This window comes from Pelophylax lessonae (genome assembly GCF_965119305.1).
Source record: "Pelophylax lessonae genome assembly, chromosome: 6".
Lineage (NCBI taxonomy): Eukaryota > Metazoa > Chordata > Amphibia > Anura > Ranidae > Pelophylax > Pelophylax lessonae.
Window position 1 is genome coordinate 128950504 of NC_138773.1, and position 72089 is coordinate 129022592.

The window sequence follows — 72089 nt, forward strand, 5'->3', positions numbered from 1 at the left end:
ATAAAGAAGTAAGTGTCGGCCATAAAAGGCCCCAAAAATTAGCCCAAATGGGTTTACCTGACAGCTAAGAACCTAGTATTCTGTGGCTGAAGGTACATTAGGCATTAACAGGATAAAGAAGTAAGTGTCGGCCATAAAAGGCCCCAAGAATTAGCCCACATCAGTTTACCTGACAACTAAGAACGTAGTATTTGGTGGCTGGAGGTACATTAGGCATTCACACAGTATACAGAAGTAAGTTAAGGTGCTCCTAAGGAAACTCCAAACACCGATATCCCCGTGCAGGAAGTACCACCACCAAAGGTAAAGGTTGGCCTCTTACCACAATGATTTGACCCCCATGACAGAGATCAAAAACAGCATATTTCAACCTCCACTGGCAAATCCCGCACTCTCTGATCACGTCCACTTCCTCACAGATAGTTATAACATGTAAAGAGGGAAACAAGTGCCATAGTGTAGTACCATTAAACAACTTTATTGGACGCAATTCTCAAACTCACATTTGGCTGTAGTTTGTATGGCGTGTGTAAATTAGGGTGTCCTCGAGGCTCGATTCCTGCCGAAAAAAAGGCCGCCGCGTCCCCTCCGTGGTCTCAGGCTCCTCCTACGCGTTTCGTCAGAGACTGACGTTGTCAGGGGGTGTGGCCTGCGGTGAACATCCACAATTTATGCGCTGACGGAGACGGATAGGCGGGGCAATAGACAGGTCCGGATCCCGGAAGAAAGACACTTGCGTGTCAGCGACCGCAACCGGCATTTCACAAGAAGAGACATCCGGACTTAGAATGCGGTTCACGTGCGTACCAACATCCAGAACCAAACATTAACCGGTAGGGTTGAGCGGACACCTAGATGTCCGTGTTCGACGGGTTCGGCCGAACTTTAAAAAAAAGTCCGGGTCCGTGTCCCGGACTTTTACCGAACTTTTCCCGGACACCGAACCCCATTGAAGTCAATGGGGACCCGAACTTTAAGGCACTAAAATGGCTCTAAAACACCAATGGAAAGGGCTAGAGTGCTGCAAATGGCAGCAAAACGTAGTTAAGAGCATGGCAAGTGCTCTGCAAACAAATGTGGATAGGGAAATAACTTAAAACAACAAAAAAAAAACATAAAAATAAAACAATGTTCTTCATCTCTGAAGGACGAGGCCCATAAGGAGTAGGAGGGAGGTTGAGGTGGTGGTGGATGTGGCGGTGTCATAGGCGTGCGCACAGGGTGTGCCTGGTGTACCTGGGCACACCCTAATCACCTAGGGCACATAGCATTATCGCTCTGTTTGCCAGTGAGGAGATGGGAAAGATCTCCCTCGCACCTGCTCTGCTCTATTTCTCTTTGCCAGCAGGGAGAGTAATGTATCGGGGCCATGTACATGTAGGCAAACACATGCATGTGTATTTCAACTTTGGGGTGCACACCCTAATGCAATAGGCTGCGCACACCTATGGGCGGTGTAGGTGGAAGCGGCGGTGGAGGAGGACCAGGGCCGGATTAAGAGCATCATGGTCTTGGTGCTGAGGATTTTGAAGGGCCTTAAGGGCCGTGCCTTGGCATGCACCCAGAGGAGGAAGGGTGCAGCCATGCATGCCTAATTCAACATGGGATGCTGTCTCTGAAGCCCATAAACACATCCATGCATCGGCAACTGTCCCTCCTTGTCCGGCCTTCGCGCTGTGTGGGGAGGTTCTGAGGGTGCTGCCTGGGGAAGCGAGCATAGAAGCCAGACTTCTGTGTTTACAAGTGACAGAAGAGCGGTCACAGTGAATATGGCCAACCCGGGGCCTATATAAAAGGTAGGGGCCTGCATGGAGCTGCAGCTCCAATAGCCCCTACGTTAATCTGGCCCTGAGGAGGAGGACGAGGTAGCCAACACTGCTTCTTTTCACAAATTTTAAATGAGGGTACACCCCAAAAGAGTGAGAAAGAGCAAAAATGGAACAATGGCTGGGTAAGGTCGGTATCCATTGCTATTCTGCACAAGGTACGGAAAAGTCCCGTGGGATCCATGCCTGGTTCATTTTAATGAACGTGAGCTTGTCCACATTGTCTCTGGACAGGCGGCTGCGCTTGTCTGTTATAACACCCCCAGCCGTGCTAAATACCCGTTCAGATAATACACTGGCTGCAGGGCACGCCAGCACCTCCAAGGCGTAAAGGGCAAGCTCAGGCCATGTGCCCAATTTGGAGACCCAGAAGTTGAAGGGGGCAGACCCCTCATTCACTACATGTAGGCGTGTGCACACATACTGCTCCACCATGTTGGTAAAATGCTGCCTCCTGCTAAGACGTTCCATCTGAGCTGCTGGTGCTGCTGTTTGTTGTGGCGTGCTGACAAAGCTTTTCCACATTTCGGCCATGCTAACCCTGCCTTCTGAGGTGCTGGCGGTGCCCTGGTTGAGTTGGCGACCTCCTCCTCCTCTGCCTTGTGCTTCCACTGTGGCCCCGCTGTCAGATGGGAATGCCAGCAGCATCGCGTCTACCAGCGTGCGCTTGTACTCGCGCATCTTGCGATCGCGCTCCAGTGAGTGAATTAAGGACGGTACGTTGTCCTTGTAACGGGGATCCAGCAGCGTGGCCACCCAGTAATCAGCACAAGTTAGAATGTGGGCAACTCGGCGGTCGTTGTGGAGACACTGCAGCATGTAATCGCTCATGTGTGCCAGGCTGCCCAGAGGCGACGAAAGGCTGTCCTCTGTGGGAGGTGTATCGTCCGTGTCCTCTGTATCCCCCCAGCCACGCACCAGTGATGGCCATGAGCTGGCCTGGGTGCCACCCTGCTGTGAACATGGTTCCATCTCCTCCTCCAGCTCCTCCTCCTCCTCATCCTCCTCATCCTCCAGAACTGTGCCCCTGCTGGACAATTGTGTCCCTGGCGTTTGTGTGTGCAGGAACCCACCCTCGGAGCCCCTTGCGAATGACTGCCCTGAAAGCCTTTGAAATGTTACCTCTTCATCCTCCTCCTCATCCTGTGCCACATCCTCTTCCATCATCGCCCGAATTGTTTTTTCAAGGAGGCATAGAAGTGGGATAGTTAAGCTGAGAACGGCGTCATTGCCACTGGCCATGTTGGTGGAGTACTCAAAACAGCGCAACAAGGCACACAGGTCTCGCATGGAGGCCCAGTTATTGGTGGTGAAGTGGTGCTGTTCCGCAGAGCGACTCACGCGTGCGTGCTGCAGCTGAAACTCCACTATGGCCTGCTGCTGCTCGCACAGTCTTTCCAGCATGTGCAAGGTGGAGTTCCACCTTGTGGGCACGTCACATATGAGGCGGTGAGCGGGAAGGCCGAAGTTACGCTGCAGCGCTGCCAGGCGAGCAGCAGCAGGGTGAGAACGCCGAAAGTGCGCACAAACGGCCCGCACTTTCTGCAGCAGCTCTGACATATCGGGGTAGTTTTTAAGGAACCTCTGCACCACCAAATTCAGCACATGCGCCAGGCAAGGGATGTGCGTCAAACCGGCTAGGCCCAGAGCTGCTATGAGATTTCTCCCGTTATCGCACACCACCAGGCCGGGCTTGAGGCTCGCTGGCAGCAACCACTCATTTGTTTGCTGTTCCATGCTCCTCCACAACTCCTGCGCGGTGTGTGGTTTGTCCCCCAAACAGGCAAGTTGTAAAACTGCCTGCTGTCGTTTACCCCTGGCCGTGCTGAAGTTGGTGGTGAAGGTGTTACGCTGTCCGGATGAGGAGGCGGTAGAGGATGAGGAAGCGGAGTAGGAGGAGTTAGGAACAGGAGGCAAACTGAAGCGCCCTGCAATCCTCGGTGGTGGAAGGACATGCGCCAAATTGCTATCCGCCTCAGGCCCATCCGCCACTGCATTTACCCAGTGTGCCGTTAGGGAGATATAACGCCCCTGACCGTGCTTACTGGTCCACGTATCGGTAGTTAGGTGGACCTTGGCACAGATGGCGTTGCGCAGTGCACACCTGATTTTTTCCCCCACTTGGTTGTGTAGGGAAGGGATGGCTTGCCTGGAAAAGTAGTGGCGGCTGGGCACGACGTACTGTGGGACAGCCACCAACATAAGGTTTTTAAAACTGTGCGTCTCCACCAGACGGAATGACAGCATTTCAAAGGCCAATAATTTTGAAATGCTGGCATTCAGGGCCAGGGATCGCGGGTGGGTAGGGGGGTACTTCCTCTTCCTCTCAAGTGTTTGGGAGATGGAAATCTGAACGCTTCCACGGGACATTGTGGAGATGGTTGTTGGTGACCCAGGTGGTGGTGTTGCTGACAGATCGTCTGTTTGCGGGGTGGCAGGTGCCGTTATCACTACAGATGTGGCTGGAGCGGCCGAGACTGCAGCAGAAGAGGAAGCAGGATGAGCCACAGACGTTTCTTGGTTTTGAAGGTGTGTACTCCACTGCAGCTCGTGCTTTGCACTTAGATGCCTGATCATGCAGGTTGTGCTCAGGTTGAGAAGGTTTATGCCTCGCTTCAAGCTCTGATTGCACAGGGTGCAAACCACTCGTATCCTGTCATCAGCACATTTTCTAAAGAACTTCCACGCTAGAGAACTCCTTTGAGCTGACTTTGGTGCGCTCGTTCCCTTGCTGCGTTGGGCAGTAGCGGGCGTAGTGTCTAGGGCACGGCCGCTCCGCTTCTGCACCCTGCTCCCTCTTCTGCTGTGCTGGTGGCTCTGTGCGACCACCGCCTCTTCCTCCAAACTACTCAGGTCACCTGCATGACGTTCATTCCATGTGGGGTCGAGGACCTCATCGTCCTCCACATCATCTTCCACCCAGTCTTCACCCCTGCCCTCCTTGTCGGTCTCCACAATGCTGAACGCCGCAGCAGTTGGCACCTGCGTTTCGTCATCATCGGAGACGTGCTGCGATGATCCTTGCATGTACTCATCTTGAGAAATAAGTGGTTGGGCATCGCTGCACTCAATCTCTTCCACTTCTGGGGCAGGGCTAGGTGGATGGCCCTGGGAAACCCTGCTGACAGAGTCATCAAAAAGAAGAAGAGACTGCTGTATGGCTTGGGGCTCAGACTGCTTGCCTGATTTACAAGGGGGTGAGGTGAAAGACGGTTGGACATCGGCTGCAGGTGCCAACTGTGACCTTTCTGCAGTAGACTGGGTGGGAGACAATGTGAAGGAACTGGAGGCACTGTCAGCAGCAAACCAATCTACTATCGCCTCCACTTGTTCTGGCCTCATCACTTCTAGGGGCGTATGATGCCCTACCAAATACTGATGCAGGTTCTGTCGCCTACTCACACTTGAGGAAGGTGTTTCACTTGTGCGTGTAGCTGGCACAGATCGACCACGTCCTCTCCTTGCAACAGGAGCTCTAGCAGCAGCACCACCACGACCCAGGCCACGGCCCCTATTTGACGCTCTCCTCATATTTCTGAAATTTAAGATCTTGCCCTAGAAAGGTCTTTATTGAATAGCGGAACAAAAGAACAACAGTATCGCACGGGTGTATCTCACAGTCAAATATGCAAACTATGCCGCAATTTAATGTTTTTTACACCAAAAGGGTGTGTATTGAATAGCGGAATAGGATAAAAAACTGTGTATCTCACACGTACAAACACAGACTAGGCCCGATTAAATTTTTTCCTACCCTAAAGGGAGGATGAGGAAGAGGAGTATGGAACAGGCAGCACCCTCAAATCTTCAGAAGTATGAGATGAACCCCAAAAACTTGGAAAGGTGTATCTCACACGTACCGACACAGACTATTCCGCAATTTAATTGAGCCCCAAAGGTTTTTATTGAATAGCGGAATAGGAAATATGATCAAAAAAAAGTGTATGTTTTTCACACGTACAGAAGCACACTAGGCCCCAATTACTATTGTTTGTACACCTAAAAGGATGGATGAGGAAGAGGAGGAGGAGGAGTATAGAACAGGCAGCACCCTCAAAGCTTCAGAAGTATGAGATGAACCCCAAAAACTTGGAAAGGTGGATCTCACACGTACCGACACAGACGCTTCCGCAATTTAATTGAGCCCCAAAGGTTTTTATTGAATAGCGGAATAGGAAATATGATCAAAAAAAAGTGTATGTTTTTCACACGTACAGAAGCACACTAGGCCCCAATTACTATTGTTTGTACACCTAAAAGGATGGATGAGGAAGAGGAGGAGGAGGAGTATAGAACAGGCAGCACCCTCAAAGCTTCAGAAGTATGAGATGAACCCCAAAAACTTGCAAAGGTGGATCTCACACGTACCGACACAGACTATTCCGCAATTTAATTGAGCCCCAAAGGTTTTTATTGAATAGCGGAATAGGAAATATGATCAAAAAAAGTGTATGTTTTTCACACGTACAGAAGCACACTAGGCCCCAATTACTATTGTTTGTACACCTAAAAGGATGGATGAGGAGGAGGAGGAGGAGGAGTATAGAACAGGCAGCACCCTCAAAGCTTCAGAAGTATGAGATGAACCCCAAAAACTTGGAAAGGTGGATCTCACACGTACAGACACAGACTATTCCGCAATTTAATTGAGCCCCAAAGGTTTTTATTGAATAGCGGAATAGGAAATATGATCAAAAAAAAGTGTATGTTTTTCACACGTACAGAAGCACACTAGGCCCCAATTACTATTGTTTGTACACCTAAAAGGATGGATGAGGAAGAGGAGGAGGAGGAGTATAGAACAGGCAGCACCCTCAAAGCTTCAGAAGTATGAGATGAACCCCAAAAACTTGGAAAGGTGGATCTCACACGTACCGACACAGACTATTCCGCAATTTAATTGAGCCCCAAAGGTTTTTATTGAATAGCGGAATAGGAAATATGATCAAAAAAAAGTGTATGTTTTTCACACGTACAGAAGCACACTAGGCCCCAATTACTATTGTTTGTACACCTAAAAGGATGGATGAGGAGGAGGAGGAGGAGTATAGAACAGGCAGCACCCTCAAAGCTTCAGAAGTATGAGATGAACCCCAAAAACTTGGAAAGGTGGATCTCACACGTACAGACACAGACTATTCCGCAATTTAATTGAGCCCCAAAGGTTTTTATTGAATAGCGGAATAGGAAATATGATAAAAAAAAGTGTATGTTTTTCACACGTACAGAAGCACACTAGGCCCCAATTACTATTGTTTGTACAACTAAAAGGATGGATGAGGAGGAGGAGGAGGAGTATAGAACTGGCAGCACCCTCAAAGCTTCAGAAGTATGAGATGAACCCCAAAAACTTGCAAAGGTGGATCTCACACGTACCGACACAGACTATTCCGCAATTTAATTGAGCCCCAAAGGTTTTTATTGAATAGCGGAATAGGAAATATGATCAAAAAAAAGTGTATGTTTTTCACACGTACAGAAGCACACTAGGCCCCAATTACTATTGTTTGTACACCTAAAAGGATGGATGAGGAGGAGGAGGAGGAGGAGTATAGAACAAGCAGCACCCTCAAAGCTTCAGAAGTATGAGATGAACCCCAAAAACTTGGAAAGGTGGATCTCACACGTACCGACACAGACTATTCCGCAATTTAATTGAGCCCCAAAGGTTTTTATTGAATAGCGGAATAGGAAATATGATAAAAAAAAAGTGTATGTTTTTCACACGTACAGAAGCACACTAGGCCCCAATTACTATTGTTTGTACACCTAAAAGGATGGATGAGGAAGAGGAGGAGGAGGAGTATAGAACAGGCAGCACCCTCAAAGCTTCAGAAGTATGAGATGAACCCCAAAAACTTGGAAAGGTGGATCTCACACGTACCGACACAGACTATTCCGCAATTTAATTGAGCCCCAAAGGTTTTTATTGAATAGCGGAATAGGAAATATGATAAAAAAAAGTGTATGTTTTTCACACGTACAGAAGCACACTAGGCCCCAATTACTATTGTTTGTACACCTAAAAGGATGGATGAGGAAGAGGAGGAGGAGGAGTATAGAACAGGCAGCACCCTCAAAGCTTCAGAAGTATGAGATGAACCCCAAAAACTTGGAAAGGTGGATCTCACACGTACCGACACAGACTATTCCGCAATTTAATTGAGCCCCAAAGGTTTTTATTGAATAGCGGAATAGGAAATATGATCAAAAAAAAGTGTATGTTTTTCACACGTACAGAAGCACACTAGGCCCCAATTACTATTGTTTGTACAACTAAAAGGATGGATGAGGAGGAGGAGGAGGAGGAGGAGGAGGAGTATAGAACAGGCAGCACCCTCAAAGCTTCAGAAGTATGAGATGAACCCCAAAAACTTGCAAAGGTGGATCTCACACGTACCGACACAGACTATTCCGCAATTTAATTGAGCCCCAAAGGTTTTTATTGAATAGCGGAATAGGAAATATGATCAAAAAAAGTGTATGTTTTTCACACGTACAGAAGCACACTAGGCCCCAATTACTATTGTTTGTACACCTAAAAGGATGGATGAGGAGGAGGAGGAGGAGTATAGAACAGGCAGCACCCTCAAAGCTTCAGAAGTATGAGATGAACCCCAAAAACTTGGAAAGGTGGATCTCACACGTACCGACACAGACTATTCCGCAATTTAATTGAGCCCCAAAGGTTTTTATTGAATAGCGGAATAGGAAATATGATCAAAAAAAAGTGTATGTTTTTCACACGTACAGAAGCACACTAGGCCCCAATTACTATTGTTTGTACACCTAAAAGGATGGATGAGGAAGAGGAGGAGGAGGAGTATAGAACAGGCAGCACCCTCAAAGCTTCAGAAGTATGAGATGAACCCCAAAAACTTGGAAAGGTGGATCTCACACGTACCGACACAGACTATTCCGCAATTTAATTGAGCCCCAAAGGTTTTTATTGAATAGCGGAATAGGAAATATGATCAAAAAAAAGTGTATGTTTTTCACACGTACAGAAGCACACTAGGCCCCAATTACTATTGTTTGTACACCTAAAAGGATGGATGAGTAGGAGGAGGAGGAGTATAGAACAGGCAGCACCCTCAAAGCTTCAGAAGTATGAGATGAACCCCAAAAACTTGGAAAGGTGGATCTCACACGTACAGACACAGACTATTCCGCAGTTTAATTGAGCCCCAAAGGTTTTTATTGAAAAGCGGAATAGGAAATATGATCAAAAAAAAGTGTATGTTTTTCACACGTACAGAAGCACACTAGGCCCCAATTACTATTGTTTGTAGGGTGTAGGTGCTTGTATCGAGTATGAGACTGGAGGACTCTGGTTAAATAGTGGGAAGGAAGGGGGAAGAGGGAGGGAAGGGAAGGGTAAAGAAATGTATGATGTCTATAGGATGATTTGCCTTAAAAAAGGTTTCTCCCCTTTTTTCGTTTCTCTCTTCTCCTTCTTTTTCCTCCTCTCCCTGTGTTCTTCTCCACCTCTTCCCCTTTAGTGAACTGGTTTAATAATGGGAAGGAATAAAATTCATGGAATTCGCACTGAGCTGGGAAGGCCAGAGCATCCCTTGGTAGGAAAAACCCTCACCAATAAACATGTCTCTTAGGGAGGAGGGAAGGGGGGGGGGAGGGGGGAGAAAAAAGGGGAAATTTTTTTTTTGTTTGTTTGGAAAAATTGGGTGGTATTTCACTCATAGCACAAATAAGAGGGGGGGGGGGTCGATGGTTGACTTAGAATTAATTGGATTTATTTTTTTTTAGAAAACTGGGTGATATTTTACTCACAGCACAAACATGGGGGGGGGGGGGGGTTGATATAGAATTTTTTTTCTCTTTTTTTCTCTCTTTTCCCCCTCTTTCTTCGTTTCTCCCCAGACTTATGTCAAAGTTGTGTAAACCCTCATGTTGGGATTAAAATAAGAGACTTAAGATGAGCGGTTGACTTATAATTAGAGATTAAGCTAAGAAAGCAAGGCTCTGGAATACTGGGGGTTTAAAACTCTATTGAAATTAGATGCTTGGAAGGGAGACAGAGGGGAGGTTTTGGAATAGGAGAATGAAAGAAGGGGCCCCCGGGGAGGGGGAGGAGGGTATGGGGCATTGAGGGGGGGAGAGGGGAGGGGGGAGAGGGGAGAAATAATGGCAAGATGGATGTAGGTGGAAAGGGAGAGGGGAGGGAGGAGCAGGAGCTTGGGAGACCGCTTTGGGTATTTTACCCCCAAAAAATTAAGAACATACTAGTGGCAGTAAGATGCCGTGTGTTGGAAGGATTTAAATCCGACCTGGGAACCCTATTGGGACAGAGTTTTACTCGTCCCAACTGGGATTGGGACACAGGCGAGTGAAAGAGGGGTTTGGTAAGTGTGAGTGTGTAATAAAGAGTGAGTTTGCTCTTGTTTGTTTTCTTTGGGGTTTTTTGTGTGTGTTTTTTTTTTCTCCCTCTCGTCCTTTTCCTCCTCTGTTCGCTTCCCCCCTGCCTCTTAGGTCCCTGAGAGTAGTTAATGGAGGATATCAAGATTGTCTCCCTTAATGTGAAGGGCTTGAATGTACCGGAAAAAAGGCGGATACTTCTGTCAGAGCTCAAACGGGTAAAGGCAAATATAGCATTTATCCAGGAGACTCATTTTAAGTCAGATAAACTCCCGTACTTGAAAAATAATGCATTCCCATATATATACACCACGCGACTAATATGCAAACATAATCTCGAGGGGTATCGATACTAATAGATAGGAAAACTCCATGGCTGTTGGAGGAGAAGCTAAGCGATGATAATGGCAGATTCTTGTTCTTAAAGGGAAAGATAGGGGAAACCCAGTTAACCTTGGCCACTTTATACGCTCCTAATAAACATCAGGATAGGTTTGTAGCTAAAACACTAAACACGCTTAGAAAATTTACACAAGGGCAATTATTGCTAGGAGGCTATTTTAATATGCCTCTGTCTCCAACGGTCGATACCTCTAGGTCTAAATCGACCATTTCTGCAATGGCTTGCAGACGGATGCTGAGGACTCTATACAAGGAACAAATGATAGATGTATGGCGTATTCAACACCCGACGGAAAGGGAATTTACATTTTATTCAAGTCCACATGGGAGTTATTCGAGAATAGATTTCTTTCTGGTCCCCCACACTCATCTCCAAGCGGTTAAATGCACTGATATAGACAACATAACATGGTCAGATCACGCAATGATCTCAAAGATTTATAGTGTCACAACAATTAATTCAATAAAACAGAGATCTTGGAAATTAAACGAGAGTCTTTTGCAGATAGAAGAGGTGAGGGTGGAGGTACAGAAGAAGCTTAGGGACTATTTCGATGTTAACGATCAGCCAGGATGCTCTATAGGAATATTGTGGGAAGCCCATGAATCAGTGATAAGAGGAGTTCTGATTAAGCATGGAGCAAGAATAAAGAAAGAAAGAAATAAACAATTAACAACATTATTAGAGAAACTTAAAATATTAGAAATAGAGCATAAACAGAAAAAGGTAAATAAGACACTAGAGGAACTAGTTATCGTAAGAAAACAAATATCAGATCTACTCCAATATAGAGCTAAGGCTGCAATACAAATATCGAGAAAGGTATCCTATGAATCAGGAAACAAATGTGGAAAGACCTTAGCAAGATCTATTCAGAACCAAAAATTAAGATCTTATATCCCACAGATTGTAACATCAGAGGTTAGTAAGAAGCTGATACCGAAACAAATTTCTGATGAGTTTAGGAATTTTTATTCTCTGTTGTATAATTTACCGGAGACAGGGAAAACACAGAAAGAGATGGATGAGTATTTGATACAAACAGGTCTCCCTAAACTATCGGAAGAAGAACGAGAGGATCTGGAAAAACAAATCTCGTTAGAGGAAATACAATAGACTATAAAAAACATGAAGATAGGCAAAGCACCAGGACCGGATGGATTAACACCACAGTACTTCCATGTATTGTCCCCAATTTTGGGACCATACATGGAAAGACTATTTAATGAGAGAGGTCCAGAGGGGATGTTTGCCAGAGATACTTTGGCAGACTACTTGACGCTGATTCTTAAGGAGGGTAAGGACCCAGCAAATTGCGGAAGTTATAGGCCTATCTCCCTGTTAAATACAGATTTAAAAATCTTCACGAAAATATTAGCTACTAGAATGTCGAGGATCCTTTCGAGGGTAATTCATTTAGATCAAGTAGGATTCATGATGGCAAGAGAAGCGAAAGACAATACTACGAGAGTCCTCAATTTAATCCACATAGTTAATAAAGCAAGGACCCCCTGTGTTATACTGAGCACCGACGCAGAAAAGGCTTTCGATAGAGTTGAGTGGGCCTTTATGCAGTCAGTGCTCAGATATATAGGAGTAGGAGAAGTAATGAGGGAAAGAATCACCAAAGTCTATTCAAATCCGACAGCGAGGGTGAAGGCTAATGGGGTACTCTCAGAACCTTTTTATATAAAGAACGGCACAAGACAAGGATGTCCACTTTCCCCATTGCTCTTCGCTCTAGTACTGGAACCTTTCTTATGTAAAATCCGCATGAATCCGGATATAAGAGGAGTTTCCCAGGGCAAAGAGCAATATAAAATCGCAGCCTATGCGGATGATCTGTTATTTTCCTTGACAGAGCCAGACATCTCACTACCTGTGCTCCTAAAGGAATTTAAACAGTATGGGGACATGTCGAATCTCAAAATAAATTATGGGAAATCGGAAGCGCTGGGAATAGGGGTCTCGGAAGTAAAAATGAAGAGACTAAAAAGTAACTTTGGCTTTATCTGGGTGAAAGAGGCAGTGAAATATTTAGGGACATATATATCAGCAGACCTGTCAAGGTTAGTCGACCTGAATTTGCTCCCTCTGGTCAAGGAGACAAGGAGACTTCTTGACCAATGGGAGGGGGGACTCCAGTCTTGGTTTGGGAGGGGGAACCTAATAAAAACGAACATCTTACCAAAATATTTATATTTGATGCGAGCTCTGCATATCAAAATATCGAATAGCTTCTTTAAAACCATACATGGAATGTTTACTAGATATATCTGGGCCAAGAAGAAGCCACGCATAGCTCGTAATAGCTTAACTTTGCCTAAGCATATGGGAGGACTTGCGATCCCAGATCTACGTAGATACTATCATGCCATACAGCTAAATAGAATAATAGATTGGTGGCACCATTCGGAAATGAAAATTTGGGTTCAAATAGAACAGGCACAGACTGTTATGGTGCTATCAGAGTCTCCCTAAGACATTAAAAACACACCCGTTGATAGGAAATACTATAAAGATAGGTAATCAGCAATCCCTGAGGCAAAAGTTAACAACAATAGATTTCCCTCTATATCCTATATTGGGGAACCCAAACTTTACCCCAGGACTGGATAGACAGTATTTCAAAAAACTACGAGAATCCGGACAAGTAAGTGTAAAAACTTTTGCGAATCAGAGGAGCTGGCCCTCGATCCCTAATTTAACAGATAGGAACGGACCATTTGGCCTCCCCCTTTGGGAGGCGCTCCAGATATGACATTTCTTGGAGTCGCTCCCAAGGCCGGAGAAATTTGTAAAACTGTTGACAAACTTTGAGAGGCTATGTGAGAAGGGGGAGAGTAGTGGACGTGTCCTCTCTATGCTATATAAAAATGATGAATACCCCAATAGAACAACCAAAATTAAATTGGGTGGTAAAGTGGAAATCAGATTTAAATAGGGATATAACAATAGCACAGGTACAGAGAATATCTACAAGAAAGGGGGCACCCAAAATAGAAACTGCTGTGTCCTGTGTACCTGGGCACAGACCCGTCGAGGGACCCTATGGTAGTCCAAAAGGGTCTCAAGTGGTAAGTAGGGAGCCACCGCAGCCTGAATGAACTAGAGAGAAAAGACTGGTAGGGGCTAGAAGGAGCCTCTGGAGAACGGCTGCATTAAGGGATGCTCAGACCAACTTTATGTAAATAATCAAAAAAATCTTTATTGAAGATCAAAATGACACATGGTTTGAAAAATACCCCCAATATAGGGGAACAATGTACAAATATCAACAGATATGAAATGTAAATGACAACACACAAGACATATAAAACCAAAAAACTTCACACATACAAGGCCGGCCACACACACACACTGGAAGATCAGACCAGCAACGACCAGAGTAAGCTGCAAGTATTCCCTCCGGGAATGTCAAGATGCTGCTATCTCATTGGTCTGCTGGTCGGCATGCCACAATGATGTATTATTCCTGGTATAAAATAACCAATAGCTGCTGTACCAATAATTCAGAGGGTCATGACCTGCATGATTGAATCAATAACATATCAACCCTATACTTCAAAATTGCTGATTGAATGGTGATACTGGAGTCTATTCACAGACTGTCAGAAGAGCACCAATAATCTACTGGAATGCAGGTTTGAACCTATACACTTCTACTGTGATTAATAAGTCTGTGAGCTCCACATTTTCATCATGATTTCACCATAGAGGAAGAAGCATCTAAAGGAATGTCTGCACACCAAGTATAATGGGTTGTTTGGAAAGCCAATCCTGGAAATGGATAATAGCTGATAGTCTTGAAGGAATGAGGTTCAGATCCTCCAGAATTATGGTTTGCACACTCAGGCCAACATAAAACCCCATGTGGTGGAAAGTCTCATACTGTAGTAATGGATATGGATGCGGGAGCAAGGGAGAGACGCAGTATAATGGAAGGACTGCGCAGGCTCACACCATATAAAGGCTGCACACCATATTGGTCAATTTTCCCATTGGCCTTGGCAATGGCCGTGAGGTGTATACACACTATGTGACTGGGTCAGCCTGGTGGTCACAGCCTGTTTCTCTATCCCCTTATCAACGATTGCTTATGCTCACCGTTCCTTGGAATTCTTTGAAAAAATAGACCTCTATTCATCTCCTTGGGGTATTCAAAGGATGAAGGCCCGATGCTGAAGGTTCCGCTCCGGTGAGCCACGAGGAGATGGCGTGTTCCGGTATTGGCAAGTGAACAGCGCTGTGGGCGGGAGCTGGAACGCAGCGGTGGCTCTTCCGGGTGGTGTGATGCCGGCGTGTGACGTCAACGCGTTTCGCGTGCGTGACGCACGCTTCGTCAGGACCTGACGAAGCGTGCGTCACGCACGCGAAACGCGTTGACGTCACACGCCGGCATCACACCACCCGGAAGAGCCACCGCTGCGTTCCAGCTCCCGCCCACAGCGCTGTTCACTTGCCACATCTCCTCGTGGCTCACCGGAGCGGAACCTTCAGCATCGGGCCTTCATCCTTTGAATACCCCAAGGAGATGAATAGAGGTCTATTTTTTCAAAGAATTCCAAGGAACGGTGAGCATAAGCAATCGTTGATAAGGGGATAGAGAAACAGGCTGTGACCACCAGGCTGACCCAGTCACATAGTGTGTATACACCTCACGGCCATTGCCAAGGCCAATGGGAAAATTGACCAATATGGTGTGCAGCCTTTATATGGTGTGAGCCTGCGCAGTCCTTCCATTATACTGCGTCTCTCCCTTGCTCCCGCATCCATATCCATTACTACAGTATGAGACTTTCCACCACATGGGGTTTTATGTTGGCCTGAGTGTGCAAACCATAATTCTGGAGGATCTGAACCTCATTCCTTCAAGACTATCAGCTATTATCCATTTCCAGGATTGGCTTTCCAAACAACCCATTATACTTGGTGTGCAGACATTCCTTTAGATGCTTCTTCCTCTATGGTGAAATCATGATGAAAATGTGGAGCTCACAGACTTATTAATCACAGTAGAAGTGTATAGGTTCAAACCTGCATTCCAGTAGATTATTGGTGCTCTTCTGACAGTCTGTGAATAGACTCCAGTATCACCATTCAATCAGCAATTTTGAAGTATAGGGTTGATATGTTATTGATTCAATCATGCAGGTCATGACCCTCTGAATTATTGGTACAGCAGCTATTGGTTATTTTATACCAGGAATAATACATCATTGTGGCATGCCGACCAGCAGACCAATGAGATAGCAGCATCTTGACATTCCCGGAGGGAATACTTGCAGCTTACTCTGGTCGTTGCTGGTCTGATCTTCCAGTGTGTGTGTGTGGCCGGCCTTGTATGTGTGAAGTTTTTTGGTTTTATATGTCTTGTGTGTTGTCATTTACATTTCATATCTGTTGATATTTGTACATTGTTCCCCTATATTGGGGGTATTTTTCAAACCATGTGTCATTTTGATCTTCAATAAAGATTTTTTTGATTATTTACATAAAGTTGGTCTGAGCATCCCTTAATGCAGCCGTTCTCCAGAGGCTCCTTCTAGCCCCTACCAGTCTTTTCTCCACAGAGAATATCTAGGTTAACATTCGGGCCAACAAAGTGCACTAAAATTCAGGAAACAAATTATAAGATCTTAACCAGATGGTATAATACACCAGATAAATTACATAAGTGGTATCCCCAGGAATCTGATAGGTGCTGGAGATGTGGGGAGGGAGAGGGTACGTTGTACCATATTTTCTGGAATTGCCCAGATATAAAGAAATACTGGTCGTAGTAGGGGGTATAATTCAGAAAATAACGGATTATAGAATTGAGGGAGATGCAGCCTTTTGCCTCTTGCAGATATCGGGGCTATCAAGGAAGAAATATGAAAGATCGATATTACCTCATATGATGAATGCTGCAAGAGCATGCATACCGCAATACTGGAGGAGGACAAATCCCCCCTCAGTATCTGAATGGGCACGGAAATTAGAGCATATAAATAAAATGGAGGATTTAGTACTTTCCTCACAAAACAAATACGAACAATATAAGGCGATATGGGGTATCTGGAACTTATTTACGACCTCGGATGAGGGGAAACAACTCCTCCACTTAGCACCCTAAAATATGAGCTTGGGGGACTAGACTACAAAGGTTCAGCGTTTTGAAGGCCCTGGTTGAGGGAGGAGAGGGGGAGGGGGGGGAGGAGAAAAAATTTATAAAAAATGTTTTTTTTTTTGTGAGTGGATGTTTGTCTGATAGTATGAGTGAGGGAAGGGGGGAGGGTAGGGATGGAGGGGAAAAGAGTGGAAAGGAGAAAAGAATAGTGTAGGAGACGGAAAGATGAACTCCATAGCTGTCTTCTCGGAAGACACAATACAGAGGTAGATTAAAGGGGGCAGCAGTGATGTTTGGAGAGGAAGGGAGAGGGAAGAGTGAAAAGGAAGATTGGGTAAGAGCCTTGCGTACGTAACGTAAATGTATATTGATCCATAGAGGGGTCGGATTTGGGGAAGGAGTACTTGACGTAATTGTCCCATTTCTGTAGAAATGATTTCCCTGAGGATGGGGCTGAAAAAAACCTGTTGAGGCGGTCAATGGAAAGAAGTGTGGAAAGCTCTGATCTGACCCGGGAAACTAAGGGGGGAGTCGTGGAGATCCAATTAGTTAGGATTGTCCTTCTGGCCACCAGTAAACAGGTCAGGATCCACAGACGATGTGGCGAGGCAGGGGTGCTAGACCACTTTTGGAGGCGTTTGTCCCAGTAACCGAACAGGAGCAATATAGGGTCTTTGGGTATGTGCCACTTCGTCACTTGAAGGTCAGTACCTGGTCCCAGAATGTCGTGATATAGGGACAGGACCAGAACTTGTGGCAAAGAGAAGGTCTTTCCGCGGAACATAACGGACAATTATGAGCATCCCGAATCGTTTTGTTTAGAGGTACATTAGGCATTCACACAGTATACAGAAGTAAGTGTCGGCATGTATAGGCCCCAAAAATTAGCTCACATGAGTTTACCTGACAGCTAAGTATGTAGTATTTGGAGGCTGAAGGTACATTAGGCATTCACAGGATTCAGAAATAAGTGTCGGCCTGTATAGTCCCCAAACCAAAAATTAGCCCACATGGGTTTAACTGACACCTACTAACGTAGTATTCTGTGGCTGAAGGTACATTAGGCATTCACAGGATACAGAAGTAAGTGTCAGCCTGTATAGGCCCCAAAAATTAGCTCACATGGGTTTAACTGACAGCAAAGAACGTACTGTATTTGATGGCTGGAGGTACATTAGGCATTCACAGTATACAGAAGTGTCGGCCTGTATAGGCCCAAAAATTAGCTCACATGGGTTTAACTGACAGCAAAGAACGTAGTGTATTTGATGGCTGGAGGTACATTAGGCATTTCCAGTATACAGAAGTAAGTGTCGGCCTTTATTGACCCCAAAAATTAGCTCACATAGGTTTAACTGACAGCAAGGAACGTAGTATTTAAAGGATGGAAGTACATTAGGCATTCACAGGATACAGAAGTAAGTGTCGGCCTGTATAGGCCCCAAAAATTACCTCACATGGGTTTAACTGACACCAAAGAACGTAGTGTATTTGATGGCTGGAGGTACATCAGGCATTGACAGTATACAGAAGTAAGTGTTGGCCTGTTTAGGCCCCAAAACGTAGCTCACATGGGTTTAACTGACAGCACAGAATGTATTATTGGATGGCTAGAGGTACATCAGGCATTCACACAGTATACAGAAGTAAGTGTCGGCATGTATAGGCCCCAAAAATTAGCTCCCATGGGTTTACCTGACTGCTAAGAACGTAGTATTCTGTGGCTAAAGGTACATTAGGCATTCACAGGATGCAGAAGTAAGTAGAAAATGTTATGTGCCGACCCTAAATGCCAGTAAGCCAAGAAAGGTCCTGCCACATCCCTAAGGACATATGAGAAAAAAGTGTATCAAGTGGTATTGGTGTTCCAATACACCAGACCCTAAATGAGCCCCGCAGGGAACTGTGTATTCTGAGGAAACACCCAACCTGGGACATTGTAGGCAGGAGTTACTTGGCATGAATAGATAAATAGAAGACCAATTTAAAATATAATGATTTTATTAATACATGTGTACAAAATTGTTAAAAAAGACACTGATGCAAAGGCATCAAAAGACAGTCAATATAGAAAATATGTGATACATAAAATTATGAACCATATCCTAGAGTAGTGGGGTCACCCAGATCCAACATGTTTCGCCGACTCTGCAGACTCTGATTTAAAAAGGCTTTTTAGACACTTGGAGACCAAAATAGAGTAATTTTGACCAAAAAATTTTCAGGTCATTGGAGCCCAAATGGCCGGTTTTAGACAAATAAAGTCTAAAACCGGCTTTTTAAGGCTCTAAAAGACAAAAATATAGTCATTTTGACTAAAAAAAATTTCAGACCTTTGGTGACCAAATGCCGTTATTTTGACTAACAAAAGGTTTTTAGACACTTGGAGACCAAAATAGAGTCATTTTGACCAAAACATTTTTTTCAGGCCATTGGAGCCAAATGTCTAAAATCTTGTCTAAAACCGGCTTTTTAAGGCTCTAAAAGACAAAAATATAGTAATTTTGACTAAATTTTTTTTCTGACATTTGGTGACCAAATGCAGTTATTTTGACTAAAAAGGGATTTTAAGACACTTGGAGACCAAAAATAGAGTAATTTTGACCAAAAATTTCTTTTCAGGCCATTGGAGCCCAAATGGCCAGTTTTAGACAAATCTTGTCTAAAACCGGCTTTTTAAGGCTCTAAAAGACAAAAATACAGTCATTTTGACTAAAAAAAATTTCAGACCTTTGGTGACCAAATGCCGTTATTTTGACTAAAAAAAGGCTTTTTAGACACTTGAAGACCAACATAGAGTTATTTTAACCAAAAATTTTTCTCAGGCCATTGGAGCCAAATGTCTAAAATCTTGTCTAAAACCAGCTTTTTAAGGCTCTAAAAGACAAAAATTGACAGCTAAGAAAGTAGTATTCTGTGGCTGAAGGTACATTAGGCATTTACAGGATAAAGAAGTAAGTGTCGGCCATAAAAGGCCCCAAAAATTAGCCAACATGGGTTTACCTGACAGCTAAGAACGTAGTATTCTGTGGCTGAAGGTACATTAGGCATTTACAGGATAAAGAAGTAAGTGTCGGCCATAAAAGGCCCCAAAAATTAGCCCAAATGGGTTTACCTGACAGCTAAGAACCTAGTATTCTGTGTCTGAAGGTACATTAGGCATTAACAGGATAAAGAAGTAAGTGTCGGCCATAAAAGGCCCCAAGAATTAGCCCACATCAGTTTACCTGACAACTAAGAACGTAGTATTTGGTGGCTGGAGGTACATTAGGCATTCACACAGTATACAGAAGTAAGTTAAGGTGCTCCTAAGGAAACTCCAAACACCGATATCCCCGTGCAGGAAGTACCACCACCAAAGGTAAAGGTTGGCCTCTTACCACAATGATTTGACCCCCATGACAGAGATCAAAAACAGCATATTTCAACCTCCACTGGCAAATCCCGCACTCTCTGATCACGTCCACTTCCTCACAGATAGTTATAACATGTAAAGAGGGAAACAAGTGCCATAGTGTAGTACCATTAAACAACTTTATTGGACGCAATTCTCAAACTCACATTTGGCTGTAGTTTGTATGGCGTGTGTAAATTAGGGTGTCCTCGAGGCTCGATTCCTGCCGAAAAAAAGGCCGCCGCATCCCCTCCGTGGTCTCAGGCTCCTCCTACGCGTTTCGTCAGAGACTGACGTTGTCAGGGGGTGTGGCCTGCGGTGAACATCCACAATTTATGCGCTGACGGAGACGGATAGGCGGGGCAATAGACAGGTCCGGATCCCGGAAGAAAGACACTTGCGTGTCAGCGACCGCAACCGGCATTTCACAAGAAGAGACATCCGGACTTAGAATGCGGTTCACGTGCGTACCAACATCCAGAACCAAACATTAACCGGTAGGGTTGAGCGGACACCTAGATGTCCGTGTTCGACGGGTTCGGCCGAACTTTAAAAAAAAGTCCGGGTCCGTGTCCCGGACTTTTACCGAACTTTTCCCGGACACCGAACCCCATTGAAGTCAATGGGGACCCGAACTTTAAGGCACTAAAATGGCTCTAAAACACCAATGGAAAGGGCTAGAGTGCTGCAAATGGCAGCAAAACGTAGTTAAGAGCATGGCAAGTGCTCTGCAAACAAATGTGGATAGGGAAATAACTTAAAACAACAAAAAAAAAACATAAAAATAAAACAATGTTCTTCATCTCTGAAGGATGAGGCCCATAAGGAGTAGGAGGGAGGTTGAGGTGGTGGTGGATATGGCGGTGTCATAGGCGTGCGCACAGGGTGTGCCTGGTGTACCTGGGCACACCCTAATCACCTAGGGCACATAGCATTATCGCTCTGTTTGCCAGTGAGGAGATGGGAAAGATCTCCCTCGCACCTGCTCTGCTCTATTTCTCTTTGCCAGCAGGGAGAGTAATGTATCGGGGCCATGTACATGTAGGCAAACACATGCATGTGTATTTCAACTTTGGGGTGCACACCCTAATGCAATAGGCTGCGCACACCTATGGGCGGTGTAGGTGGAAGCGGCGGTGGAGGAGGACCAGGGCCGGATTAAGAGCATCATGGTCTTGGTGCTGAGGATTTTGAAGGGCCTTAAGGGCCGTGCCTTGGCATGCACCCAGAGGAGGAAGGGTGCAGCCATGCATGCCTAATTCAACATGGGATGCTGTCTCTGAAGCCCATAAACACATCCATGCATCGGCAACTGTCCCTCCTTGTCCGGCCTTCGCGCTGTGTGGGGAGGTTCTGAGGGTGCTGCCTGGGGAAGCGAGCATAGAAGCCAGACTTCTGTGTTTACAAGTGACAGAAGAGCGGTCACAGTGAATATGGCCAACCCGGGGCCTATATAAAAGGTAGGGGCCTGCATGGAGCTGCAGCTCCAATAGCCCCTACGTTAATCTGGCCCTGAGGAGGAGGACGAGGTAGCCAACACTGCTTCTTTTCACAAATTTTAAATGAGGGTACACCCCAAAAGAGTGAGAAAGAGCAAAAATGGAACAATGGCTGGGTAAGGTCGGTATCCATTGCTATTCTGCACAAGGTACGGAAAAGTCCCGTGGGATCCATGCCTGGTTCATTTTAATGAACGTGAGCTTGTCCACATTGTCTCTGGACAGGCGGCTGCGCTTGTCTGTTATAACACCCCCAGCCGTGCTAAATACCCGTTCAGATAATACACTGGCTGCAGGGCACGCCAGCACCTCCAAGGCGTAAAGGGCAAGCTCAGGCCATGTGCCCAATTTGGAGACCCAGAAGTTGAAGGGGGCAGACCCCTCATTCACTACATGTAGGCGTGTGCACACATACTGCTCCACCATGTTGGTAAAATGCTGCCTCCTGCTAAGACGTTCCATCTGAGCTGCTGGTGCTGCTGTTTGTTGTGGCGTGCTGACAAAGCTTTTCCACATTTCGGCCATGCTAACCCTGCCTTCTGAGGTGCTGGCGGTGCCCTGGTTGAGTTGGCGACCTCCTCCTCCTCTGCCTTGTGCTTCCACTGTGGCCCCGCTGTCAGATGGGAATGCCAGCAGCATCGCGTCTACCAGCGTGCGCTTGTACTCGCGCATCTTGCGATCGCGCTCCAGTGAGTGAATTAAGGACGGTACGTTGTCCTTGTAACGGGGATCCAGCAGCGTGGCCACCCAGTAATCAGCACAAGTTAGAATGTGGGCAACTCGGCGGTCGTTGTGGAGACACTGCAGCATGTAATCGCTCATGTGTGCCAGGCTGCCCAGAGGCGACGAAAGGCTGTCCTCTGTGGGAGGTGTATCGTCCGTGTCCTCTGTATCCCCCCAGCCACGCACCAGTGATGGCCATGAGCTGGCCTGGGTGCCACCCTGCTGTGAACATGGTTCCATCTCCTCCTCCAGCTCCTCCTCCTCCTCATCCTCCTCATCCTCCAGAACTGTGCCCCTGCTGGACAATTGTGTCCCTGGCGTTTGTGTGTGCAGGAACCCACCCTCGGAGCCCCTTGCGAATGACTGCCCTGAAAGCCTTTGAAATGTTACCTCTTCATCCTCCTCCTCATCCTGTGCCACATCCTCTTCCATCATCGCCCGAATTGTTTTTTCAAGGAGGCATAGAAGTGGGATAGTTAAGCTGAGAACGGCGTCATTGCCACTGGCCATGTTGGTGGAGTACTCAAAACAGCGCAACAAGGCACACAGGTCTCGCATGGAGGCCCAGTTATTGGTGGTGAAGTGGTGCTGTTCCGCAGAGCGACTCACGCGTGCGTGCTGCAGCTGAAACTCCACTATGGCCTGCTGCTGCTCGCACAGTCTTTCCAGCATGTGCAAGGTGGAGTTCCACCTTGTGGGCACGTCACATATGAGGCGGTGAGCGGGAAGGCCGAAGTTACGCTGCAGCGCTGCCAGGCGAGCAGCAGCAGGGTGAGAACGCCGAAAGTGCGCACAAACGGCCCGCACTTTCTGCAGCAGCTCTGACATATCGGGGTAGTTTTTAAGGAACCTCTGCACCACCAAATTCAGCACATGCGCCAGGCAAGGGATGTGCGTCAAACCGGCTAGGCCCAGAGCTGCTATGAGATTTCTCCCGTTATCGCACACCACCAGGCCGGGCTTGAGGCTCGCTGGCAGCAACCACTCATTTGTTTGCTGTTCCATGCTCCTCCACAACTCCTGCGCGGTGTGTGGTTTGTCCCCCAAACAGGCAAGTTGTAAAACTGCCTGCTGTCGTTTACCCCTGGCCGTGCTGAAGTTGGTGGTGAAGGTGTTACGCTGTCCGGATGAGGAGGCGGTAGAGGATGAGGAAGCGGAGTAGGAGGAGTTAGGAACAGGAGGCAAACTGAAGCGCCCTGCAATCCTCGGTGGTGGAAGGACATGCGCCAAATTGCTATCCGCCTCAGGCCCATCCGCCACTGCATTTACCCAGTGTGCCGTTAGGGAGATATAACGCCCCTGACCGTGCTTACTGGTCCACGTATCGGTAGTTAGGTGGACCTTGGCACAGATGGCGTTGCGCAGTGCACACCTGATTTTTTCCCCCACTTGGTTGTGTAGGGAAGGGATGGCTTGCCTGGAAAAGTAGTGGCGGCTGGGCACGACGTACTGTGGGACAGCCACCAACATAAGGTTTTTAAAACTGTGCGTCTCCACCAGACGGAATGACAGCATTTCAAAGGCCAATAATTTTGAAATGCTGGCATTCAGGGCCAGGGATCGCGGGTGGGTAGGGGGGTACTTCCTCTTCCTCTCAAGTGTTTGGGAGATGGAAATCTGAACGCTTCCACGGGACATTGTGGAGATGGTTGTTGGTGACCCAGGTGGTGGTGTTGCTGACAGATCGTCTGTTTGCGGGGTGGCAGGTGCCGTTATCACTACAGATGTGGCTGGAGCGGCCGAGACTGCAGCAGAAGAGGAAGCAGGATGAGCCAGAGACGTTTCTTGGTTTTGAAGGTGTGTACTCCACTGCAGCTCGTGCTTTGCACTTAGATGCCTGATCATGCAGGTTGTGCTCAGGTTGAGAAGGTTTATGCCTCGCTTCAAGCTCTGATTGCACAGGGTGCAAACCACTCGTGTCCTGTCATCAGCACATTTTATAAAGAACTTCCACGCTAGAGAACTCCTTTGAGCTGACTTTGGTGCGCTCGTTCCCTTGCTGCGTTGGGCAGTAGCGGGCGTAGTGTCTAGGGCACGGCCGCTCCGCTTCTGCACCCTGCTCCCTCTTCTGCTGTGCTGGTGGCTCTGTGCGACCACCGCCTCTTCCTCCAAACTACTCAGGTCACCTGCATGACGTTCATTCCATGTGGGGTCGAGGACCTCATCGTCCTCCACATCATCTTCCACCCAGTCTTCACCCCTGCCCTCCTTGTCGGTCTCCACAATGCTGAACGCCGCAGCAGTTGGCACCTGCGTTTCGTCATCATCGGAGACGTGCTGCGATGATCCTTGCATGTACTCATCTTGAGAAATAAGTGGTTGGGCATCGCTGCACTCAATCTCTTCCACTTCTGGGGCAGGGCTAGGTGGATGGCCCTGGGAAACCCTGCTGACAGAGTCATCAAAAAGAAGAAGAGACTGCTGTATGGCTTGGGGCTCAGACTGCTTGCCTGATTTACAAGGGGGTGAGGTGAAAGACGGTTGGACATCGGCTGCAGGTGCCAACTGTGACCTTTCTGCAGTAGACTGGGTGGGAGACAATGTGAAGGAACTGGAGGCACTGTCAGCAGCAAACCAATCTACTATCGCCTCCACTTGTTCTGGCCTCATCACTTCTAGGGGCGTATGATGCCCTACCAAATACTGATGCAGGTTCTGTCGCCTACTCACACTTGAGGAAGGTGTTTCACTTGTGCGTGTAGCTGGCACAGATCGACCACGTCCTCTCCTTGCAACAGGAGCTCTAGCAGCAGCACCACCACGACCCAGGCCACGGCCCCTATTTGACGCTCTCCTCATATTTCTGAAATTTAAGATCTTGCCCTAGAAAGGTCTTTATTGAATAGCGGAACAAAAGAACAACAGTATCACACGGGTGTATCTCACAGTCAAATATGCAAACTATGCCGCAATTTAATGTTTTTTACACCAAAAGGGTGTGTATTGAATAGCGGAATAGGATAAAAAACTGTGTATCTCACACGTACAAACACAGACTAGGCCCGATTAAATTTTTTCCTACCCTAAAGGGAGGATGAGGAAGAGGAGTATGGAACAGGCAGCACCCTCAAATCTTCAGAAGTATGAGATGAACCCCAAAAACTTGGAAAGGTGTATCTCACACGTACCGACACAGACTATTCCGCAATTTAATTGAGCCCCAAAGGTTTTTATTGAATAGCGGAATAGGAAATATGATCAAAAAAAAGTGTATGTTTTTCACACGTACAGAAGCACACTAGGCCCCAATTACTATTGTTTGTACACCTAAAAGGATGGATGAGGAAGAGGAGGAGGAGGAGTATAGAACAGGCAGCACCCTCAAAGCTTCAGAAGTATGAGATGAACCCCAAAAACTTGGAAAGGTGGATCTCACACGTACCGACACAGACTATTCCGCAATTTAATTGAGCCCAAAAGGTTTTTATTGAATAGCGGAATAGGAAATATGATCAAAAAAAAGTGTATGTTTTTCACACGTACAGAAGCACACTAGGCCCCAATTACTATTGTTTGTACACCTAAAAGGATGGATGAGGAAGAGGAGGAGGAGGAGTATAGAACAGGCAGCACCCTCAAAGCTTCAGAAGTATGAGATGAACCCCAAAAACTTGCAAAGGTGGATCTCACACGTACCGACACAGACTATTCCGCAATTTAATTGAGCCCCAAAGGTTTTTATTGAATAGCGGAATAGGAAATATGATCAAAAAAAGTGTATGTTTTTCACACGTACAGAAGCACACTAGGCCCCAATTACTATTGTTTGTACACCTAAAAGGATGGATGAGGAGGAGGAGGAGGAGGAGTATAGAACAGGCAGCACCCTCAAAGCTTCAGAAGTATGAGATGAACCCCAAAAACTTGGAAAGGTGGATCTCACACGTACAGACACAGACTATTCCGCAATTTAATTGAGCCCCAAAGGTTTTTATTGAATAGCGGAATAGGAAATATGATAAAAAAAAAGTGTATGTTTTTCACACGTACAGAAGCACACTAGGCCCCAATTACTATTGTTTGTACACCTAAAAGGATGGATGAGGAAGAGGAGGAGGAGGAGTATAAAACAGGCAGCACCCTCAAAGCTTCAGAAGTATGAGATGAACCCCAAAAACTTGGAAAGGTGGATCTCACACGTACCGACACAGACTATTCCGCAATTTAATTGAGCCCCAAAGGTTTTTATTGAATAGCGGAATAGGAAATATGATCAAAAAAAAGTGTATGTTTTTCACACGTACAGAAGCACACTAGGCCCCAATTACTATTGTTTGTACACCTAAAAGGATGGATGAGGAGGAGGAGGAGGAGGAGGAGTATAGAACAGGCAGCACCCTCAAAGCTTCAGAAGTATGAGATGAACCCCAAAAACTTGGAAAGGTGGATCTCACACGTACAGACACAGACTATTCCGCAATTTAATTGAGCCCCAAAGGTTTTTATTGAATAGCGGAATAGGAAATATGATAAAAAAAAAGTGTATGTTTTTCACACGTACAGAAGCACACTAGGCCCCAATTACTATTGTTTGTACAACTAAAAGGATGGATGAGGAGGAGGAGGAGGAGTATAGAACTGGCAGCACCCTCAAAGCTTCAGAAGTATGAGATGAACCCCAAAAACTTGCAAAGGTGGATCTCACACGTACCGACACAGACTATTCCGCAATTTAATTGAGCCCCAAAGGTTTTTATTGAATAGCGGAATAGGAAATATGATCAAAAAAAAGTGTATGTTTTTCACACATACAGAAGCACACTAGGCCCCAATTACTATTGTTTGTACACCTAAAAGGATGGATGAGGAGGAGGAGGAGGAGGAGTATAGAACAAGCAGCACCCTCAAAGCTTCAGAAGTATGAGAAGAACCCCAAAAACTTGGAAAGGTGGATCTCACACGTACCGACACAGACTATTCCGCAATTTAATTGAGCCCCAAAGGTTTTTATTGAATAGCGGAATAGGAAATATGATAAAAAAAAAGTGTATGTTTTTCACACGTACAGAAGCACACTAGGCCCCAATTACTATTGTTTGTACACCTAAAAGGATGGATGAGGAGGAGGAGGAGGAGGAGTATAGAACAGGCAGCACCCTCAAAGCTTCAGAAGTATGAGATGAACCCCAAAAACTTGGAAAGGTGGATCTCACACGTACAGACACAGACTATTCCGCAATTTAATTGAGCCCCAAAGGTTTTTATTGAATAGCGGAATAGGAAATATGATCAAAAAAAAGTGTATGTTTTTCACACGTACAGAAGCACACTAGGCCCCAATTACTATTGTTTGTACACCTAAAAGGATGGATGAGGAAGAGGAGGAGGAGGAGTATAGAACAGGCAGCACCCTCAAAGCTTCAGAAGTATGAGATGAACCCCAAAAACTTGGAAAGGTGGATCTCACACGTACCGACACAGACTATTCCGCAATTTAATTGAGCCCCAAAGGTTTTTATTGAATAGCGGAATAGGAAATATGATAAAAAAAAGTGTATGTTTTTCACACGTACAGAAGCACACTAGGCCCCAATTACTATTGTTTGTACACCTAAAAGGATGGATGAGGAAGAGGAGGAGGAGGAGTATAGAACAGGCAGCACCCTCAAAGCTTCAGAAGTATGAGATGAACCCCAAAAACTTGGAAAGGTGGATCTCACACGTACCGACACAGACTATTCCGCAATTTAATTGAGCCCCAAAGGTTTTTATTGAATAGCGGAATAGGAAATATGATCAAAAAAAAGTGTATGTTTTTCACACGTACAGAAGCACACTAGGCCCCAATTACTATTGTTTGTACAACTAAAAGGATGGATGAGGAGGAGGAGGAGGAGGAGGAGGAGGAGTATAGAACAGGCAGCACCCTCAAAGCTTCAGAAGTATGAGATGAACCCCAAAAACTTGCAAAGGTGGATCTCACACGTACCGACACAGACTATTCCGCAATTTAATTGAGCCCCAAAGGTTTTTATTGAATAGCGGAATAGGAAATATGATCAAAAAAAGTGTATGTTTTTCACACGTACAGAAGCACACTAGGCCCCAATTACTATTGTTTGTACACCTAAAAGGATGGATGAGGAGGAGGAGGAGGAGTATAGAACAGGCAGCACCCTCAAAGCTTCAGAAGTATGAGATGAACCCCAAAAACTTGGAAAGGTGGATCTCACACGTACCGACACAGACTATTCCGCAATTTAATTGAGCCCCAAAGGTTTTTATTGAATAGCGGAATAGGAAATATGATCAAAAAAAAGTGTATGTTTTTCACACGTACAGAAGCACACTAGGCCCCAATTACTATTGTTTGTACACCTAAAAGGATGGATGAGGAAGAGGAGGAGGAGGAGTATAGAACAGGCAGCACCCTCAAAGCTTCAGAAGTATGAGATGAACCCCAAAAACTTGGAAAGGTGGATCTCACACGTACCGACACAGACTATTCCGCAATTTAATTGAGCCCCAAAGGTTTTTATTGAATAGCGGAATAGGAAATATGATCAAAAAAAAGTGTATGTTTTTCACACGTACAGAAGCACACTAGGCCCCAATTACTATTGTTTGTACACCTAAAAGGATGGATGAGTAGGAGGAGGAGGAGTATAGAACAGGCAGCACCCTCAAAGCTTCAGAAGTATGAGATGAACCCCAAAAACTTGGAAAGGTGGATCTCACACGTACAGACACAGACTATTCCGCAGTTTAATTGAGCCCCAAAGGTTTTTATTGAATAGCGGAATAGGAAATATGATCAAAAAAAAGTGTATGTTTTTCACACGTACAGAAGCACACTAGGCCCCAATTACTATTGTTTGTACACCTAAAAGGATGGATGAGGAAGAGGAGGAGGAGGAGTATAGAACAGGCAGCACCCTCAAAGCTTCAGAAGTATGAGATGAACCCCAAAAACTTGGAAAGGTGGATCTCACACGTACCGACACAGACTATTCCGCAATTTAATTGAGCCCCAAAGGTTTTTATTGAATAGCGGAATAGGAAATATGATCAAAAAAAAGTGTATGTTTTTCACACGTACAGAAGCACACTAGGCCCCAATTACTATTGTTTGTACACCTAAAAGGATGGATGAGGAGGAGGAGGAGGAGGAGTATAGAACAGGCAGCACCCTCAAAGCTTCAGAAGTATGAGATGAACCCCAAAAACTTGGAAAGGTGGATCTCACACGTACAGACACAGACTATTCCGCAATTTAATTGAGCCCCAAAGGTTTTTATTGAATAGCGGAATAGGAAATTGGATCAAAAAAAAGTGTATGTTTTTCACACGTACAGAAGCACACTAGGCCCCAATTACTATTGTTTGTACACCTAAAAGGATGGATGAGGAAGAGGAGGAGGAGGAGTATAGAACAGGCAGCACCCTCAAAGCTTCAGAAGTATGAGATGAACCCCAAAAACTTGGAAAGGTGGATCTCACACGTACCGACACAGACTATTCCGCAATTTAATTGAGCCCCAAAGGTTTTTATTGAATAGCGGAATAGGAAATATGATCAAAAAAAAGTGTATGTTTTTCACACGTACAGAAGCACACTAGGCCCCAATTACTATTGTTTGTACACCTAAAAGGATGGATGAGGAGGAGGAGGAGGAGGAGTATAGAACAGGCAGCACCCTCAAAGCTTCAGAAGTATGAGATGAACCCCAAAAACTTGGAAAGGTGGATCTCACACGTACCGACACAGACTATTCCGCAATTTAATTGAGCCCCAAAGATTTTTATTGAATAGCGGAATAGGAAATATGTTCAAAAAAAAGTGTATGTTTTTCACACGTACAGAAGCACACTAGGCCCCAATTACTATTGTTTGTACACCTAAAAGGATGGATGAGTAGGAGGAGGAGGAGTATAGAACAGGCAGCACCCTCAAAGCTTCAGAAGTATGAGATGAACCCCAAAAACTTGGAAAGGTGGATCTCACACGTACAGACACAGACTATTCCGCAGTTTAATTGAGCCCCAAAGGTTTTTATTGAATAGCGGAATAGGAAATATGATCAAAAAAAAGTGTATGTTTTTCACACGTACAGAAGCACACTAGGCCCCAATTACTATTGTTTGTACACCTAAAAGGATGGATGAGGAAGAGGAGGAGGAGGAGTATAGAACAGGCAGCACCCTCAAAGCTTCAGAAGTATGAGATGAACCCCAAAAACTTGGAAAGGTGGATCTCACACGTACCGACACAGACTATTCCGCAATTTAATTGAGCCCCAAAGGTTTTTATTGAATAGCGGAATAGGAAATATGATCAAAAAAAAGTGTATGTTTTTCACACGTACAGAAGCACACTAGGCCCCAATTACTATTGTTTGTACACCTAAAAGGATGGATGAGGAGGAGGAGGAGGAGTATAGAACAGGCAGCACCCTCAAAGCTTCAGAAGTATGAGATGAACCCCAAAAACTTGGAAAGGTGGATCTCACACGTACAGACACAGACTATTCCGCAATTTAATTGAGCCCCAAAGGTTTTTATTGAATAGCGGAATAGGAAATTGGATCAAAAAAAAGTGTATGTTTTTCACACGTACAGAAGCACACTAGGCCCCAATTACTATTGTTTGTACACCTAAAAGGATGGATGAGGAAGAGGAGGAGGAGGAGTATAGAACAGGCAGCACCCTCAAAGCTTCAGAAGTATGAGATGAACCCCAAAAACTTGGAAAGGTGGATCTCACACGTACCGACACAGACTATTCCGCAATTTAATTGAGCCCCAAAGGTTTTTATTGAATAGCGGAATAGGAAATATGATCAAAAAAAAGTGTATGTTTTTCACACGTACAGAAGCACACTAGGCCCCAATTACTATTGTTTGTACACCTAAAAGGATGGATGAGGAGGAGGAGGAGGAGGAGTATAGAACAGGCAGCACCCTCAAAGCTTCAGAAGTATGAGATGAACCCCAAAAACTTGGAAAGGTGGATCTCACACGTACCGACACAGACTATTCCGCAATTTAATTGAGCCCCAAAGATTTTTATTGAATAGCGGAATAGGAAATATGTTCAAAAAAAAGTGTATGTTTTTCACACGTACAGAAGCACACTAGGCCCCAATTACTATTGTTTGTACACCTAAAAGGATGGATGAGGAGGAGGAGGAGGAGGAGTATAGAACAAGCAGCACCCTCAAAGCTTCAGAAGTATGAGAAGAACCCCAAAAACTTGGAAAGGTGGATCTCACACGTACCGACACAGACTATTCCGCAATTTAATTGAGCCCCAAAGGTTTTTATTGAATAGCGGAATAGGAAATATGATAAAAAAAAAGTGTATGTTTTTCACACGTACAGAAGCACACTAGGCCCCAATTACTATTGTTTGTACACCTAAAAGGATGGATGAGGAGGAGGAGGAGGAGGAGTATAGAACAGGCAGCACCCTCAAAGCTTCAGAAGTATGAGATGAACCCCAAAAACTTGGAAAGGTGGATCTCACACGTACAGACACAGACTATTCCGCAATTTAATTGAGCCCCAAAGGTTTTTATTGAATAGCGGAATAGGAAATATGATCAAAAAAAAGTGTATGTTTTTCACACGTACAGAAGCACACTAGGCCCCAATTACTATTGTTTGTACACCTAAAAGGATGGATGAGGAAGAGGAGGAGGAGGAGTATAGAACAGGCAGCACCCTCAAAGCTTCAGAAGTATGAGATGAACCCCAAAAACTTGGAAAGGTGGATCTCACACGTACCGACACAGACTATTCCGCAATTTAATTGAGCCCCAAAGGTTTTTATTGAATAGCGGAATAGGAAATATGATAAAAAAAAGTGTATGTTTTTCACACGTACAGAAGCACACTAGGCCCCAATTACTATTGTTTGTACACCTAAAAGGATGGATGAGGAAGAGGAGGAGGAGGAGTATAGAACAGGCAGCACCCTCAAAGCTTCAGAAGTATGAGATGAACCCCAAAAACTTGGAAAGGTGGATCTCACACGTACCGACACAGACTATTCCGCAATTTAATTGAGCCCCAAAGGTTTTTATTGAATAGCGGAATAGGAAATATGATCAAAAAAAAGTGTATGTTTTTCACACGTACAGAAGCACACTAGGCCCCAATTACTATTGTTTGTACAACTAAAAGGATGGATGAGGAGGAGGAGGAGGAGGAGGAGGAGGAGTATAGAACAGGCAGCACCCTCAAAGCTTCAGAAGTATGAGATGAACCCCAAAAACTTGCAAAGGTGGATCTCACACGTACCGACACAGACTATTCCGCAATTTAATTGAGCCCCAAAGGTTTTTATTGAATAGCGGAATAGGAGATATGATCAAAAAAAGTGTATGTTTTTCACACGTACAGAAGCACACTAGGCCCCAATTACTATTGTTTGTACACCTAAAAGGATGGATGAGGAGGAGGAGGAGGAGTATAGAACAGGCAGCACCCTCAAAGCTTCAGAAGTATGAGATGAACCCCAAAAACTTGGAAAGGTGGATCTCACACGTACCGACACAGACTATTCCGCAATTTAATTGAGCCCCAAAGGTTTTTATTGAATAGCGGAATAGGAAATATGATCAAAAAAAGTGTATGTTTTTCACACGTACAGAAGCACACTAGGCCCCAATTACTATTGTTTGTACACCTAAAAGGATGGATGAGGAAGAGGAGGAGGAGGAGTATAGAACAGGCAGCACCCTCAAAGCTTCAGAAGTATGAGATGAACCCCAAAAACTTGGAAAGGTGGATCTCACACGTACCGACACAGACTATTCCGCAATTTAATTGAGCCCCAAAGGTTTTTATTGAATAGCGGAATAGGAAATATGATCAAAAAAAAGTGTATGTTTTTCACACGTACAGAAGCACACTAGGCCCCAATTACTATTGTTTGTACACCTAAAAGGATGGATGAGTAGGAGGAGGAGGAGTATAGAACAGGCAGCACCCTCAAAGCTTCAGAAGTATGAGATGAACCCCAAAAACTTGGAAAGGTGGATCTCACACGTACAGACACAGACTATTCCGCAGTTTAATTGAGCCCCAAAGGTTTTTATTGAATAGCGGAATAGGAAATATGATCAAAAAAAAGTGTATGTTTTTCACACGTACAGAAGCACACTAGGCCCCAATTACTATTGTTTGTACACCTAAAAGGATGGATGAGGAAGAGGAGGAGGAGGAGTATAGAACAGGCAGCACCCTCAAAGCTTCAGAAGTATGAGATGAACCCCAAAAACTTGGAAAGGTGGATCTCACACGTACCGACACAGACTATTCCGCAATTTAATTGAGCCCCAAAGGTTTTTATTGAATAGCGGAATAGGAAATATGATCAAAAAAAAGTGTATGTTTTTCACACGTACAGAAGCACACTAGGCCCCAATTACTATTGTTTGTACACCTAAAAGGATGGATGAGGAGGAGGAGGAGGAGGAGTATAGAACAGGCAGCACCCTCAAAGCTTCAGAAGTATGAGATGAACCCCAAAAACTTGGAAAGGTGGATCTCACACGTACAGACACAGACTATTCCGCAATTTAATTGAGCCCCAAAGGTTTTTATTGAATAGCGGAATAGGAAATTGGATCAAAAAAAAGTGTATGTTTTTCACACGTACAGAAGCACACTAGGCCCCAATTACTATTGTTTGTACACCTAAAAGGATGGATGAGGAAGAGGAGGAGGAGGAGTATAGAACAGGCAGCACCCTCAAAGCTTCAGAAGTATGAGATGAACCCCAAAAACTTGCAAAGGTGGATCTCACACGTACCGACACAGACTATTCCGCAATTTAATTGAGCCCCAAAGGTTTTTATTGAATAGCGGAATAGGAAATATGATCAAAAAAAAGTGTATGTTTTTCACACGTACAGAAGCACACTAGGCCCCAATTACTATTGTTTGTACACCTAAAAGGATGGATGAGGAGGAGGAGGAGGAGGAGTATAGAACAGGCAGCACCCTCAAAGCTTCAGAAGTATGAGATGAACCCCAAAAACTTGGAAAGGTGGATCTCACACGTACCGACACAGACTATTCCGCAATTTAATTGAGCCCCAAAGATTTTTATTGAATAGCGGAATAGGAAATATGTTCAAAAAAAAGTGTATGTTTTTCACACGTACAGAAGCACACTAGGCCCCAATTACTATTGTTTGTACACCTAAAAGGATGGATGAGGAGGAGGAGGAGGAGGAGTATAGAACAGGCAGCACCCTCAAAGCTTCAGAAGTATGAGATGAACCCCAAAAACTTGGAAAGGTGGATCTCACACGTACAGACACAGACTATTCCGCAATTTAATTGAGCCCCAAAGGTTTTTATTGAATAGCGGAATAGGAAATATGATCAAAAAAAAGTGTATGTTTTTCACACGTACAGAAGCACACTAGGCCCCAATTACTATTGTTTGTACACCTAAAAGGATGGATGAGGAGGAGGAGGAGGAGTATAGAACAGGCAGCACCCTCAAAGCTTCAGAAGTATGAGATTGTGTTCACTGTACCCCACAAAGATTGTGTTCACTGTACCCCACAAAGATTGTGTTCACTGTACCCCACAAAGGTTTTGTTCACTGCACCCCACAAAGATTGTGTTCACTGCACTCCAAAAGGATTGTCTTCACTGCACCCCACAAAGATTGTGTTCACTGTACCCCACAAAGGTTTTGTTCACTGCACCCCACAAAGATTGTGTTCACTGTACCCCACAAAGGTTTTGTTCACTGCACCCCACAAAGATTGTGTTCACTGTACCCCCCAAAGATTTTGTTCACTGCACCCCACAAGGATTGTCTTCACTGCACCCCACAAGGATTGTCTTCACTGCACCCCACAAAGATTGTGTTCACTGTACCCCACAAAGATTTTGTTCACTGCACTCCAAAAGGATTGTCTTCACTGCACCCCACAAAGATTGTGTTCACTGTACCCCACAAAGATTTTGTTCACTGCACTCCAAAAGGATTGTCTTCACTGCACCCCACAAAGATTGTGTTCACTGTACCCCACAAAGGTTTTGTTCACTGCACCCCACAAAGATTGTGTTCACTGTACCCCACACAGGTTTTGTTCACTGCACCCCACAAAAATTGTGTTCTCTGTACCCCCCAAAGATTTTGTTCACTGCACCCCACAAGGATTGTCTTCACTGCACCCCACAAGGATTGTCTTCACTGCACCTCACAAAGATTGTGTTCACTGTACCCCACAAAGGTTTTGTTCACTGCACCCCACAAAGATTGTGTTCACTGTACCCCCCAAAGATTTTGTTCACTGCACCCCACAAGGATTGTCTTCACTGCACCCCACAAGGATTGTCTTCACTGCACCCCACAAAGATTGTGTTCACTGTACCCCACAAAGGTTTTGTTCACTGCACCCACCCCACAAAGATTGTGTTCACTGTACCCCACAAAGGTTTTGTTCACTGCACCCCACAAAAATTGTGTTCACTGTACCCCCCAAAGATTTTGTTCACTGCACCCCACAAGGATTGTGTTCACTGTACCCCCCAAAGATTTTGTTCACTGCACCCCACAAGGATTGTCTTCACTGCACCCCACAAGGATTGTCTTCACTGCACCCCACAAAGATTGTGTTCACTGTACCCCACAAAGGTTTTGTTCACTGCACCCCACAAAGATTGTGTTCACTGTACCCCACAAAGGTTTTGTTCACTGCACCCCACAAAAATTGTGTTCACTGTACCCCCCAAAGATTTTGTTCACTGCACCCCACAAGGATTGTCTTCACTGCACCCCACAAGGATTGTCTTCACTGCACCTCACAAAGATTGTCTTCACTGTACCCCACAAAGGTTTTGTTCACTGCACCCCACAAAGATTGTGTTCACTGTACCCCACAAAGGTTTTGTTCACTGCACCCCACAAAGATTGTGTTCACTGTACCCCCCCAAAGATTTTGTTCACTGCACCCCACAAGGATTGTCTTCACTGCACCCCACAAGGATTGTCTTCACTGCACCCCACAAAGATTGTGTTCACTGTACCCCACAAAGATTTTGTTCACTGCACTCCAAAAGGATTGTCTTCACTGCACCCCACAAAGATTGTGTTCACTGTACCCCACAAAGGTTTTGTTCACTGCACCCCACAAAGATTGTGTTCACTGTACACCACAAAGGTTTTGTTCACTGCACCCCACAAAGATTGTGTTCACTGTACCCCCCAAAGATTTTGTTCACTGCACCCCACAAGGATTGTCTTCACTGCACCCCACAAGGATTGTCTTCACTGCACCCCACAAAGATTGTGTTCACTGTACCCCACAAAGATTTTGTTCACTGCACCCCACAAAGATTGTGTTCACTGTACCCCACAAAGATTTTGTTCACTGCACTCCAAAAGGATTGTCTTCACTGCACCCCACAAAGATTGTCTTCACTGTACCCCATAAAGGTTTTGTTCACTGCACCCCACAAAGATTGTGTTCACTGTACCCCACAAAGGTTTTGTTCACTGCACCCCACAAAGATTGTGTTCACTGTACCCCACAAAGATTGTGTTCACTGTACCCCACAAAGGTTTTGTTCACTGCACCCCACAAGGATTGTCTTCACTGCACCCCACAAGGATTGTCATCACTGCACCCCACAAAGATTGTGTTCACTGTACCCCACAAAGATTTTGTTCACTGCACCCCACAAAGATTGTGTTCACTGTACCCCACAAAGATTTTGTTCACTGCACTCCAAAAGGATTGTCTTCACTGCACCCCACAAAGATTGTGTTCACTGTATCCCACAAAGGTTTTGTTCACTGCACCCCACAAAGATTGTGTTCACTGTACCCCACAAAGGTTTTGTTCACTGAACCCCACAAAGATTGTGTTCACTGTACCCCACAAAGGTTTTGTTCACTGCACCCCACAAAGATTGTGTTCACTGTACCCCACAAAGGTTGTGTTCACTGCACCCCACAAAGGTTTTGTTCACTGCACCCCACAAAGATTGTGTTCACTGCACCCCACAAAGATTGTGTTCACTGTACCCCACAAAGGTTTTGTTCACTGCACCCCACAAAGATTGTGTTCACTGTACCCCACAAAGATTGTGTTCACTGCACTCCAAAAGGATTGTCTTCACTGCACCCCACAAAGATTGTGTTCACTGTACCCCACAAAGGTTTTGTTCACTGCACCCCACAAAGATTGTGTTCACTGTACCCCACAAAGGTTTTGTTCACTGCACCCCACAAAGATTGTGTTCACTGTACCCCCCAAAGATTTTGTTCACTGCACCCCACAAGGATTGTCTTCACTGCACCCCACAAGGATTGTCTTCACTGCACCCCACAAAGATTGTGTTCACTGTACCCCACAAAGGTTTTGTTCACTGCACCCCACAAAGATTGTGTTCACTGTACCCCACAAAGGTTTTGTTCACTGCACCCCACAAAAATTGTGTTCACTGTACCCCCCAAAGATTTTGTTCACTGCACCCCACAAGGATTGTGTTCACTGTACCCCCCAAAGATTTTGTTCACTGCACCCCACAAGGATTGTCTTCACTGCACCCCACAAGGATTGTCTTCACTGCACCCCACAAAGATTGTGTTCACTGTACCCCACAAAGGTTTTGTTCACTGCACCCCACAAAGATTGTGTTCACTGTACCCCACAAAGGTTTTGTTCACTGCACCCCACAAAAATTGTGTTCACTGTACCCCCCAAAGATTTTGTTCACTGCACCCCACAAGGATTGTCTTCACTGCACCCCACAAGGATTGTCTTCACTGTACCCCACAAAGATTTTGTTCACTGCACTCCAAATGGATTGTCTTCACTGCACCCCACAAAGATTGTGTTCACTGTACCCCACAAAGGTTTTGTTCACTGCACCCCACAAAGATTGTGTTCACTGTACCCCACAAAGATTTTGTTCACTGCACCCCACAAAGATTGTGTTCACTGTACCCCCCAAAGATTTTGTTCACTGCACCCCACAAGGATTGTCTTCACTGCACCCCACAAGGATTGTCTTCACTGCACCCCACAAAGATTGTGTTCACTGTACCCCACAAAGATTTTGTTCACTGCACCCCACAAAGATTGTGTTCACTGTACCCCACAAAGATTTTGTTCACTGCACTCAAAAAGGATTGTCTTCACTGCACCCCACAAAGATTGTCTTCACTGTACCCCATAAAGGTTTTGTTCACTGCACCCCACAAAGATTGTGTTCACTGTACCCCACAAAGGTTTTGTTCACTGCACCCCACAAAGATTGTGTTCACTGTACCCCACAAAGATTGTGTTCACTGTACCCCACAAAGGTTTTGTTCACTGCACCCCACAAGGATTGTCTTCACTGCACCCCACAAGGATTGTCTTCACTGCACCCCACAAAGATTGTGTTCACTGTACCCCACAAAGATTTTGTTCACTGCACCCCACAAAGATTGTGTTCACTGTACCCCACAAAGATTTTGTTCACTGCACTCCAAAAGGATTGTCTTCACTGCACCCCACAAAGATTGTGTTCACTGTACCCCACAAAGGTTTTGTTCACTGCACCCCACAAAGATTGTGTTCACTGTACCCCACAAAGGTTTTGTTCACTGCACCCCACAAAGATTGTGTTCACTGTACCCCACAAAGGTTTTGTTCACTGCACCCCACAAAGATTGTGTTCACTGTACCCCACAAAGGTTGTGTTCACTGCACCCCACAAAGGTTTTGTTCACTGCACCCCACAAAGATTGTGTTCACTGCACCCCACAAAGATTGTGTTCACTGTACCCCACAAAGGTTTTGTTCACTGCACCCCACAAAGATTGTGTTCACTGTAACCCACAAAGATTGTGTTCACTGCACTCCAAAAGGATTGTCTTCACTGCACCCCACAAAGATTGTGTTCACTGTACCCCACAAAGGTTTTGTTCACTGCACCCCACAAAGATTGTGTTCACTGTACCCCACAAAGGTTTTGTTCACTGCACCCCACAAAGATTGTGTTCACTGTACCCCCCAAAGATTTTGTTCACTGCACCCCACAAGGATTGTCTTCACTGCACCCCACAAGGATTGTCTTCACTGCACCCCACAAAGATTGTGTTCACTGTACCCCACAAAGGTTTTGTTCACTGCACCCCACAAAGATTGTGTTCACTGTACCCCACAAAGGTTTTGTTCACTGCACCCCACAACAATTGTGTTCACTGTACCCCCCAAAGATTTTGTTCACTGCACCCCACAAGGATTGTGTTCACTGTACCCCCCAAAGATTTTGTTCACTGCACCCCACAAGGATTGTCTTCACTGCACCCCACAAGGATTGTCTTCACTGCACCCCACAAAGATTGTGTTCACTGTACCCCACAAAGGTTTTGTTCACTGCACCCCACAAAGATTGTGTTCACTGTACCCCACAAAGGTTTTGTTCACTGCACCCCACAAAAATTGTGTTCACTGTACCCCCCAAAGATTTTGTTCACTGCACCCCACAAGGATTGTCTTCACTGCTCCCCACAAGGATTGTCTTCACTGCACCTCACAAAGATTGTCATCACTGTACCCCACAAAGGTTTTGTTCACTGCACCCCACAAAGATTGTGTTCACTGTACCCCACAAAGGTTTTGTTCACTGCACCCCACAAAGATTGTGTTCACTGTACCCCCCAAAGATTTTGTTCACTGCACCCCACAAGGATTGTCTTCACTGCACCCCACAAGGATTGTCTTCACTGCACCCCACAAGGATTGTCTTCACTGCACCCCACAAAGATTGTGTTCACTGTACCCCACAAAGATTTTGTTCACTGCACTCCAAAAGGATTGTCTTCACTGCACCCCACAAAGATTGTGTTCACTGTACCCCACAAAGGTTTTGTTCACTGCACCCCACAAAGATTGTGTTCACTGTACCCCCCAAAGATTTTGTTCACTGCACCCCACAAGGATTGTCTTCACTGCACCCCACAAGGATTGTCTTCACTGCACCCCACAAAGATTGTGTTCACTGTTCCCCACAAAGATTTTGTTCACTGCACCCCACAAAGATTGTGTTCACTGTACCCCACAAAGATTTTGTTCACTGCACTCCAAAAGGATTGTCTTCACTGCACCCCACAAAGATTGTCTTCACTGTACCCCATAAAGGTTTTGTTCACTGCACCCCACAAAGATTGTGTTCACTGTACCCCACAAAGGTTTTGTTCACTGCACCCCACAAAGATTGTGTTCACTGTACCCCACAAAGATTGTGTTCACTGTACCCCACAAAGGTTTTGTTCACTGCACCCCACAAGGATTGTCTTCACTGCAGCCCACAAGGATTGTCTTCACTGCACCCCACAAAGATTGTGTTCACTGTACCCCACAAAGATTTTGTTCACTGCACCCCACAAAGATTGTGTTCACTGTACCCCACAAAGATTTTGTTCACTGCACTCCAAAAGGATTGTCTTCACTGCACCCCACAAAGATTGTGTTCACTGTACCCCACAAAGGTTTTGTTCACTGCACCCCACAAAGATTGTGTTCACTGTACCCCACAAAGGTTTTGTTCACTGCACCCCACAAAGATTGTGTTCACTGTACCCCACAAAGGTTTTGTTCACTGCACCCCACAAAGATTGCGTTCACTGTACCCCACAAAGGTTGTGTTCACTGCACCCCACAAAGGTTTTGTTCACTGCACCCCACAAAGATTGTGTTCACTGCACCCCACAAAGATTGTGTTCACTGTACCCCACAAAGGTTTTGTTCACTGCACCCCACAAAGATTGTGTTCACTGTACCCCACAAAGATTGTGTTCACTGCACTCCAAAAGGATTGTCTTCACTGCACCCCACAAAGATTGTGTTCACTGTACCCCACAAAGGTTTTGTTCACTGCACCCCACAAAGATTGTGTTCACTGTACCCCACAAAGGTTTTGTTCACTGCACCCCACAAAGATTGTGTTCACTGTACCCCCCAAAGATTTTGTTCACTGCACCCCACAAGGATTGTCTTCACTGCACCCCACAAGGATTGTCTTCACTGCACCCCACAAAGATTGTGTTCACTGCACCCCACAAAGGTTTTGTTCACTGCACCCCACAAAGATTGTGTTCACTGTACCCCCCCAAAGATTTTGTTCACTGCACCCCACAAGGATTGTCTTCTCTGCACCCCACAAAGATTGTGTTCACTGTACCCCCCAAAGATTTTGTTCACTGCACCCCACAAGGATTGTCTTCACTGCACCCCACAAGGATTGTCTTCACTGCACCCCACAAAGATTGTGTTCACTGTACCCCCACAAAGGTTTTGTTCACTGCACCCCACAAAGATTTTGTTCACTGCACTCCAAAAGGATTGTGTTCACTGCACCCCAAAAAGATTGTGTTCACTGCAGCCCACACACAGAAAAATGGATGTGGATCACTGACACCTGCCTATCTCCTATCCCACACCGCACAGCAATATCGATTGTAGTTTGTAGAACACAGTTTCCCTAAAATTCAGCAGACTCTGTCCCTAACAGGATTGAGAAGAGATCGTAGATCAGGAGAACTAAGTGCAGACCCCACCCCACACAGCAATATCGATTGTAGTTTGTAGAACACTCTGACCCTAAAATTCAGCAGCAGCCTCTCCCTAACAGGATTGAGAAGAGATCGTAGATCAGGATTGAGTGCAGACCCCACCCCCCACACAGCAATATCGATTGTAGTTTGCAGAAGACACTGACCCTATAATTCAGCAGACTCTATCCCTAAAATGCCTACAACTCGCCCTGCCTAAACACTCCGACCTGTCCCTCAATTCTATCCGGACACAAATGGTTTTTTCCTGCCTATCTTTCCCTAATCAGCAGCCAGCACGTTGATGTGTGCTCTGTCCCTGATCTAAGCAGCATAATGACGCCGCTGCGGCTGCCTCGAACTTATAAAGACTTGGTCACATGCTTCAGACGGCCAATCACAGCTACTGAGACATTTGCAGGCATGGCTGGGATGGCTTAAGGCACACCAGTTAAACGATTGTTGATTGGCTGTTGAAAGCCCGCCATGAAAAGAGCGCCAAAGTATGCAAAACCCGGAAATAAAACGACCGAACACGGATTTTTACCCGAATATACAGTAAAGTGTCCGTGTTCGTGTTCGGGTAACAAAAATCCAATTATTCGGTACGAACACGAATAATACAGTCCGTGTTCGCTCAACACTATTAACCGGATGTCACATTAAGAGTCAATCAAGACCAATATTAGCACTCATACAATATTCAGTGCAAAATAAATCTTATGCAGATGGATACAGCATATGTAAGCCCAATTGAGCTAAACACACAAGTATCCATTAGCTTTGCATGATTAGATGGTCACAATGGACCACAGTGGAAACCGGCGCCATCTCTCAGCAGAAATCAAAAATCGGGAGACTCCAACCACACCGCCAAATACAACACTAATACATAAAATATATATTAGCACTATTACCAATCATAAATCTAAAATACATAATCTTAAATAAAAACATATTAAAAAGGCCTCTCAAAAAGAAAATACAGATAAAAACACATGAACTCATTTGTTATAGGCTAAATGGTAACTAGTATACAGGCAATCTACCTTCAAACTATGAATTATGAATTATTGATGAAGGAATTGATGTCCCAATCAATATTGAGCCCGTGAGGGGCATAGGATTTGAGGCGGTAAATCCAACTGGTCTCCAACTGGGAGACCCCTCTCGTCAGATTGCTACCCCTCCAATTACCCGGGAATTTATCAATCCCCATAAAAATAGTGCCACTAGGATCTTTATTATGGCAGAATAAATCTTTCTTCTCTAATAACACACAGCAGGAGTACAAGATTAAACCATTCATTACATGCTCTACACGCTATGTCGTGTATCTTTTGCGTTGCCCATGTGGTTTGGAATACGTGGGCCGCACGATACGCAAGCTGCATGTACGGTTAAACGAGCATGTGGCTAATATTATAAAAGCTTTCCCTAAACATAGCGTGTCAAGGCACTATGCTCTCTGCCATAATAAAGATCCTAGTGGCACTATTTTTATGGGGATTGATAAATTCCCGGGTAATTGGAGGGGTAGCAATCTGACGAGAGGGGTCGCCCAGTTGGAGACCAGTTGGATTTACCGCCTCAAATCCTATGCCCCTCACGGGCTCAATATTGATTGGGACATCAATTCCTTCATCAATAATTCATAATTCATAGTTTGAAGGTAGATTGCCTGTATACTAGTTACCAATTAGCCTATAACAAATGAGTTCATGTATTTTTATCTGTATTTTCTTTTTGAGAGGCCTTTTTAATATGTTTTTATTTAAGATCATGTATTTTAGATTTATGATTGGTAATATTGCTAATATATCTTTTATGTATTAGTGTTGTATTTGGCGGTGTGGTCGGAGTCTCCCGATTTTTTTATTTCTGCTGAGAGATGGCGCCGGTTTCCACTGTGGTCCATTGTGACCATCTAATCATGCAAAGCTAATGGATACTTGTGTGTTTAGCTCAATTGGGCTTACATATGCTGTATCCATCTGCATACGATTTATTTTGCAATGAATATTGTATGAGTGCTAATATTGGTCTTGATTGACTCTTAATGTGACATCCGGTTAATGCTTGGTTCCGGACGTTGGTACGCACGTGAACCGCATTCTAAGTCCGGATGTCTCTTCTTGTGAAATGCCGGTTGCGGTTGCTGACACGCAAGTGTCTTTCTTCCGGGATACGGGACCTGTCTATTGCCCCGCCTATCCATCTCCGTCAGCGCATAAATTGTGGACGTTCACCGCAGGCCACACCCCCTGACGACGTCAGTCTCTGACGAAACGCGTAGGAGGAGCCTGCGGTGCGTCACACTGAGACCACGGAGGGGACGCAGCGGCCATTTTTTCGGCCATTTTTTCGGCAGGAATCGAGCCTCGAGGACACCCTGATTTACACACGCCATACAAACTACAGCCAAATGTGAGTTGCCACTTTGAGAATTGCGTCCAATAAAGTTGTTTAATGGTACTACACTATGGCAGTTGTTTCCCTCTTTACATGTTATAACTATCTGTGAGGAAGTGGACGTGATCAGAGAGTGAGCCGGTGCAGGATTTGCCAGTGGAGGTTGAAATATGAAAATATGTATACTGTGTGAATGCCTAATGTACCTCCAGCCACCAAATACTACGTTCTTAGTTGTCAGGTAAACTGATGTGGGCTAATTTTGGGGCCTTTTATGGCCGACACTTACTTCTTTATCCTGTTAATGCCTAATGTACCTTCAGCCACAGAATACTACGTACTTAGCTGTCAGGTAAACCCATTTGGGCTAATTTTTGGGGCCTTTTATGGCCGACACTTACTTCTTTATCCTGTTAATGCCTAATGTACCTTCAGCCACAGAATACTACGTTCGTAGCTGTCAATTTTTGTCTTTTAGAGTCTTAAAAAGCCAGTTTTAGACAAGATAACTGCATTTTGCTCTCCGATGGCCTGAAATTTTTTTTGGTCAAAATGACTATTTTGGTCTCCAAGTGTCTAAAAATCCTTTTTTAGTCAAAATAACGGCATTTGGTCACCAAAGGTCTGAACATTTTTTTAGTCAAAATGACTGTATTTTTGTCTTTTAGAGCCTTAAAAAGCCGGGTCTAGACAAGATTTGTCTAAAACTGGCCATTTGGTCTCCAATGGCCTGAAAAGATATTTTCGGTCAAAATTACTCTATTTTGGTCTCCAAGTGTCTTAAAATCCTTTTTTAGTCAAAATAACTGCATTTGGTCACCAAAGGTCAGAAAAAAAATTTAGTCAAAATGACTATATTTTTGTCTTTTAGAGCCTTAAAAAGCCGGTTTTAGACAAGATTTTAGACATTTGGCTCCAATGGCCTGAAAAAAATATTTTGGTCAAAATGACTCTATTTTGGTCTCCAAGTGTCTATAAACCATTTGTTAGTCAAAATAACGGCATTTGGTCAACAAAGGTCTGAAAAATTTTTTGTCAAAATGACTGTATTTTTGTCTTTTAGAGCCTTAAAAAGCCGTTTTTAGACTTGATTTGTCTAAAACAGGCCATTTGGGCTCCAATGGCCTGAAAAAAGTTTTTGGTCAAAATGACTCTATTTTGGTCTCCAAGTGTCTAAAAAGCCTTTTTAAGTCAGAGTCTGCAGAGTCGGCGAAACATGTTGGACCTGGGTGACCCCACTACTCTAGGATATGGTTCATAATTTTATTTATCACATATTTTCTATATTGACTGTCTTTTGATGCCTTTGCATCTGTGTCTTTTTTAACAATTTTGTACACATGTATTAATAAAATCATTATATATTAAATTGGTCTTCTATTTATCTATTCATGCCAAGTAACTCCTGCCTACAAAGTCCCAGGTTGGGTGTTTCCTCAGAATACACAGTTCCCTGTGGGGCTCATTTAGGCTCTGGTGTATTGGAACACCAATACCACTTGATACACTTTTTTCTCATATGTCCTTAGGGATGTGGCAGGACCTTTCTTGGCTTACTGGCATTTAGGGTCGGCACCTAACATTTTCTACTTGCTTCTGCATCCTGTGAATGCCTAATGTACCTTTAGCCACAGAATACTACGTTCTTAGCAGTCAGGTAAACCCATGTGAGCTAATTTTTGAGGCCTATACAGGCCGACACTTACTTCTGTATACTGTGTGAATGCCTGATGTACCTCTAGCCATCCAATAATACGTTCTTTGCTGTCAGTTAAACCCATGTGAGCTACATTTGGGGCCTAAACAGGCCGACACTTCTGTATACTGTCAATGCCTGATGTACCTCCAGCCATCAAATACACTACGTTCTTTGGTGTCAGTTAAACCCATGTGAGGTAATTTTTGGGGCCTATACAGGCCGACACTTACTTCTGTATCCTGTGAATGCCTAATGTACTTCCATCCTTTAAATACTACGTTCCTTGCTGTCAGTTAAACCTATGTGAGCTAATTTTTGGGGTCTATAAAGGCAGACACTTACTTCTGTATACTGGAAATGCCTAATGTACCTCCAGCCATCAAATACACTTCAGCCTCCAAATACTACATACTTAGCTGTCAGGTAAACCCATGTGAGCTAATTTTTGGGGCCTATACATGCCGACACTTACTTCTGTATACTGTGTGAATGCCTAATGTACTTCTAAACAAAACGATTCAGGATGCTCATAATTGTCCATTATGTTCCGCGGAAAGACCTTCTCTTTGCCCATATAGGGTCCTGTCCCTATATCGTGACATTCTGGGACCAGGTACTGACCTTCATCGGGGAAGTGACGAAGTGGCACATACCCAAAGACCCTATATTGCTCCTGTTCGGTTACTGGGACAAATGCCTCCAAAAGTGGTCTAGCACCCCTGCCTCGCCACATCGTCTGTGGATCCTGACCTGTTTACACGTGGCCAGAAGGACAATCCTAACTAATTGGATCTCCACGACTCCCCCCTTAGTTTCCCGGGTCAGATCAGAGCTTTCCACACTTCTTTCCATTGACCGCCTCAACAGGTTTTTTTCAGCCCCATCCTCAGGGAAATCATTTCTACAGAAATGGGACAATTACGTCAAGTACTCCTTCCCCAAATCCGACCCCTCTATGGATCAATATACATTTACGTTCCAGGACTCGCCCAAGAACTCTTCCCCACTCTTACATTCCCCATCAGTTTCCATGCTTTTTTTACCCTGGACCCCCCCTCCCCCCGCCCTGCCCTGCCCTTCCCCAGTTCAGGTTACCCATACTATGAGTGACCTAATTTGCATAATGTCTGTATTTAATTGTACCTTTTCTGTTGTTGATACTCACGTGTTATATTACAAAAAAAAAAAAAAAAAGGAAAAGCCAAAAGCCTTACAGCACCTAGTATTCCCAGGCGGTCTCCCATCCAGGTACTAACCAGGCCTGACCCTGCTTAGCTACCGAAATCAGACAAGATAGGGCACGTTCAGGGTGATGTGGCCGTAGGCATTCACCCCTGCCACCCTCGACCCCTTTGAACTTTGCCATGGCAAGATGGCACCTCAGGAGAAACAAAAAGAAAGCCAACGAATAAAGAAAAAACCAAAAGCCTACAGCACCTGGTATTCCCAGGCGGTTTCCCATCCAGGTTCTAATCAGGCACGACCCTGCTTAGCTTCTGAGATCAGAGGAGATTGGGCGCATTCAGGGTGATGTGGCCATAGGCGATCACCACTGCCACCCTCGACCCCTTTAAACTTGGCCATGGCAAGATGGCACCTCAGGAGAAACAAAAAGAAAGCCAACGAATAAAGGAAAAGCCAAAAGCCTACAGCACCTGGTATTTCCAGGCAGTCTCCCATCCAGCTACTAACCAGGCCCGACCCTGCTTAGCTTCTGAGATCAGATGAGATCGGCGCTTTCAGGGTGATGTGGCCATAGGCGAACAAAAATGCCACCCTCGACCCCTTTGAACTTGGCCATGGCAAGATGGCACCTCAGGAGAAACAAAAAGAAAGCCAACGAATAAAGGAAAAGCCAAAAGCCTACAGCACCTGGTATTCCCAGGTGGTCTCCCATCCAGGTACTAACCAGGCCTGACTCTGCTTAGCTTCCGAGATTAGACAAGATCTGGTGCGTTCAGGGTGATGTGGCCGTAGGCGATCACCACTGCCACCCTCGACCCCTTTGAACTTGGCCATGGCAAGATGGCACCTGAAGTTATTCGTTTCTCTTTCTTTTTGTTTCTCCTGTGTGAATGCCTAATTTACCTCTAGCCATCAAATACACTCTGTTCTTTGCTGTCAGTTAAACCCATGTGAGCTAATGTTTGGGGTCTATAAAGGCCGACACTTACTTCTGTCTACTGTGAATGCCTAATGTACCACCAGAATACTACATTCTTAGCTGTCAGGTAAACCCATTTGGGCTAATTTTTGGGGCCTATACAGGCCGAAACTTACTTCTGTACCCTGTGAATGCCTAATGTACCTCCAGCCACCAAATACTACGTTCTTAGTTGTCAGGTAAACTGATGTGGGCTAATTTTTGGGGCCTTTTATGGCCGACACTTACTTCTTTATCCTGTGAATGCCTAATGTACCTTCAGCCACAGAATACTACGTTCTTAGCTGTCAGGTAAACCCATTTGGGCTACTTTTTTGGGGCCTTTTATGCCCGAAACGTACTTCTTTATCCTGTAAATGCCTAATGTACCTTCAGCCACAGAATACTATATTCTTAGCTGTCAGGTAAACCCATGTGGGCTATTTTTTGGGGCCTTTTATGGCCGACACTTACTTCTGTATCCAGTGAATGCGTAATGTACCTTCAGCCAAAGAATACTACGTTCTTAGCTGTCAAATTTTAGTCAAAATGAATGTATTTTTGTCTTTTAGAGTTTCAAAAAGCCGGTTTTAGACAACATAGCTGCATTTTGCTCTCCAAAGGCCTGAAAATGTTTTTGGTCAAAATGACTCTATTTTGGTCTCCAAGTGTCTTAAAAGCCTTTTTTTAGTCAAAATAACTGCATTTGGTCACCAAAGGTCTGAAAAAAATTTTTAGTCAAAATGACTATTTTTGTCTTTTAGAGTCTTAAAAAGCCGGTTTTAGACAAGATTACTGTATTTTGTCTCCAATGGTCTGAAAATTTTTTTGGGTCAAAATGACTGTATTTTGGTCTCCAAGTGTCTAAAAAGCCTATTTTAGTCAAAATAACTGCATTTGGTCACCAAAGGTCTGAAAAACAATTTTAGTCAAAATGACTGTATTTTTGTCTTTTAGAGCCATAAAAAGCTGGGTTTAGACAAGATTTGTCTAAAATCGGCCATTTGGGCTCCAATGGCCTGAAAAAAATGTTTTGTCAAAATGACTCCCAAACGTCTGAAAAAAAATGTAGTCAAAATGACTACATTTATGTCTTGTAGAGCCTTAAAAAGCCAGTTTTAGGCAAGATTTTAGACATTTGGCTCCAATGGCCTGAAAAAATGTTTTTGGTCAAAATGACTTTATTTTGGTCTCCAAGTGTCTAAAAAGCCTTTTTTAGTCAGAATAACTGCATTTGGTCATCAAAGGTCTGAAATTTTTTTTTCTCAAAATTACTCTATTTTTGTCTTTTTGAGCCTTAAAAAGCCGGTTTTAGACAAGATTTTAGACATTTGGGCTCCTATGGCCTGAAAAAATGTTTTGGGTCAAAATGACTCTATTTTGGTCTCCAAGTGTCTAAAAAGCCTTTTTGTTAGTCAGAATAACGGCATTTGGTCACCAAAGGTCTGAAAAAACATATAGTCAAAATTACTGTATTTTTGTCTTTTAGAGCCTTAAAAAGCCTGTTTTTAGACAAGATAACTTTATTTGGGCTCCAATGGCCTGAAAAATTGTTTTTGGTCAAAATGACTCTATTTTGGTCTCCAAGTGTCTAAAAAGCCTTCTTTAGTCAAAATAACTGCATTTAGTCACCAAAGGTCTGACAACATTTTTTAGTCAAAATGACTGTAATTTTGTCTTTTAGAGTCTTTAAAAGCCGGTTTTAGACAAGATAACTGCATTTGGTCTCCAATGGTCTGAATTTTTTTTGTCAAAATGAATGTATTTAGTATTCTGTGGCTGAAGGTACATTAGGCATTCACAGGATACAGAAGTAAGTGTCGGCCTGTATCGGCCCCAAAAATTAGCCATGGGTTGAACTGACAGCTAAGAACGTAGTATTCTTTGACTGAAGGTGAGTGTCAGGTAAACCCATGTGGGCTAATTTCTGGGGCCTTTTATGGCTGACACTTACTTCTGTATCCTGTGAATGCCTAATGTACCTTCTGCCACAGAATACTACGTTCTTTGCTGTCAGTTAAACCCATGTGAGCTAATTTTTGGGGCCTATACAGGCCGACACTTACTTCTGTATCATGTGAATGCCTAATGTACCTCCAGCCATTAAATACTACGTTCTTTGCTGTCAGTTAAACCCATGTGAGCAAATTTTTGGGGCCTATACAGGCCGAAACTTACTTCTGTACCCTGTGAATGCCTAATGTACCTCCAGCCACCAAATACTACGTTCTTAGTTGTCAGGTAAACTGATGTGGGCTAATTTTTGGGGCCTTTTATGGCCGACACTTACTTCTTTATCCTGTGAATGCCTAATGTACCTTCAGCCACAGAATACTACGTTCTTAGCTGTCAGGTAAACCCATTTGGGCTACTTTTTTGGGGCCTTTTATGCCCGAAACGTACTTCTTTATCCTGTAAATGCCTAATGTACCTTCAGCCACAGAATACTATATTCTTAGCTGTCAGGTAAACCCATGTGGGCTATTTTTTGGGGCCTTTTATGGCCGACACTTACTTCTGTATCCAGTGAATGCGTAATGTACCTTCAGCCAAAGAATACTACGTTCTTAGCTGTCAAATTTTAGTCAAAATGAATGTATTTTTGTCTTTTAGAGTTTCAAAAAGCCGGTTTTAGACAACATAGCTGCATTTTGCTCTCCAAAGGCCTGAAAATGTTTTTGGTCAAAATGACTCTATTTTGGTCTCCAAGTGTCTTAAAAGCCTTTTTTTAGTCAAAATAACTGCATTTGGTCACCAAAGGTCTGAAAAAAATTTTTAGTCAAAATGACTATTTTTGTCTTTTAGAGTCTTAAAAAGCCGGTTTTAGACAAGATTACTGTATTTTGTCTCCAATGGTCTGAAAATTTTTTTGGGTCAAAATGACTGTATTTTGGTCTCCAAGTGTCTAAAAAGCCTATTTTAGTCAAAATAACTGCATTTGGTCACCAAAGGTCTGAAAAACAATTTTAGTCAAAATGACTGTATTTTTGTCTTTTAGAGCCATAAAAAGCTGGGTTTAGACAAGATTTGTCTAAAATCGGCCATTTGGGCTCCAATGGCCTGAAAAAAATGTTTTGTCAAAATGACTCCCAAACGTCTGAAAAAAAATGTAGTCAAAATGACTACATTTATGTCTTGTAGAGCCTTAAAAAGCCAGTTTTAGGCAAGATTTTAGACATTTGGCTCCAATGGCCTGAAAAAATGTTTTTGGTCAAAATGACTTTATTTTGGTCTCCAAGTGTCTAAAAAGCCTTTTTTAGTCAGAATAACTGCATTTGGTCATCAAAGGTCTGAAATTTTTTTTTCTCAAAATTACTCTATTTTTGTCTTTTTGAGCCTTAAAAAGCCGGTTTTAGACAAGATTTTAGACATTTGGGCTCCTATGGCCTGAAAAAATGTTTTGGGTCAAAATGACTCTATTTTGGTCTCCAAGTGTCTAAAAAGCCTTTTTGTTAGTCAGAATAACGGCATTTGGTCACCAAAGGTCTGAAAAAACATATAGTCAAAATTACTGTATTTTTGTCTTTTAGAGCCTTAAAAAGCCTGTTTTTAGACAAGATAACTTTATTTGGGCTCCAATGGCCTGAAAAATTGTTTTTGGTCAAAATGACTCTATTTTGGTCTCCAAGTGTCTAAAAAGCCTTCTTTAGTCAAAATAACTGCATTTAGTCACCAAAGGTCTGACAACATTTTTTAGTCAAAATGACTGTAATTTTGTCTTTTAGAGTCTTTAAAAGCCGGTTTTAGACAAGATAACTGCATTTGGTCTCCAATGGTCTGAATTTTTTTTGTCAAAATGAATGTATTTAGTATTCTGTGGCTGAAGGTACATTAGGCATTCACAGGATACAGAAGTAAGTGTCGGCCTGTATCGGCCCCAAAAATTAGCCATGGGTTGAACTGACAGCTAAGAACGTAGTATTCTTTGACTGAAGGTGAGTGTCAGGTAAACCCATGTGGGCTAATTTCTGGGGCCTTTTATGGCTGACACTTACTTCTGTATCCTGTGAATGCCTAATGTACCTTCTGCCACAGAATACTACGTTCTTTGCTGTCAGTTAAACCCATGTGAGCTAATTTTTGGGGCCTATACAGGCCGACACTTACTTCTGTATCATGTGAATGCCTAATGTACCTCCAGCCATTAAATACTACGTTCTTTGCTGTCAGTTAAACCCATGTGAGCAAATTTTTGGGGCCTATACAGGCCGACACTTACTTCTGTATACTGTGTGAATGCCTAATGTACCTCCAGCCACCAAATACTACGTTCTTAGTTGTCAGGTAAACTGATGTGGGCTATTTTTTGGGGCCTTTTATGGCCGACACTTACTTCTTTATCCAGTGAATGCCTAATGTACCTTCAGACACAGAATACTACATTCTTAGCTGTCAGGTAAACCCATGTGGGCTAATTTTTGGGGCCTTTTACGGCCGACACTTACTTCTGTATCCCGTGAATGCCTAATGTACCTTCAGCCACAGAATACTACGTTCTTAGCTTTCTTTTTTTGTATTTATTGTTCTTTATTTCAATTTCAAGGAGAATTACAACACAAAGTATAATATATACCTCCAAGGCATAAACAAAAAGAGAACGAGAACCACAATACAAGCCCCCATCCTCTTCCCAGTACACAATGTTTTCACATTCAAAGAAATATCCATCATTTTCCAGGGTACCAATAGTGCCCGCAATAAGAAAGAGAAAAAAATTTGTTGACGAGGAAACAGTTTGTCCAGAGCGCAAGGCTCTTACCCAATCTTCCTTTTCACTCTTCCCTCTCCCTTCCTCTCCAAACATCACTGCTGCCCCCTTTAATCTACCTCTGTATTGTGTCTTCCGAGAAGACAGCTATGGAGTTCATCTTTCCGTCTCCTACACTATTCTTTTCTCCTTTCCACTCTTTTCCCCTCCCTCCCTACCCTCCCCCCTTCCCTCACTCATACTATCAGACAAACATCCACTCACAAAAAAAAAAACATTTTTTATAAATTTTTTCTCCTCCCCCCCTCCCCCTCTCCTCCCTCAACCAGGGCCTTCAAAACGCTGAACCTTTGTAGTCTAGTCCCCCAAGCTCATATTTTAGGGTGCTAAGTGGAGAAGTTGTTTCCCCTCATCCGAGGTCGTAAATAAGTTCCAGATACCCCATATCGCCTTATAGTGTTCGTATTTGTTTTGTGAGGAAAGTACTAGGTCCTCCATTTTATTTATATGCTCTAATTTTTGTGCCCATTCAGATACTGAGGGGGGATTTGTCCTCCTCCAGTATTGCGGTATGCATGCTCTTGCAGCATTCATCATATGAGGTAATATCGATCTTTCATATTTCTTCCTTGATAGCCCCGATATCTGCAAGAGGCAAAAGGCTGCATCTCCCTCAATTCTATAATCCGTTATTTTCTGAATTATACCCCCTACTTCCGACCAGTATTTCTTTATATCTGGGCAATTCCAGAAAATATGGTACAACGTACCCTCTCCCTCCCCACATCTCCAGCACCTATCAGATTCCTGGGGATACCACTTATGTAATTTATCTTGTGTATTATACCATCTGGTTAAGATCTTATAATTTGTTTCCTGAATTTTAGTGCACTTTGTTGGCCCGAATGTTAACCTACATATTCTCTGTACCTGTGCTATTGTTATATCCCTATTTAAATCTGATTTCCACTTTTCCACCCAATTTAAATTTGGTTGTTCTATTGGGGTATTCATCATTTTTATATAGCATAGAGAGGACACGTCCACTACTCTCCCCCTTCTCACATAGCCTCTCAAAGTTTGTCAACGGTTTTACAAATTTCTCCGGCCTTGGGAGCGACTCCAAGAAATGTCGTACCTGGATCGCCTCCCAAAGGGGGAGGCCAAATGGTCCATTCCTATCTGTTAAATTAGGGATCGAGGGCCAGCTCCTCTGATTCGCAAACGTTTTTACACTTACTTGTCCGGATTCTCTTCGTTTTTTGAAATACTGTCTATCCAGTCCTGGGGTAAAGTTTGGGTTCCCCAATATAGGATATAGAGGGGAATCTATTGTTGTTAACTTTTGCCTCAGGGATTGCTGATTACCTATCTTTATAGTATTTCCTATCAACGGGTGTGTTTTTAATATCTTAGGGAGACTCTGATAGCACCATAACGCTCTCTTTAAGGACACTGCAGTCTGTGCCTGTTCTATTTGAACCCAAATTTACATTTACGAATGGTGCCACCAATCTATTATTCTATTTAGCTGTGTGGCATGATAGTATCTACGTAGATCTGGGATCGCAAGTCCTCCCATATGCTTAGGCAAAGTTAAGTTATTACGAGCTATGCGTGGCTTCTTCTTGGCCCAGATATATCTAGTAAACATTCCATGTATGGTTTTAAAGAAGCTATTCGATATTTTGATAGGCAGAGCTTGCATCAAATATAAATATTTTGGTAAGATGTTCATTTTTATTAGGTTCCCCCTCCCAAACCAAGACTGGAGTCCCCCCTCCCATTGGTCAAGAAGTCTCCTTGTCTCCTTGACCAGAGGGAGCAAATTCAGGTCGACTAACCTTGGCAGGTCTGCTGATATATATGTCCCTAAATATTTCACTGCCTCTTTCACCCAGATAAAGCCAAAGTTACTTTTTAGTCTCTTCATTTTTACTTCCGAGACCCCTATTCCCAGCGCTTCCGATTTCCCATAATTTATTTTGAGATTCGACATGTCCCCATACTGTTTAAATTCCTTTAGGAGCACCGGTAGTGAGATGTCTGGCTCTGTCAAGGTAAATAACAGATCATCCGTATAGGCTGCGATTTTATATTGCTCTTTGCCCTGGGAAACTCCTCTTATATCCGGATTCATGCTTATTTTACATAAGAAAGGTTCCAGTACTAGAGCGAAGAGCAATGGGGAAAGTGGACATCCTTGTCTTGTGCCGTTCTTTATATAAAAAGGTTCTGAGAGTACCCCATTAGCCTTCACCCTCGCTGTCGGATTTGAATAGACTTTGGTGATTCTTTCCCTCATTACTTCTCCTACTCCTATATATCTGAGCACTGACTGCATAAAGGCCCACTCAACTCTATCGAAAGCCTTTTCTGCGTCGGTGCTCAGTATAACACAGGGGGTCCTTGCTTTATTAACTATGTGGATTAAATTGAGGACTCTCGTAGTATTGTCTTTCGCTTCTCTTGCCATCATGAATCCTACTTGATCTAAATGAATTACCCTCGAAAGGATCCTCGACATTCTAGTAGCTAATATTTTCGTGAAGATTTTTAAATCTGTATTTAACAGGGAGATAGGCCTATAACTTCCTCAATTTGCTGGGTCCTTACCCTCCTTTAGAATCAGCGTCAAGTAGGCTCCCCTCTGGACCTTTCTCATTAAATAGTCTTTCCATGTATGGTCCCAAAATTGGGGACAATACATGGAAGTACTGTGGTGTTAATCCATCCGGTCCTGGTGCTTTGCCTATCTTCATGTTTCTTATAGTCTGTTCTATTTCCTCTAACGAGATTTGTTTTTCCAGATCCTCTCGTTCTTCTTCCGATAGTTTAGGGAGACCTGTTGTTATCAAATACTCATCTATCTCTTTCTGTGTTTTCCCTGTCTCCGGTAAATTATACAACAGAGAATAAAAATTCCTAAACTCATCAGAAATTTGTTTCGGTATCACCTTCTGATGTTACAATCTGTGGGATATAAGATCTTAATTTTTGGTTCTGAATAGATCTTGCTAAGGTCTTTCCACATTTGTTTCCTGATTCATAGGATACCTTTCTCGATATTTGTATTGCAGCCTTAGCTCTATATTGGAGTAGATCTGATATTTGTTTTCTTACGATAACTAGTTCCTCTAGTGTCTTATTTACCTTTTTTTGTTTATGCTCTATTTCTAATATTTTAAGTTTCTCTAATAATGTTGTTAATTGTTTATTTCTTTCTTTCTTTATTCTTGCTCCATGCTTAACTACTTGCCGCCCGCCCGCCGTCAATTGACGGCGGAGCGGTGCGACCATTATCCTGGGAAGACGTCATATGACGTGATCCCAGGAATGCAGGGCAGGCGCGCGATCGCGTGCGCGCCGCCCTGCACTGCCGGTGTCGGGGTGTCCCCGGGACACCCCCCGTCACCGGCAGGGGGGAAACAGCCAATGGGCGTGGCTGTTTCCCACGTGATCGGCTGTGTTCCAATGACACAGCCGATCACAATGGAGGCGCCCGGGAGATGACCGCGCATGCGCGATCGGGAGCGCGCAGCGCGGTCATGCCGGTGGCGCTGTGTTCCGTAGGAACACAGCTGTCACCGGCAGTAGTAAACAGTCACTGACAGTGACTGTTTACTATGTGATCGGCTGTGAATCCATTCACAGCCGATCACAAAATGTAAACAAAGAGCAGTAACTCACTGTTACTAGCTCTTCTCCCCTCATACAGTTTCCAGTATGAGGGGAGCAGAGCTAGAAACAGTGAGTTACTGCTCTGTGTACCTGTAAAAGTAAAATCACAGTAAAATCACACTAATAAAGGTCCCCACACAGTCCTCAGCGCCCCCCCCCCAATGTCACCTGTCACCCAACAGTCACCTCATCAGTGCCCAGAAATTGACACCCATAATGTTCACATGTGAGCGCAGCGATCGCGGGCAGAATCACCGCGATTCTGCCCACGATCCGGAAATCATTGCAAATTGCGGGACGCCTGTGCGTTGCCCGTTTTTTGCAATAGCACCCCAAACGCTGTGCGATGTTGCCGCCATTTCCGCCTGCCGAATCGCGGTAACATCGCACAAACATCGAATGACGCCCAAATAAGGTACAAGAGCTTATTTGGGGCGTCATGCGTTGTTTGCGTGATGTTACCTCGATTTGGCAGGCGGAAATCGCAGCAACATCGCACAGCGTTTGGGGTGCTATTGCAAATCACGGGCAATGCACAGGCGTCCCGCGATTTGCAATGATTCCTGGATCGCGGGCGGAATCGCGGTGATTCTGCCCGCGATCGCTATGCTCACATGTGAACGTAGCCTAAAGTTCACCGGTCACCAGAGACTGCCATCAGTACCGCCATGCACCATCGCCCATCACCTGTCACCCATCAGTGACCATCGCCCGTCACCTGTCACCCCATCAATCACCGTCACCTGTCACCCCATCAGTCATCGTCATCTGTCACCCCATCAATCATCGTCACCTGTCACCTCATCAATTATCGTCACCTGTCACCCCAACAGTCATCGTCACCTGTCACCCCATCAATCATCGTCACTTGTCACCCCGTCAGTGATTGTCATCTGTCACCCCATCAATCATCGTCACCTGTCACCTCATCAATCATCGTCACCTGTTTGCCATATACATGCAATCACTTACTGATCGCCTAATGACTATATGCGTCGGCCATTAAAAGCTAAATACTGGGGTTATGGCAGCAGATAGCCCCCATAACCCCGGTATTTTTTGAAACGGCGGGCGGTCGGCTTTCAGATAAGGGTGGTCCCAGTGGCAGATTCGCAGCGGAATTACCCTTACGGTGCAGGGGAAGAGGTGCCCCCCCTCCTGCCGCGTCCCAGACGTTTTCCCAGCTTACTGGACCCGCCGGCAGCGGGTAAAACTATCCGGTCCCGGATCCTCAGAGACAGGAAGTCGAGTGAGGGCAAGATGGCCCTCACTCGACTCTATGGTCTTGGAGGACCGAAGCTACGTCAAAAGACATTGCCTAGCAACCGGTTTAAAGGGCCACTTTTTTTTTTCTTTTTTTTTTTCCTCTTTCAACAATTTTTTTTTTCTTTTTTAGTGCAGTTGTGAGGTGTGAGGTCTTTTTGACCCCAGATCTCACAATAAAGAGGACCTGTCATGGCTATTTCTATTACAAGGGATGTTTACATTCCTTGTAATAGGAATAAAAATGATCAAAACATTTTTTTTTTAAACTGTGTAAAAATAAAAAAATAATAAATAAAATAAATAGGAAAAAAAAGAAATTAAAGCGCCCTGTCCCCGTTAGCTCGCGGGCAGAAGCAAACGCATACGCAAGTCCCGCCCACATATGTAAACGGTGTTCAAACCATACATGTGAGGTATCGCCGCGATCGTTAGAGCGAGAGCAATAATTTGAGCCCTAGACCTCCTCTGTAACTCTAAGCTAGTAACCTGCAGAATTTTTTAAAATGTTGCCAATGGGGATTTTTATCGCGGTAACATCGCGCAAACATCGCATGACGCCCAAAAAAGGTACAAGATCTTCTTTGGGGCGTCATGCATTGTTTGCGTGATGTTACCTCTATTCGGCAGGCGGAAATCGCAGCAACATCGCACAGTGTTTGGGGTGCTATTGCAAATCACGGGCAACGCACAGGCGTCCCACGATTTGCAATGATTTCTGGATCGCGGGCGGAATCGCGGTGATTCTGCCCGCGATCGCTATGCTCACATGTGAACGTAGCCTAAAGTTCACCGGTCACCAGAGACTGCCATCAGTACCGCCGTGCACCATCGCCCATCACCTGTCACCCATCAGTGACCATCGCCGGTCACCTGTCACCCCATCAATCACCGTCACCTGTTACCCCATCAGTCATCATCATCATCTGTCACCCTATCAATCATCGTCACTTGTCACCCCATCAGTGATCGTCACCTGTCACCCCATCAATCATCGTCACTTGTCACCCCGTCAGTGATTGTCATCTGTCACCCCATCAATCATCGTCACCTGTCACCTCATCAATCATCGTTACCTGTCACCTCATCAATTATCGTCACCTGTCACCCCAACAGTCATCGTCACCTGTAACCCCATCAGTCATCGTCACCTGTCACCCCATCAGTCATCGTCACCTGTCACCCCATCAGTCATTGTCACCTGTCACCCCATCAGTCATCGTCACCTGTTTGCCATATACATGCAATCACTTACTGACCGCCTAATGACTATATGCGTCGGCCATTAAAAGCTAAATACTGGGGTTATGGCAGCAGATAGCCCCCATAACCCCGGTATTTTTTGAAACGGCGGGCGGTCGGCTTTCAGATAAGGGTGGTCCCAGTGGCGGATTCGCAGCGGAATTACCCTTACGGTGCAGGGGAAGAGGTGCCCCCCCTCCTGCCGCGTCCCAGACGTTTTCCCAGCTTACCGGACCCGCCGGCAGCGGGTAAAACTATCCGGTCCCGGATCCTCAGAGACAGGAAGTCGAGTGAGGGCAAGATGGCCCTCACTCGACTCTATGGTCTTGGAGGACCGAAGCTACGTCAAAATACATTGCCTAGCAACCGGTTTAAAGGGCCACTTTTTTTTTCTTTTTTTTTTTCCTCTTTCAACAATTTTTTTTTTCTTTTTTAGTGCAGTTGTGAGGTGTGAGGTCTTTTTGACCCCAGACCTCACAATAAAGAGGACCTGTCATGCCTATTTCTATTACAAGGGATGTTTACATTCCTTGTAATAGGAATAAAAATGATCAAAACATTTTTTTTTTAAACTGTATAAAAATAAAAAAATAATAAATAAAATAAATAGGAAAAAAAAGAAATTAAAGCGGTCTGTCCCCGCAGAAGCAAAGGCATACGCAAGTCCCGCCCACATATGTAAACGGTATTCAAACCATACATGTGAGGTATCGCCGCGATCGTTAGAGTGAGAGCAATAATTTGAGCCCTAGACCTCCTCTGTAACTCTAAGCTAGTAACCTGCAGAAATTTTCAAAATGTTGCCTATGGGGATTTTTAAGTACCAATGTTTGGCGCCATTCTGTGAGAATGCGCAATTTTGAAGCATGACATGTTGGGTATCTAATTACTCGGCGTAACATTATCTTTCACATTATGGAAAAAAATTGGGCTAAATTTACTGTTTTCTTATTTTTTAGTTCAAAAAAGTGAATTTTTTTCAAAAAAATCGCATTTGGAAGACTGCTGCGCAAATATGGTGTGATAAAAAATATTGCAACGATCTCCATTTTATTCTCTAGGGTCTTTGCTAAAAAAAATATATAATGTTTGGGGGTTCCAAGTAGTTTTCTAGCAAAAAAAATGATTTTAGCTTGTAAACACCAAGTGTCAAAAATAGGCCCAGTCTTAAAGTGGATAAATGGACAACTTTGTGAAAAGGGCTACTTGGATGTTAGGCCTATGTTTGTGGCCAGGCTGTGAAAAAGTGTTACACATGTGGTATCGCCATACTCAGGAGGAATAGCAGAATGTATTTTGGGGTGCAATTTTTGCTATGGACATGCTATGTGTTAGAAATATTGCATAAATGGACAGCTTTGTGTAAAAAAACGTGTTTTCATTTTCTTTCCACATTTTCCAAAAACTTGTGGAAAAAAATGACATTCAAAAGACTCATTATGCCTCAAAAATTATACGTTGGGCTGTTTGCTTTCCAAAATGGGGTCATTTTATGGGGGTTTCCATTGTCCTGGTGCTCCAGGGCCTTCAAAAGTGCGATAGGTTGTCAGGAAATGATATGTGTAATTTGTGCTCCTAGAATGCCGGATGGTACTACTTGGATGTTAGGCCTCTGTATGTGGCCAGGCTGTGAAAAAGTCTCACACATGTGGTATCGCCATACTCAGGAGGAGTAGTAGAATGTGTTTTGGGGTGTAGTTGCAAGTATACATGTGCTGTGTGAGAGAAATAACCTGTTAATAAGGCAATTTGTAAAAAAAAAAAAAAAACTCATTTTGCAAAGCATTGTGGGAAAAAATTACAACTTCAAAAAACTCACCATGCCCCTTATTAAATACCTTGGAATGTCTACTTTCCAAAAATGGGTCATTTGGGGGGTATTTGTACTTTCCTGACTTTTTATTGTCTCAAGAAATGAGATAGGCCTTCAGTACATCAGGTGTGATCAAGTGTGATCAATTTTCAATGATTCGCACCATAGCTTGTGGACTCTATAACTTTCACAAAGACCAAATAATATACACTTATTTGGGTTTTTTTTTTACCAAAGATAAGTAGCAGTATAAATTTTGGCCAAAATTTGTGAAGAAAAATGACTAATTTGCAAAATTTTATGACATAAACAAAGAAAAATTTGTTTTTTCACGATATTTTCAGTCTTTTTTTATTTATAGCACAAAAAAAAAACCCCAGTATTTATCAAATAGCATCAAAAGAAAGCTCTATTTGTGTAAAAAAAGGACACAATTTTTGTATGGGTACAGTGTTGCATGACTGAGTAATTCTCAGTCAAAGTGTGAGAGCGCTGAAAGCTGAAAATCGGTCTGGGCAGGAAGGGGGTGAAAGTGCACTGTAGGCAAGTGGTTAATCAGAACTCCTCTTATCACTGATTTATGGGCTTCCCACAATATTCCTATAGAGCATCCTGGCTGATCGTTAACATTGAAATAGTCCCTAAGCTCCTTCTGTACCTCCACCCTCACCTCTTCTATCTGAAAAAGACTCTTGTTTAATTTCCAAGATCTCTGTTTTATTGAATTAATTGTTGTGACACTATAAATCATTGAGATCATTGCGTGATCTGACCATATTATGTTGTCTATATCAGTGCATTTAACCGCTTGGAGATGAGTGTGGGGGACCAGAAAGAAATCTATTCTCGAATAACTCCCATGTGAACTTGAATAAAATGTAAATTCCCTTTCCGTCGGGTGTTGAATACGCCATACATCTATCATTTGTTCCTTGTATAGAGTCCTCAGCATCCGTCTGCAAGCCATTGCAGAAATGGTCGATTCAGACCTAGAGGTATCGACCGTTGGAGACAGAGGCATATTAAAATCGCCTCCTAGCAATAATTGCCCTTGTGTAAATTTTCTAAGCGTGTTTAGTGTTTTAGCTACAAACCTATCCTGATGTTTATTAGGAGCGTATAAAGTGGCCAAGGTTAACTGGGTTTCCCCTATATTTCCCTTTAAGAACAAGAATCTGCCAATATCATCGCTTAACTTCTTCTCCAACAGCCATGGAGTTTTCCTATCTATTAGTATCGATACCCCTCGAGAGTTTGTTTGCATATTAGTCGCGTGGTGTGTATATAAAAATTTCTATATCAACCCCCCCCTCTTATTTGTGCTGTGAGTAAAATATCACCCAGTTTTCTAAAAAAAAAAAAAAAAACAAAAGGAAAGAAAAAAAAATAATATTTTCCAAGGATCAACCCCCCCCCCCATGTTTGTGCTGTGAGTAAAATATCACCCAGTTTTCTAAAAAAAAAAAAAAAAATCCAATTAATTCTAAGTCAACCATCGACCCCCCCTCTTATTTGTGCTATGAGTGAAATACCACCCAATTTATCCAAACAAAAAAAAATTCCCCTTTTTTCTCCCCCCCCTTCCCTCCTCCCTAAGAGACACGTTTATTGGTGAGGGATTTTCCTACCGAGGGATGCTTCGGCCTTCCCAGCTCAGTGCGAATCCCATGAATTTTATTCCTTCCCATTATTAAACCAGTTCACTAAAGGGGAAGAGGTGGTAAAAAAATTGCAAAAAGCGTATTTTGGTTTTGGTTTGGTTTGCGCAAAAGTTATCGCGTTTACTAACAAAGGGAAAGATTTTTGTCATTTTTGTTGTTTTTTTTAAATGCGTAATGGCGGCGATCTGCGATTTTTTTTGTGGTACTGCAAAATTGCGGTGGACAGATCGGACCCTTGACTGACATTTTTGACACTTTTGGGGTTACCAGTGACATTTCTACAGTAATCAGTGCTATACATATGCACTGTTACTGTAAAATTACACTGGCAGTGAAGGGGTTAACTTTTTTTGAGAGGGAGGGGCTGTGTGTGTCCCTAGGGGCGTGATTCTAACTGTGATTGGCTGTGGCTTGAGCTGTAGGAACAGTGATCAACGGTTCTACATAGTAGAACCGTATGATCACTGTTTCTACACAGGGGAGAATGACAGGTGGCTTGTTTACATCAGCCTCCTGACTTTCTCCCTCTGCAGCGACGATCGCCGAGTGACCGGTGGACATCGGGTCCGCCGGTCACACGCGCGGGGGGGTCCGTGACCACGCGGGAGCGCGCCTCCAAGGGCGCGCGCTTGCTCCCTAGACCCTCACAGACTAGTGACGTAGATCAACGTCACTTTGCCTGTGAGGGGCTGACTGCCGACGTAAATAGTCGTGCGGCAGTCGGCAAGTGGTTAAGGCTCTAAAAGACAAAAATACAGTCACTTTGACTAAATTTTCTTTAGACCTTTGGTGACAAAATTCAGTTATTTTAACTAAAAAAGGCTTTTTAGACACTTGGAGACCAAAATTGAGTCATTTTGACCAAAAAAAATGTTTCAGGCCATTGGAGCCCAAATGGCCGGTTTTAGACAACTCTTGTCTAAAACCGGCTTTTTAAGGCTCCAAAAGACAAAAATACAGTCATTTTGACTAAAAAAAATTTCAGACCTTTGGTGACCAAATGCAGTTATTTTGACTAAAATAGTCTTTTTGGAAACTTGGAGACCAAAATACAGTCATTTTGACCCAAAATTTTTTTCAGACCATTGGAGACAAAATGCAGTAATCTTGTCTAAAACCGGATTTTTAAGACTCTAAAAGACAAAAATTGGGTCATTTTGACTAAAAAAAATTTCAGACCTTTGGTGGCCAAATGCACTTATTTTGACTAAAAAAAGGCTTTTTAGACACTTGGAGACCAAAATAGAGTCATTTTGACCAAAAAATTTTTCAGGCCATTGGAAAGCAAAATGCAGTTATCTTGTCTAAAACCGGCTTTTTAAGACTCTAAAATACAAAAATAAAGCCCTTTTGACTAAAAGTTTTTTTTTTCATTCACAGAATACAGAAGTAAGTGTCGGCCGTAAAATGAAATGCAGGTGAGGAGAAAGACCAGCGCTATGGATACATTCTCAGAGACTTTATTGCATAAAAATAGGTTGCAGCCACCAACCAACCCCTAAAACATTAGGGGTCAAGTATCATATGGGGGGAAGGTAGTTGGAAACGGTGCTACCTTTTATATATATAGTAAAACCAACAGTGTATCCAGACCGTGGGGTAACTTTTAAGATATGTGCAAAATAAAGTGCCAGTGCAAAGAATATGTGTCGGCCGTAAAAGGCCCCAAAAATTAGCCCACATGGGTTTACCTAACAGCTAAGAACGTAGTATTTGGTGGCTGTATAGGGCCCAAAAATTAGCCCACATGGGTTTAATTGATAGTTAAGAATGTAGTATTCTGTGGCTGAAGGTACATTAGGCATTCACGGGATACAGAAGTAAGTGTCGGCCGTAAAAGGCCCCAAAAATTAGCCCACATCAGTTTACCTGACAATAAGAACGTAGTATTTGGTGGCTGGAGGTACATTAGGCATTCACACAGTATACAGAAGTAAGTGTCGGCATGTATAGGCCCCAAAAATTAGCCCACATGGGTTTACCTAACAGCTAAGAACGTAGTATTTGGTGGCTGTATAGGGCCCAAAAATTAGCCCACATGGGTTTAATTGATAGTTAAGAATGTAGTATTCTGTGGCTGAAGGTACATTAGGCATTCACGGGATACAGAAGTAAGTGTCGGCCGTAAAAGGCCCCAAAAATTAGCCCACATCAGTTTACCTGACAATAAGAACGTAGTATTTGGTGGCTGGAGGTACATTAGGCATTCACACAGTATACAGAAGTAAGTGTCGGCATGTATAGGCCCCAAAAATTAGCTCACATGTGTTTACCTGACAGTTAAGAATGTAGTATTTGGTGGCTGAAGGTACATTAGGCATTCACAGGATACAGAAGTATCTGTCGGCCTGTATAGTCCCCAAAATTAGCCAACATGGGTTTTACTGACAGCTAAGAACGTAGTATTCTGTGGCTGAAGGTACATTAGGCATTCACACAGTATACAGAAGTAAGTGTCAGAATGTATAGGCCCCAAAAATTAGCTCACATGGGTTTACCTGACAGCTAAATATGTAGTATTTGGAGGCTGAAGGTACATTAGGCATTAACAGGATACAGACGTAAGTGTCGGCCTGTATAGTCCCCAAAAACTAGCCCACATGGGTTTAACTGACAGCTAAGATCGTAGTATTCTGTGGCTGAAGGTACATTAGGCATTCACAGGATACAGAAGTAAGTGTCAGCCTGTATAGGCCCCAAAAATTAGCTCACATGGGTTTAACTGACAGCAAAGAACGTACTGTATTTGATGGCTGGAGGTACATTAGGCATTCACAGTATACAGAAGTGTCGGCCTGTATAGGCCCCAAAAATTAGCTCACATGGGTTTAACTGACAGCAAAGAACCTAGTGTATTTGATGGCTGGAGGTACATTAGGCATTTCCAGTATACAGAAGTAAGTGTCGGCCTGTATAGGCCCCAAAAATTAGCTCACATGGGTTTAACTGACAGCAGAGAACATAGTATTTGATGGCTGGAGGTATCTGGTTCTAGCTAAGATACTGGCCACTAGGCTGTCCTCTGTTGTCCAGGGGGTTGTCCATAGGGATCAATCGGGGTTTATCCTGACCAGATCGACGGCACTTAATCTCCGCCGACTATTTCTGAACCTTCAGATCCCAGTAGACAACCCTGGGAACCGGGCAGTCTTTTTGCTAGATGCCGCTTAGGCATTCGATAGTGTTGAATGGGTGTACCTATGGGAAGTTCTCAAACGCTTTGGTGTGGGAGAGAACTTTCTGAACTGGGTGCGGGTACTGTACGCTGCCCCCACGGCCAGACTGAGGGTGAAAGGGGAGCTTTCTGGACCCTTCTGTTTGCACAGGGGGACTAGACAGGGCTGCCCACTATCTCCATTGCTGTTTGCCATGGCACTGGAGACCTTAGCGGCGCGGATTCGGTCCTCCCCCTGACATAGTGGGGTTCAGAAGGGGCTCCCATGCAGACGTTATCTCACTCTATGCGGATGACACACTGCTCTACCTAGGTGATACAGGGGAATCCTTGCGGGCGCTAATGTCCCTTATTGACTATTTTGGGTCCCTGTCGGGATTTTCCATAAATTGGGATAAATCAGTTTTAATGCCCCTTGATCCCATAACTCAGCCTCTTCCGGACTGTGCATCCACAGTGCGAGTGGTTGACTGCTTCAAATATTTGGGGATCCAGGTGTCTCCTGATCCTACCCAGTATATCACACTGAACCTCGTACCTCTGCTGCAAAGTTCCCTTGTCGGTGGATGGGCGAGTCTTGCACAACTCCCCAATCTGGATACCCAGGAAATGGTTCTATAGGATTGACTCCCAGTTCCGAGAACTGATCTGATGCAAAAAAGTGGCTAGGATTAAATTGGCTACCCTTCAGATGGGCAAGGATAGTGGTGGCTTGGCAGTCCCCAACCCCAGAGTATATTTTCTAGCCTTCCAGGTTCAGCATATGGGGGGCTGGGGTCTTTTGGATCCATTCGATCCTATTGGGTCCTTATTGGTCCCTACTGACTCGCCTCACCCTGTCCTTGTACACCTTGAAGCGGGGTTCTCCAATATGGGGACTCGGTTACCCACACTCGCCTTGATTCGCATGGTGTGGCGCTGTGTCAAGGGGATGTTGCAGATCACGGGTTACCTTCCTCAGACTCCGATTTGGCATAATCGCAACTTTTCGGAACTGTTTCGTCTAGAGGGCGCGGAGATGTGGGAGGCCCATGGTGTATATTTTATAGCACAATTGTTCAGAGCTGGGGTACTGAAATATATTCAAGACTTACAGAGGGAGTTTGATGTTCCTAGGCACTGTTTCTTTCGCTACCTACAATTGAGACACGCGATGATGGCCCAGGCAGGCTTGGCTTTGTAAGAATATTTAATAATAAATATCTTGCGCTCGTACTTATGTCAGAATATTTATACTGCTCTGAATATAGCAGTGTATTTATTTATGGTTAATAAGCAAAGATCTGTGAAAAAGGAGAGTCTTCACCTATTGCCATAAATCAATGTCGTGAATTCTTTTTAATTGATTAATTTCTTTTTAAAAGCATATACCAATCTTAGTGAGTACAGTCTACAGTATGGAATATATATAAAAATATTTATTCTCAAGACATGCAAACACAATATATGATCAAACAAGAAGTGACACAAAAATAACTCTACATAAAAATACTAACTTCAAATAATCAATGCAATGTGATGTTTAGCTCAATAATGAAAGTGAAACTAAAACAAAGTGAAAGTAAAATCAAAACAAAATGAAAGCAAGATTACCATTTCTTCCCAGGTATAGCATAAGCCATAAATTAATATTCTATATAAACAGACTACAATGGTCTGCGCAATGCATAGCCCAAAAGTCATTCCACTGCAGATGAAATGAGAATAAGCCATGCAAAACGGAAGACTTAAAATTGCAAATAATGCACTGAATCTGATATTAATAAAAATGTATAAAGACAAAAATCAGCCTTTTAGAGAAAAATATACCATGGCTTATACGGCTGGGATTGTAATCTCATTACCCTTAAATATGCAATATAAAACATATAAGGAAAGAATAAACAATTGTTGAATAAAATCAAATAACATAGCAAGGCATAATTACCACACTTAAGATAGCCGCTAGCTTCAAATCATTACCAGAGTCCTAAGATGGATGCCTTTCTTAAGATGGTGGATTCCCTTCAAGTTTCAGATGAATGATGGACCAGGGAGTATGTCTGGATGAGTCTTTCGAAAAATGTAATAGCGTGTGTGGTGTAAGTGTGAGGTGTGTTGTCAGTAGTGTAATGTGATGTGTCCTCTCTCATCTGGGTTGGTCTTTTATATGGTAAGAACAAAGAGCTATAAAAATTACCATAAGTAAAACCCAGAGGGATGAAACATTATCCCAATTGGTTGGGATATTCTATACCTAAACTAGTGAGGTCAGAGACACACCCCTTTTGATAATTAACCCCATACTTGGATAATAAAGTTAAATGATGATTTCTCTATATGCAAGATTAATCATATAACACATATAAAACTTTGTCTAGACTCCCAGCACATACATAAATGTCCACCTGTATCTCCATAATTCACCTGGGCAAGTAATGCCATTCCAATAATTATATTATTTAACACAATATCATATTTTTATATGGAAATCTGAAATTATCTCAAGACTGCACCTGGTATTTTGTCTCCAGAGGGCAGTGTTGTACCGTTCATTAGATTTTGTATTCAACTTAATTACCACCATGTCCTTATCTGATGACCTCTCTGACCTCTGGCTAGTGAATAGCCATTACTTCTTTGAATTGTGACATAGGGCTGTCAGACATAGTCTAGGTTTGGGAATATTTACGACACAAACTTCTCTGAAATGAGGTAATTAGTGGCGAGATACATCTGTCCTACACTTAAAACATAATGTATTCTAAGAAAGATTACTATTGTAAGAATATAAACCCAAAATGTGATATAACATTCCTAAATATATATGTATATGCCTTACATAATATAATGACATAATTATGGCTAATATCTTCTCACATATGATAATGTATCTATAAAAACTTATATGGTTCATCTTTAAATGTCTGCTAGAATATACTGGGGTATTGTTCATTGTTATATACTTATAGACAAACTGAGATATCCCCCCTTAACATAGCGTCAGACTGACTAAGTTTTATCTGATCGAGATGTCAAAAGAAATCTTATTTATGACAAAAGAAAATAGAAATGTCTGCTGAAAGTATAAGACCCTATTGTTGAAATTCTATGCTCTCTTGTAAGCTTGTACGAGACATTTTGTTTAACAAATATATATGAACTTTGTTTGACCTTAGAAACAACGTGGAAGCCTTTCAGAATCTCTTATGCATTATATGAATACATGGCTTTTAAAATCACTTTTCTTTTTACCTATTATTATTTTAATCAACCCCCAATAACCCCGACATATCCCCCCCCTTTCTTCCAGGTAGACAAGTGAGCAACTTAGGCCTATCTGGAAAGAAAGCTTTTTAAGGAGTAGTAAAAGGGAAAAAAAAATGTCTTGTTCTCTTTTTTTTTTAAGAGAATAGTTCATATTGGGAATTGTTCATAACTTTTAAGTAAAGCGATAAAAAAAAATTGAGAAAAAAAAATCAGTTCAAAATGTCAGTTCGTAGCGACTTTGCTAGTGTTAGCTATGTCACAAACTGTTCCTTATTAGTCTCTTTGAATTCTGATCTCCTGGTAAAGAAACTCAAATGTTCCTTGAAATCTGCATCTCCAGCTTGTAGAGTCTTGATGGAGACAGAAATTAACTGCCGCAATGGCATTAGCAACTACCATTCAAAGCGCAGTAAAACGATGTTGGCAATCAGGAATCCGAGAAATCTGTTTGGACGTTCAACCTTGGATGTTGGTTGGATAATGAATGGTTTCAGCATGGTCTAGAGTGTCATACACCTAGACTGAGGTTTTTGCTCACATGTGCAATGCACCATTCTCACATCTCCTTCAACTGAAAACAGGAGGTAGTGCGATTCCTCCCAATGGATTTCCTCGGATCAAATGCACAAAGATCTGTTGAAACAAATCTTCCTCTCCGTCAACAAGAATCTGGGGCGTCTCGCAGCTTGATTCCTGAAGAGGGATCCGATTCAATGAGGTGTTCCATCCAGAGCTGGGCTTTAAGGAGATTTGACCCATCCGATTGCTGTGTCTTTGGCAAACATCATCGTCTGTACCAATCAACGACCTGGCATGGAATGTTAATCTCTTCCTATTGGATGAAACATACAGTATGAATATACATTCTTATCAATTGACATTTCAATGCGATGTTGGTACCCTAAGCTTCCTCAGAGTTCTCCTTTAACTCACTGTGTGATCAGTCCTTTTATGACACCAGGGAAGGTGAGACTATATATGCGACCTTTCCTAGAGGCGACTGACTTCTGGGGCTTATTAACATGGGATTGTATTTATCGCCACGGATACTACGCATTGGACAATAATACAATGATCTAATATTTTGTTATAATTTTACCTACTACTTAGGAGAAAAAAAAAAAAATATCTCCCCCTTTGGGGCATCAATGCAATTTATTGGAGGCAACAAACTACCTGGCATTGAGGATTCCTTCTTGGTTACCGTATACAACCTTTAACCTCTTGACTGCATTACGTCAGTAGGGTTTGATCCTCCTTGTATCACCGTCATTGGCGATTTTTCAAAATGTGTCCGCTTTGAGCGACCTGTTTGAGTCAGAGGGATGAGGTGACCACTGAAAAATAGGAGGGTAGTTATTATCGAACAACCAAGAATCCCCTGATAGGGTTTCAGGATCCTCAATGCTGTGACCTGGGAATAAAATGGTGTTAGAACCTCTGTATCCTATGCCTCTATTCAGTGTATCCCTTCTGATTCCTGCCACTTGGGCATTAAAGGATTTTATGGCCTTTGGCTGGCCATAGGATTTGTTCCTAAAGAGGAATTTATTTTAGTTCTGGGCTGCAGTGCCCTGAGTGAACCAATTGATCAGCTGATCCAACTTGGCTTCTATTCTGCTGAAAACTTTAACAGAATTAAATTATTGGCTCCGCCTCCTGCGGTGCCTATATCTCTCGGGTTCAGACAGATGGGACAGATCCCCATTAGAACCAGTTACTCGGTTCTGGCGTGAGGTCTGGGCCTTAATGTCACTTGATCTTCCCGAGGATTTTGGGGATCCCTAGGATGGGGCAAATCCCTATTTAATTGTGGGTGTCCTCCCCCTTGTTAATGGGATGTCCGGTGTCCTCCTTAAGGTATCCGGTGTCCCCTTGGGGCCTAGGTGGCATGTCTTGCTCCTTTGCCAAACTTTTTATTTTTATGTGCATGGGCAATGCCTCAAAGCACAGGGATTTAAATTGCAGGTGGTTGTACTCAGCTCCTTCATTGAAGGGTGTTAGGCACTTTTGAGTACAGCAAAAAAAAAAATTTTATGGGGCCTTGGTGCTGTCTACATTTTAAATTGTAGATAACAGCTCTAGCAGCAGTAAGGTTTTTGTGTGGGCCTAATTTTAAATGACATCCTGCAGGCACAACACAGAAAGTTGTTTTCATAGGCCTCAGGGTAATCAATAATATCTAAGGATCTTTTATTAACAAAAAAAATATACAGGACAGTACTCTTTTTAAAACTTTTAAATTCTGGAGGTGCATGGTGTCTTTTTAGGGGTGCTAGTCTTTTTGCAATGACCTGATATGACTCATACCTATTTATGCATGGCTGCCCAATTTCTGCCCTCCTATATTAGGAATGTGGCTGGGGTAGGACATGGACTCTTTGCCTGATTCCCCCCCTTGTCTGGGTCATAACCAACAGACTGGGAGTCATATTTAATGTAGGACTAATTAAGCATTACCCTTTTGCATGGACACCATGACCTTATGGAACTCTATGTATTTACTGATGAGTTCCTGTCATGAATTAACTGTTACATTTTTATTTATTTTTATTTTTTTCAAAATTTTCCACTGCTGATTACTCAGCAACTTTTGCTAGAAAAACATTTTCCCTTGCTCAAAACTTCCTAATTATTGCATTAATCATTAACATTTCTCTTCCACATGATTACTTTCATTATAGCTTTCTTGATAAAACTTCTGCCACAGTTCTACTTTATTTTTCAGTTTCACGCTACATTCTCTTAACTGAGGTGTCCCAATAGAGGTTACTTTCACCTGCTCAAGGAGGTTCCTAATCTCATTCTCTCATTTATTTGGAGTGGAGATTGAAACTTTACTAAACGCCTTTTTGCTGAGCCTTGTGGTGCAGTTCCTCACACAGACATAGTAAGATTGGCCATGACTCTAAAAGTATGTGACCACACTTCCTGACGTCTTTTGGTGTTAGATAAGCTTATTGGTGAGTTCATACATACAGGTTGTCCTCTACCCATGTCAGATGCCCTTTATTGGCCCGACTTTCTGAGGATTTTGATATATGACTCTAACCAGCATTTACATATTCCACCATTTCAGACTCAGAGAGGTGTTTCCACACATTTATGATCTGTGCCAAATCTACTGGGGTTGTGGCATTACCACTAGGGATTCACACCTTGCCAGAGTTGGCAGCATGAAAATTACCTGC